This window comes from Lycium barbarum, chromosome 12 (assembly GCF_019175385.1).
Source record: "Lycium barbarum isolate Lr01 chromosome 12, ASM1917538v2, whole genome shotgun sequence".
Classification (NCBI taxonomy): domain Eukaryota; kingdom Viridiplantae; phylum Streptophyta; class Magnoliopsida; order Solanales; family Solanaceae; genus Lycium; species Lycium barbarum.
In genome coordinates this window covers 48,839,720-48,911,808 of record NC_083348.1, presented here as the reverse complement: position 1 = coordinate 48,911,808, position 72,089 = coordinate 48,839,720, and the positions used below count along the sequence as shown (strand labels likewise).

Genomic DNA, 72,089 nt, shown 5'->3' with positions numbered 1-72,089 from the left:
TTGGGAACTTTTGTGCTGAAAAAATGAGATTTTTGTCCCTTAAAAAGGAATCCTGAAGTCGGTTTCACTGTAGCTACAATACTGTTGCAGTACTGTAGCGGTACTGTTGCAGTACTGTAGAGGTACCGCGGGAATGCTGTTTCTGCATCGACAGTTCAGTTTGTAACGTCTATAATTCCCTATTTCCGATGTCCTATCAATGAACGGTTTATTGCATTACAAACTAGACTCAACGAACTTCATTTTACGATTTTGAAATACCTTAAAACTCCACATATACTATGAGGTATGCGCCTCCAAAGTTGACTAAAACCCGTCTCGCGTTCTCAAATTTTCGTCGAACTTATTTTCTTCAATTTGCTCGATCTCGAAATATTCTGAAATTATCCATGCATGGTATTTATCACTTATGACACTAATAATGGCCATGTTCTCGTGTTTCAAAGTACTTTTTCCCGATTACGACTTACGAGATCGTAATTCACCCGTTTTCTTCGTTGTTACGTACTTTCCATGGCTTGTGCCTTTCAAAGCATCCTGGGATGTCTCCGATACCCTATTACTACGATGAGGTACATGCCATACTCATGCACTGGAAATGCGAGGTATAACATCCTTCCCCCCTTTTGAACATTCGTCCTCGAATGTTGGACTGACTCTGAATTCCCAGTACTTTCTCAAGTGTTCTCTTAGTTAATTATGTTCTTCACATACCCCTTCTGTTTGTCGACTTGCTTTAATCCATTATAACGCACTCCAGGTCCTTACGTAGTCATTCTTATAGTATTTCCTCTTTCTGTTGTTTCCCGAGGCAATAATTCCACGTCATTGCCTTCACTCTCCTCTTAATTCGCAGTCCGTTGTTAGTTGTATTGCGAGCTCTTCCGTTGAAATCTTACTTTCTACCTTGTGCGGTTAGTCTTAACTTGACTCCTTCTTCTTTCAATTAACTCCACCTCTTTCTGTGTTCGTTTTCACTTTCATTACAACCTGACTTTTATCCTAAATTTTCCCTATAAAACTTTGTAAGTCCTTCTTATTCTAAATTTGCTTTCCCGTTTCACACTAATCACATCATATCCTCTAGTTACTTCCTTGCTAGGCTTCACTCACTTCTAAAACAATCCTTACGGTATTCATATTACATCCTGCGGACTAGGCGTACCTAACCCTTTACCCTTTTCTGATTGATCTTGCCCTATCGGTATCAACTTTCAAGGCACATTATGAACCTATATTTCATTCTCCTTTTTACTTATTCCCGAAAAAATTTGGGCAGAGTTTCTTCTGTACTTCTTACTATCCCAGAACCTGCACGCAGGAAATACCAACAATGCCTCACAGGGCCAACATATATACACATATATCATATCGTATCATAGCCACACAGGGCTCCCAATTTCCAGAAAAAGTATAAAGGTGTTGGGACTTACCTCATATATCGCACCTCGAGACGTACCTGATCCTTTAACTATCTGTTCTGTTGTACTTTTCTATCCACCTTCTCTTTCATCCTCCAATCTTACATTTCAATCATATTCCAATATTCTTACCTTATACGACACACCTCTTTCGTACCATAACTTACTTGCTTATTGTGTAGCTCCCAATATCATCGGTCACTTTCTTTTGTCGATATCATTCTTCAGCTGAAATCAAAGGTTAGTGCAAGGGACTTCATTCCTTACGACTGGGCTCTATCGCACGATTTTAGGTATGAAAGAAAGAATGACACCCTATTAATGTCTCGTAGCCTCCTGTTTATAGATGTGGTGCACAACACACCGATAAACAGGACTCTACTAGACACGACTTTGCAGACAACCCCTAGGACGACCTGCTCTGATACCACTTTGTCACACCCTCATCTTGATAGGGCATGATGGGCACCCGACTCCCTTCAGAGTCGAGCGAACCCTTAAACATTCGCTTTACGAAAACCTGTCATTCCAAAAACTTTTAAACACATGAAACTTTTCCAAATAGAGGTCATTATCTTTATACAAATTATAAAAAAAACTTTCAATCAATTACGTACTTTTTACCAACTGGAATCATCTAAAAATACATACTCTTTTAACATCTATAAATGATTCGCACTTCTCGACGCCTTATCCACAGGACACTGTCTGCAAAGTCTCTAACACATACAAAACACCGTAACAAAGGTACTCGACTCGGCAATACTCCGACCTGAGATGGAGCTCGCCAATCCCGCTGGAATACTTTCTAGCAAAATCTTCTACTCACCTGGGTGTAGCTGCGTGGCATGAAACGCAGCCCCCGAAGAAAGGCGGTCAGTACGGAATATGTAAAGCGGGAATAAATGATAACCATCGCATAATTTAGGAAAGAAGAAATCATAACCAACCCAATACCTGCAGCCTTCGCTGGAAGAAACGTAAATATGTACGCAAATCTCAAGCAGGCTTCAAGTAAATAATTTCAATCTAACTAACATTTTCAAAATAAGTAATGTAATCTAACACACCTCCTTTAAGTGAATAATGCAATGCAACACACGTGCCGCTTCCGGCAAATTAATGATGGCCCCTTCGGGCAGCCGCTTCCGGCTCTATATCAATAATGGCCCCTTCGGGCAGCCGCTTCCGGCTCTATATCAATAATGGCCCCTTCGGGCAGCCGCTTCCGGCTCAACATCAATAGTGGCCCCTTCGGGCAGCCGCTTCCGGCTCTATATCAATAATGGCCCCTTCGGGCATGAATGCAAATATGCAAATGTATGGAAATCTCTTTTAAAGAAAATCCATAACATAAACTAAGGCCACGTGTCACATAGCACACACTCAGACATAAACTGAGGCCATAGCGCACCCAGGCGTAAGCTGAGGCCATAGCTCACTCAGGCACGAGCTGAGGCCATATATCATATAGCACACTTAGCTACGTCATGAAGTCATCTAGTGACTTAGGCTTGAAAATCTCGCACCCCCTTCGGAGTGGTTTTTGGAAAGTCTAAATAATAAAATCTCGCACTCCCTTCGGAGTGGTTTTGAAAATCGACTTTATGTTTCCTTTAGTACAAAACTAGTTTTCTTGAAATCATTAGTAAACCACAAACACGTTTCAAGTAAATCCGAGTTAGTCTACGAAAGTTACGAGCTTTTGAAGTACGGAACCTTCTAAAAACATTTCATAAGCCATATTTTGAAATTCAAGTATTATTCATATTAGGAAACTTCTGAATAATGTTTTGGACCAAATCAAATAGGGACCTTAAGATCATATTTAAGTATCAAAATATTCATCAAAGACTTTAGTCATATCGATTTTCTTTCGAACAACATTCGGAAATATACCCACTAAAATCTTTGAACGTCATGTATATACATATCAAACCATATGGAGTACTTATGAAAATCAAAGACATCGGCCATCCTAGTGGCGCTAAGAATAGAATTTTCCTTAGAATCATACATATACGTTATTTGTTCATTTCATAAAGGTCATGCCAAAAGAAAGAAAGGTAGGCTCTACATACCTGTCAGTGACTTAGTCGTGGATCCTTTTCGCCTCGTCACCCTTTTAGCCTATTTATATAAAAGTAACGTTATCGTTAGTAACTATATTTTCTAGTCCACAATTCTATAACTCATTTCTTATTGAACCTATATTTTAGTTTATATATCCCCATTTAGGGTTTTTTTTTTATTATCTAAAAATCTAGCGAAAATCCGGCAGCACTTCCCCTATACATTCGCCTATCCCAAATTTTCAATCGCCCTCCTGTTGACACAGAAATACCAACAACAACATATGGATACAATCATATCTTCAATTCCTTCAATTCAACGAAAACAACATCATATTCACATCAACAAAATTCCAACTTTAACTTTCTAATCTTTTCGCCATATAATCCATGATAATAACAACCACACTACTAATTAAACTTCATTTACCATAGCTAGTTTAAATTGGCCCCATACGGCTCAAACTCCACTTCCATATCAACATACACAACTCTTGCAATTTCTTTCACACCCACCAATTCATACAAAGACTAATCATCTTCTAAAATATGTAGGAAAATATTAAACCTTACCTTAATAGTAGCGCCGTGAATAGTGACGCCGTGAACAGTACCCGCCGTGAATAGTAGCCCGTGAACAGTTTGCCGTCGTGAACCGTCGCCGTGAACAGTGCGCGAACCTCACTCTCAATTCTCTATCCACAAGATAAAAAAAATGATCTTTTGTTGCTGAATTTTTTTCTGGAAATATTGGGAACTTTTGTGCTGAAAAAATGAGATTTTTGTCCCTTAAAAAGGAATCCTGAAGTCGGTTTCGCTGTAGCTACAGTACTGTTGCAGTACTGTAGCGGTACCGCGGGAATGTTGTTTCTGCATCGACAGTTCAGTTTGTAACGTCTATAATTCCCTATTCCGATGTCCTATCAATGAACGGTTTGTTGCATTACAAACTAGACTTAACGAACTTCATTTTACGATTTTGAAATACCTTAAAACTCCACATATACTATGAGGTATGCGCCTCCAAAGTTGACTAAAACCCGTCTCGCGTTCTCAAATTTTCGTCGAACTTATTTTCTTTAATTTTCTCGATCTCGAAATATTCTAAAATTATCCATACATGGTATTTATCACTTATGACACTAATAATGGCCATGTTCTCGTGTTTCAAAGTACTTTTTCTCGATTACGACTTACGAGATCGTAATTCACCCGTTTTCTTCGTTGTTACGTACTTTCCATGGCTTGTGCCTTTCAAAGCATCCTGGGATGTCTCCGATACCCCATTACTACGATGAGGTACATGCCATACTCATGCACTGGAAATGCGAGGTATAACAGGTTTGGGCACGCAAGTGAAGTTTAGCACGACATTTAATCCGCAAATTGATGGGCAGGATGAGCGTACCATTCAAACCTTGGAAGATATGCTACGAGCATGTGTGCTGGATTTCGGTGGTAGCTGGGATGACCACTTACCCCTTATTGAGTTCGCATACAACAATAGCTACCATTCGAGTATACAAATGGCTACATATGAAGCTTTATATGGAAGGAAATGTAGATCTCCAATCGGATGGTTCGAAATAGGAGAAGCGCAATTAGTGGGCCCTGAGTTGGCCAACAAGCGATAGAAAAAGTCAAGGTGATCCAGATCGGTTGTTGACAGCCCAAAGTCGCCAAAAGTCCTACGCGAACAACCGCCAATGAGACTTGGAATTTCAAATTAATGATTGGGTATTTTTGAAAGTGTCACCCATGAAAGGGGTGATGAGATTTGGTAAGAAAGGGAAGCTAAGTCCCAGATACATTGGACCCTACAAAATCATTCACAAGGTGGGTCAGGTAGCCTATGAATTGGGTCTACCTTCGGAGCTTGAATCAGTCCACCCAATTTTCCACGTTTTGATGCTCCGCAAGTGCATTGGAGATCCCACCAATATTGTCCCGATAGCCGATGTGGAAATAACGGAAAAGCTAACCTATGAAGAAGTGCCTATTGCCATCCTAGATAGGCAAGTGCGAAAGCTTCGAAATAAAGAGGTAGCGTCAGTCAAAGTATTGTGGAGAAACAACAATCGGGAAGAAATGACTTGGGAAGCGGAAGAGAATATGAAGTCCAAGTACCCACGCTTATTCCAACCCGATCCAAGATGAAACGCCAATGATGAGGTATGTATGCTTATTTTTTTTCATGCTTTCGGTCGCGTGTGGCCACGGATATGTTGATATTGTGATGTAGCCCTGTGAGACGATGATATTATGGGTTGTTGTGACAGGATGGTAGTGTCAAATTACAAGGGAAACTCTGGCGAAATTTTCATAGAATCCCGAGTGTTTAACATTCGAGGACGAATGTTTCAAAAAGAGGGGAAGAGTGTTACACCTCGGAAATTTCCCGCAAACGTACAATGAAAAGTTGCAGGTTTGCACTTTGACCCAGTTAGTCGTAAAGTGGAATACGGCCCCGTAAAGTGATTTACGGACCGTAAACTGCTATCGTCCTCCAACCTTTCAAAAATTTCAACTTTCTGTCAAATGCTTCAAATGGTTAAAAACGATTTGGAATACGGACCGTAAATCGAAATACGGCCCGTAAACTGAGTCGTAAATTGCCATGATCTCCAGCATGCCTTTCTGGCTTTGATATACTTAAATACGGTCGCGAAGGATGGACCGTAAACTAGAATACGGCCTGTAAACTGGGTTTACGACCACTATACACCTCAATCACTGTTCATTCCGGAATAGATTTTTAAGTCATTAAAAAGAGACCTAAGCTCATTCAAATCATTTCATCTTCACGATATTTCTCTCTAGAAACTCCTAGAATACTCTCTACTCTTCAATTACAAGAACTCAAGGGAGATTGGTGATCAATTACATGAGACCCACGAAATCAAGTGTGAAAATCACACTAAAGTTCATCCTTCTCAAGAAAACCAAAAATGATTGAAGTAGGGTTTTGGTGCTAGAGGAGTAAATCCATTCAAAGATTGTTCAACCATAATATAAGGTAAGTTTCATGGCCATTTCATGTTGTGTAAGGTATTGGATGGTTAAGATACCCGAATTGTAGAAAAGCATAACAAATGGGTCATAAATGAGTGAATAGTCCCATGAGTGAATGGTAGTTGAATTGAATCATGAATGTTAGTGTGTTGTGAGTATGAATCGTTATAAATGACATGTAGACCATGAGATAAGTGTGATACATGAGAAAATACGATAGCGAACTCACAACCATAATTGTGGGAAAAATGAAGAGAAATGGTGGATCATGGTCATTGTATATGAATGATGATTGTTGATTGCTATATTGTAATTGTTGTTGTGGGTGTTGGAAGTTGATATGAAATATGGGAAAAGTAGTATAAACAAAGGAAGTGCTGCCCAATTGTCTCTAGAAATAGTAGTGTGTTCTTATAGTTGATTAACTAACGTTAGTACGAATCCTCTTTTGAAGGTAGAGGCGTGACATTGAAGGAGAATAAACGAACGCTAGATTGCTTAAACGAGAAAGGTATGTGAGGCTAGTCCCTTCTTTCTAATGGCATGAATCCTATAGAGTAACTTATTTCTTATTCATAAGCCTATGTCTATAATTATCTACACAAGGTAATGAGTTAAAGTATAAAAAGTTTAATGATGTTATTCATCGCTTACACTCACCTTACATGCTAATTCCTTCAAGGTGAGACAGAATGTCCATGGTTGCTCCATAATGCAATTGGGGGATCACGACCTTACGTCACCCCGATAGAGTATGGTTGATCTTGAGCCTTATGTATGTATTATGATAAGATAAGCGTATTGTGATGCGAATATGATGATATTACTATTACACCGCGCCTATTTGGCCGGCCAGTCACCGCCAAGGCGGGCAGCTATATGATACACCATGGCCAAATGGCATGGGCAGACACCACTAGTGGGCGGCATGAGATGTTACCCCGGACGCGGGAGGCTTGGACGCATGCTCATGTTATGATTATCCCACCGATCCGATATGGACGGGAAGTTTATACATGATGCATATATGATATGATATTATGATGAGCATGAGTAAGGCAGCATGATTTGTTTTCTTATACTTGGCAGTTAGATTCTGATGTTCCATATGAGTATCTTCTTTATATCATTGTCTTACTTCATTGTTTATGCCTCTCATACTCAGTACAATACTCGTACTGACGTCCGTTTTCTTTGGACTCTGTGTTCATGCCCACAGGTAGACAGGGAGGAGAGCTCGATCCAGATCCATAGTAGCTGTCAGCTGATTGAGAGCCCTCCATTGTCCCGGAGGTGCTTATGATTATTATTTTTTGTATATATATATAGCCATGTATATGTACTTTTTTGGGCACGACGGGGTCTTGTCCCGTCCCTATGTTCAGCACTCCAGTAGAGGCTCGTAGATACGCAGTGCGGGTTAGATGATCTCACGTGATCACTACTGTATACATATCTATGTTATTTTTATAGCCTAGGAGCGCATGTACATGAAAGTATTTTATGTTTTCATACGAAATATGATTTTCCTCCACTATGAGTATAAAGATGATAAAAAGAGCATTAAATGAGTAAAATGAGCAACAGAGCGAGCGGTGCTCGGTGGTTATCCCCGGGTACACGTCGCGGCCCCTAGCTGGGTCGTGACACATTGCTCCATCACACGATCTAGAGTAAAAAGGACAGATAACATCCTAAATGTCCTGTAGCTTCCTGTTTATAGATGTGGTGCACAACACACCGATAAACAAGACTCTACCAGACACGGTCTGTAGACACCCCTAGGACGGAACTGCTCTGATACCACTTCTGTCTCGACCCAAACCGATAGGCCATGACTAGTGCCCGAGTTGAACACTCGTATACGAACCTGTTAGATATAATCAGACTGATACTAAGGATAATGTGAAAATCTGCAAAAGCATGTTGTAGACTCATAATTCCATATATTAGAATGAACCTGTCTCCTGAGGAGTCACAGTTAACCAAACATAACCAAACTGTGCAAGCCGACAAGGCTTCCACTATACACGTGAATATCCAAAACGAACTACATCTGTATAGCTGACCAGACTATATATATACAACCCACATATGTCTACAGACCTCTAAGAGTATGACAAGGCCTATGTCAAAAGGATTTGTACCAAAATGACCCAAGCTCCGGAATAATTGAGCTCTCCAAGCAGCTGAGCCGAAGTCCTAAGTCGTAGGATCGCCAATCTGAGCACCTGTACCTGCGGGCATGAAACGCAACCCCCGAGGAAAGGGGGTCAGTACGAACAATGTACCAAGTATGTAAGGCAGAATTGAAACAATATATCTCGGCTCGGAGGATAGAAGAGTAATAGACTCAATTCGTACCACTCTAATAAACATGTATGTGCATATGAACTTTTAATGCAGCATGAGTATGTATATATATATTAGAATGAACCTGTCTCCTGAGGAGTCACAGTTAACCAAACATAACCAAACTGTGCAAGCCGACAAGGCTATATATATAATGCATGCCTTCACCCTGCTCGCAGCCCCTTCGGGCATCATAGCATAATGGCCCATTCGGGAAGCCCCTTCGGGCATCATAATCATCGTATACCAGCTGATCAGGTGGTTTGCGTATATAACGCCTTAGCCCTTTTCCCTTCCCCATGAAATGATGTCGTGCATGTATGTAAATATGCAAATGCATGAAATCTTTGAAAACCATCAAAAGACTCCCTTTGGAGCAATTTTAACGCAAAAGGGGAACTTCTTCCCCTTTTCATTTTTCTCCTTCGAGACTCCAAAATTTAAATGTTAAATGCATAGGAAATAGAAAACCCTTTAAATGTCCCCTTCGAGAATTAGACAACATTATGAAATTGCACAACTTATGGATGCCCCTTTGGGACTCAAGAGGTCAAAGATACGAATGCTCCTACACTGTCTAGGAATAGAGTCTTTGGAGTTCATTTATTTGCTGGGTTCGTTTAGATAATAAGGATCTTCATCACTACCATAATCATCACCACTATCATGTATCACTTTGAATGATCCATAACATAAACTGATGCCATATGTTATATAGCACACTCAGACATAAGCTGAGGCCATAGCACACTCAAACATAAGCTGAGGCCATAGCACACTCAGACATAAGCTGAGGCCATCACACACTCAGACATAAGCTGAGGCCATAGCACACTCAGACATAAGCTAAGGCTATAGCACACTCAGACATAAGCTGAGGCCATATATTATATAGCAGACTCATTCACGTCATGAAATCATCTAGAAACTTAGGCTTGAAAATCTCTAAGAATGGAGTCATCGTAAAAAATTTCAGAAACTATAGACTTCTGGCATTTCTAGGAGTAAAAATATTATGGATGTCATGTATGGAATTAAAACAAAGGAATCATGCCTCTGAAAGAAAGATTTAACCTAAACATGCCTGATTTATCTCTTACGAATTAACGTTTGTTTTCCCGAACTTGAAAATCTACATTCAAGAGAAATTATACTACCGTTAGACTTATCGTCATATACCTATCTCAAGTCCTTAAACCAAACTCCTTTAGATTCTGCCAAAATTCGGGCAGTATCTCCCCTGTTTATATGCCTAGCCCGAAATCTCAATTCAGCAATCAACAACAACAACAACAACAATACCAACATCAATAACGTCATTTCCATCACCAATATGTACCATAAAACAACCCACACGCTGTTTTCCAACTTCCCTAACTAACCAACTTACTATACAATTATTTAACGACTTTATCTCCGTAAATAAACCTTAAATAATACCAAAAGAGAAAGATTCATACCTCTTTTCTTGTTAAGACAGCAATACCCTCAATATCAATGCTAAAATCCACCGCAAAACAATACTAGAATCATAACCATGCGTTACCCGGACCTAAACCACTATTCCGATACTTGAAAATTGCTCACTTTTTGTTTTGCTCACTCTCTCTATTCAATTTCTGGAATTTTCCAGCAAAATTTGGTGAAAAAAAGGGGTTCTTACCTTTTTTATAAGGGTCAAATTCGGGTCGGGTTCACTGCAGCAATACTGGAGCACGTATTTTTGCTTTGTTAGCTGAACTTGTAACGTCTATAATTCTCTACTCCGAAGTCCAATCAACGAGCAGTTTGTTGCGTTAGAAAATAGACTCGACAAAATTCATTTTAGGCATTTTTTCACCTTATAACACTTCATATGCTAAAAGATATTCGTCTGCCAAGTTGGACCAAAATTGCTCCTCATATTTTCTCCAAAGTCTGACAAACTTAATTTCCTTCATTCACTTGCCCTCCAGTCCTTTCGATACTTCTCATGCATGATCTTAAACCCTTACAACCATAAAATAGGCACATATCACTTGAGTGTTCACAATTTAGCAGTTAACACCAACGGAACTCAACGTTCGAACTGCGAGGTGTAACAGTGAAGTTATTGATGTAAGTTGAATATGAGAATGAATTGTGAGACTTAATTGAATATGACTACTTGAGTACAATATTGTGGATGTTATTATGGTTGTTTGGGAGTTATTTTGCGATATGGTGGAAGTCTATGAAATAGGGGAAATGCTACCCAATTTTTGTTAGCTCATGAGTTGTTCTAGTTTGAATTCAAGAGTGTCTTTAAGACTTAACCATGGTATGAATCCTTTTAAATGTAGGTTTCTCATGCCTTGGCGGTGAACGTTAGATATTTATCAAGACAAAGAGGTATGTAAGGCTAACCCTTCTTTCTTAAGGCATGATCCCATTGTTGTGTACCTTCACGTGAATTCTAAAATGTCTTCCAAGATGACTTCATTGCTAGAATCACTAAAGCTCATGATTCTTGATATTCTCACGATACCATTGGTCTCATCCTATGATAGTTGATCCTCTAAGGAAGGATATAATAAAAGTAATGATGATGATGATGATGATGTTGAGGATACGTATGTACTCTTATGTTTGAATATATATATATATATATATATATATATATCAAAATATGACTATTAAGAACACCGAGCTTATATAGCCGGGTATGATATCTATCGCGCGCGCACCACTGCAGTTGGGTACGGATAATACTGAGCCTTGGTAGGGCTAGGTATGTATAACACCGAACCTTGTCATGGTCGGGTATGTAAGACACCGAACCTCTATGGTCGGATATGATACTACTATATGTATAAGTGTATATAATGGAAGGTTCCCATTAGAAAGCGGGTAAGTGAATATGATGAACATCGCTAGAGGTATAAATGGCTCTCTCATCCCATAAATCTTATTTCTTATGTTATCGTTCATGCTTCTATTATGTTATTGATTATGCCTTACATACTCAGTACATTATTTGTACTGACGTCCTTTTGTTTATAGACGCTGCGTCATGCCCGTAGGTAGACAGAGAGATAGACTTGATCCATAGACCGCTTGCTCAGAAACTGCATAGAGGAGCTCTATTTGATTCGGAGCTATAGCTGTTGGTACTGTTCTTTTGTGTATATACATATGGGCATGGCGGGGCCCTATCCCGTCTATATCACGATGTTTCATACTCTTATTAGAGGCTCGTAGATAGTTGTGTACAGTTAGATGTCTCTTAGCCTAGTCGGTTTATATTTTGTATATCAATTTGTCAGTCTAGTCAGCTTGTATATATGTATATGGGCATGTTTATGTGGAAATAAAATTGCCCTAGTTCAGCGGAAATGGTAATATTGAGGCATAAAGTTCGTTAATAGGCCATGTGGCTCACTTAGTTATGATTATAGAAGTATGATGATGGTGGTAGGGGTAGGGTCCAGCCTTCAGGGTTGGCGGTCGGGTCTTCATCATCTATACGCCCTCTGGGGCAAGGTTCAAAGGAACTGGTCAGGCATGGTAGAGGTATAGGAGGAGCTCCCAGTTCTGGTGGTCCTCAGCACTGTATTTATGCTTTGGCTGGACGACAGGATCTTGAGTCCTTCCCTGATGTTGTTACAGGTATATTATTGGTATTGTCTCTTGATGTATATGCATTGATAGATCCGGGCTCCACATTGTCATATGTTACTCCATATATTGCGGGTCAATTTGGGGTCAAACCGGAGTCAATTAAACCTTTCGATGTATCGACACCCATTGGTGAACCGGTAATAACTGGTCGAGTATATAGAAATTGTGTATTTGTGATTTGTGATCATCGTACTGTGGCTAATTTGCATGAGTTAAAAATGGTGGACTTTGGTGTTATTATTGGCATGGATTGGTTGGCTTCCTGCTATGCCAATGTTGATTGTAGAATGAAAATGGTTCGCTTCCAATTTTCGGGAGAACCAATTTTGGAATAGAAAAGAAATACAGTGTCTCCGAGAGGTAGGTTTATTTCCTACCTCAAGGAAAGGAAAATGATTTCTAAAGAATGTATTTATCATTTAGTCCGAGGTCAAGATATAGAAGCCGAATCACCGACTCTTCAGTTTGTCCCCGTAGTGATTGAGTTTTCGGATGTATTCCCGAATGAGCATCCAGGCCTTCGCCCAAAGCGGGAGACTGATTTTGCTATCGATGTGCTACTGGATACTAAACCCATATTTATGCCTCCTTATAGAATGGCACCCGCATAATTGAACGAGTTGAAGGAGCAATTGAAGGAGTTGCTTGAAAAAATCTTTATTAGGCCTAGTTCATCCCCGTGGGGAGCACCCGTGTTGTTCGTAAGAAAGAAGGATGGCTCCCTGCGAATGTGCATTGATTACAGACAACATAATAAGGTGACAACCAAGAACAAATATCCGCTTCCAAGGATTGATGACTTATTTGATCCATTACAACGTGCCAAATGGTTTTTAAAGATAGACTTTAGATCCGAGTATCACCAGGTTAGAGTTAGGGAGGAAGATATTCCTAAGACGACTTTTCGGACAAGATATGGTCATTTCGAGTTCCGGGTAATATCAGTTGGGCTAACTAATGCACCGGTGGTATTCATGGATTTGATAAACTATGTGTTCAGGCCTTTCTTGGATTTATTTGTGATTGTGTTCACTGACGATATCCTGGTATATTCTAGGTCCATGGCAGAACATGCAGATCATTTATGTACCGTTCTTAGAGTTCTTCAAACTCGAGAGTTATTTGCAAAATTTTCAAAGTGTGAATTTTGGTTGAATTCGTTGACCTTTTTGGGGCATATTATTCAGCTGATGGTATTCGAGTAGATACCCAAAAGATTGAGGCCGTGAAGACTTGGCCGAGGCCGTGAAGACTTGGCCGAGGCCTACAACACCTACGGAAGTTCGTAGTTTTCTGGGTTTAGCAGGTTATTACAGGAGGTTTGTAGAAGGCTTTTCTTCTATCTCTACACCACTCACGAAGTTAACCCAAAAATTTGCTAAATTTAAATAGACGGATGCTTGTGAACGTAGCTTTCAAGAGATAAAGAATAGATTAACTTCTGCCCCTGTCCTGACACTTCCAGAGGTATCAGAAGGCTATGTTGTTTATTGTGATGCTTCAGGCATTGGATTAGGGTATGTGTTGATGCAACATGATAAGGTGATTGCGTATGCTTCTAGGCAGTTGCGGAAACATGAGAAAAATTATCCAACCCATGATCTAGAGTTAGCTACTGTGATCTATGCATTGAAGATGTGAAGGCATTACTTGTATGGTGTCCATGTTAATATTTATATAGATCACAAGAGCTTTCAGTATATTTTCAAGCAGAAGGAATTGAATTTATGACAACGGCGATGGTTGGAATTGTTGAAAGATTATGATGATAACATCCTGTATCACCCCGGGAAGGCGAACGTTGTGGCTGATGCTCTTAGCCATAGATCTATGGGAAGTTTATGTGATGTTCAGCTAGAGAAAATAGAGTTAGCTCATGAACTTCAGCAGTTAGCTAGCCTAGGAGTCCGGATAGTGGACTCGGGCAATATAGGAGCTACTATTCAAAATTCAGTTGTCTCGTCGCTAGTATTTGAAGTGAAAGAACGTCAATACAAGGATCCTATGCTAGTTCATCAAAGGAATACACTTCCTCAGAAGAAAAAGGCATTCTTTGAGATTTCTGGAGATGGAGTTCTCCAATACCGGGGCAGGTTGTGTGTTCTCGATGTTGCAGGATTACGTCAGCAGATTTTGAGAGAAGCCCATTGTTCCCATTATTTTGTTCACCCGAAGCAACAAAAATGTATCATGATCTTAAATCTATATATTGGTGGAATGGAATGAAGAAAGATATCGCGAAATTCGTGGCCCAGTGTCCTAATTATCAACAAGTGAAAATTGAGCATCAAATGCTTGGTGGATTGTTGCAAGCTATGGAAATTCCGACTTGGAAATGGGAAGTGATTAATATGGATGTCATTGTAGGGTTACCCCATTCTCGACGTAAGTACGATTCTATATAGGTAATTATGGATAGACTTACGAAGTCAGCTCATTTCCTACCAGTCAGAACTACATATGTAGCAGAAGATTATGTAAAGCTTTATGTCAAAGAAATAGTACGAATCGAAGGTGTTCCCGTAGCTATTATTTCCGATAGAGGGACACAGTTTACGGCTAATTTCTGGAAATCTTTTCAAGAAGGTTTAGGGACTCAGGTGAGTTTTAGCACAGTATTTCATCCACAGACTGATGGACAAGTTGAGCGTACCATCCAGACTCTTGAGGATATGCTATGGGCATGTGTATTGGATTTTGGAGGTAGTTGGGATGATCACTTACCGCTTATTGAATTTTCTTATAACAACAGTTATCATTCTAGCATCCAAATGGTCCCATATGAGGCTTTATATGGGCGCAAGTGTAGATCGCCAATTGGGTGGTTTTAAGTAGGGGAGAATAAATTAATAGGGCCAGAATTGGTACGGCAAGCTATAGAGAAGGTCAAGCTTATACAGGATCGACTATTAACAGCTCAGAGTTGCCAGAAATCCTATGCAGATAATCGTCGACGAGATTTAGAGTTCCAAGTCGCCAATGAAGGGCGTCATGAGATTTGGGAAAAAGGGCAAGCTTAGTCCCTGGTACATTGGACCTTATGAGATTGTACGCATGGTAGGCCAAGTGGCTTACAAATTAGATCTACCTCCGAATTTGGAGTCAGTCCATCCGGTTTTTCATGTATCGATGCTTCGTAAGTGCATTGGAGACCCTTCCAAAATTGTACCAGTAGATGATGTCTAAGTCACTGAACAATTGTCTTATGAAGAAGTTCCCATTGCCATTCTAGATAGGCAAGTACGGAGACTCAGAACCAAAGATGTAGCTTTAGTTAAAGTCTTATGGAGAAATAATAATAGAGAGGAAATGACCTAGGAAGCAGAAGAAGACATGAAGTTCACGTACCCAAACTTATTTCCACCCCCAGAGGAGACTCAGGCAGAGGCGCCATCGTCCCCAGGTATATATTGCTTTCTTGATACTTTCTTGGTTGTGTGTGGCAATAGTTATTGTCGTTGTTGTTGTAGCCCTGTGAGGCGATATATTTGGGGTTACTATGACAGGATGGTAGTTCCATATTACAAGGGAAACTCTGGTAAAATTTTTGTAGGATCCCCAAAAGTCTAACATTCGAGGGCGAATTTTTCTTAGGGGGGAAGAATGTTACATCTCGGAGATTTCGGATAGTTGCCGTGCAAGTAGACTAATGCGAGCTTAAGGTGAATAAGAAGTCCTTACGAGGTTAAGGAAAGTAGTAGATAGCTTAAAGTGCGTACCATAGGATTTTGAAGTCATATGAATATGTGAAACTAAGTTCGTTGGAGGAAGTGAGATGTAAGTCATATTTGGAAAGGTTTTCGCAATAGTTGAGTTGATGCGTATTTAGTAATGTCTTGAGCAGCTGCCGTAGAGCCTCTAAGATGGTTAATGAAGTGTTATATAAGTGTTAATAGGGTTCCATAAGGATTTGAGATCGAACGAATCAACGAGAACAACTTCGGAAAAGTTGAGTTATACAACAACTTATACGGTTCGTATAACTTTATACGGTCCATATAGGGGTCCGTACAACCTTTCTAGAGAAGGCCAATCCCTGGTGGGATTATACGGTCACTTATACGGACCGTATAAACTTATACGGACCGTATAAGTGTCCGTATAACCGAGTCGGGTCACTTTTTCTAGATTTTTCCCTTTATATATATATATATGACCCAAGTTCACATTTTTCATTTCCCACGTTCTCCACAACTCTTAAAAGCTCTATAATCTTCTCCCAAGCATATTCCACTCAAACTCAAGAGAAATTAAAGATCAAGAGGCAAGAATCAAGATATCCATGTGCTGGAAGACTCGCTAGGGTTAGTAGACTTCAAGAATTTCTTGGGTATTAAAGCTAGGGTTTTCATACATGTTGATAACTTGCTCCAAAGCTCATTCTTATGAGATAAAAGGTTAGTTTTCATACTTACTACATGTTATTAAGAATGCTTAGTTGTTGAATAACTTGGGTGAAAGGAGAAAGTAGAAGATGAGGCCTAAATGTAGATTTCATGATGTTTTTGAGTAGTAAACTAACTTGAGTCATGATTCTTAGTATGATATGGATATAATCTTGCTATGAAGGGTATTAATGATGACAAGGAAGTGTTGTATAAAATTGTGCAAAGGGTGGATGTGAAGTTCTTGATGTAAGTTGAATATGAGAATGAATTGTGAGACTTAATTGAATATGACTACTTGAGTATGATATTGTGGATGTTATTATGGTTGTTTGGGAGTTGTTTTGCGATATGGTGAACGTCGATGAAATAGGGAAAATGCTGCCCAATTTTTGTTAGCTCGTGAGTTATTCTAGTTTGAATTCAAGAGTGTCTTTAAGACTTAACCATGGTATGAATCCTTTTAAATGTAGGTTTCTCATGCCTTGGTGGTGAACGGTAGATAGTTAAGAAGACAAAGAGGTATGTAAGGCTAACCCTTCTTTCTTAAGGCATGATCCCATTGTTCTGTACCTTCACGTGAATTCCAAAATGTTTTCCAAGATGACTTCATTCCTTAAATCACTAAAACTCATGATTCTTGATATTCTCACGATACCATTAGTCTCATTCTATGATATTTGATCCTCTAAGGAAGGATATAAGGAAAGTGATGATGATGATGATGATGATGATGTTGAGGATACGTATGTACTCCTATGTTTGTGTGTATATATATATATATATATATATATATATATCAAAGTATGACTATTAAGAACACCGAGCTTATATGGCCGGGTATGATATCTATCGCGCGCACACCACTGCAGTTGGGTACGGATAACACTGAGCCTTGGTAGGGCTAGGTATGTATAAACCGAACCTTGTCGTGGTCGGGTATGTAAGACACCGAACCTCTATGGTCGGGTATGATACTACTATATGTATAAGTGTATGTAATGGAAGGTTCCCATTAGAGCGGGTAAGTGAATATAATGAACGTCGCTAGTCGTATAAATGGCTCTCTCATCCCATGACTCTTCTTTCTTATGTTATCGCTCATGCTTCTATTATGTTATTGATTATGCATTCCATACTCAGTACATTATTCGTACTAATGTCCTTTTGTTTGTGGACACTGCGTCATGCCCGTAGGTTGACAGGGAGATAGACTTGATCCATAGACCGCTTGCTCAGAGACTGCATAGAGGAGCTCAATTTGATTCGGAGCTGCAGCTATTGTGTTACACCTCGGAAAAATTTTTCGTTCATGCATAGTGAATATACTGATGAAGGGTACAACGTATGCGATGTTTTGATAAGTAAGGAATAACATTTGATGATTCTAAATGAGATTTCAAAGACATTCGAAGTAAGAGAAGAAAGTTTGCCAAGAGGAGGCAAGACATACGAGATATATCGGAAAGGATTTACGAGTAACGAATTAATGATGATTTAATAATGCTTTGGAGAATATTTATAACGTCTATTAGATTGGTATTGAGGTGTTCAACAACTGTCAAGAAGGTTCCATAAGGATTGGAGATCAAACGAGTCGACGAGAACGAAATTGGAACAGCTGGGCATTATACGGCCCAACATTCTGGCCGTATAAATTATATTGGCTGTATGTTAAGCCGTATATTAGCCAAGATGGGAAACCCTTACTGGACCGAACATACGGCCAGACATACGGCCCGTATAAAAGATACGGACCGTATGTTGGTCCGTATATCCATGACGGGTCAGATTTTTGTGTATTAATAAGGGATCCAAGTTCATTTCATTTCATTTTCCCTTCACACCCCTTCTCTCTAAAACATCTCTCTACACTTCTTCCACACGAATTCAAGGGATAATTATGATCAAATACATCAAACCAAGGAAATCAAGTGTAAGAAACTCATTAAAGTTCATCCAAGACAAGGAATCCAAGTGAAGATGAAACTAGGGTTTTGCTCAAGTGAAGTGTTTGCGCTCAAGGTTCATTCCCACACCATCTAAGGTAATTTTTATGGTATTTACATGTTGTTTAAGGTATTAAAAAGTTGAGACACTTGGATTGTAGAAGAATATAGAAAATGGGTCATGAATGTGGAATAGTATCACTTTTGAGCAATAGCCTTGGGTTGAGTCATGATTCTTGATGTGTTATGATTATGGTTATGCTATAAATGATGTTAAGAACATGGGATAGACATTTTATATGAATGAATGTAATCGTGTGTTATGACTATGAATATGGATGATTGGAAGTGAATTGAAGTGGAATTGTGAAATGAGGGTAATGTAGATGAATGAAGATTGTTGGTTATGATATTGTGAACGCTTTTATAAATGTTTGGGAGTTGATATACAATATGGGGAAGGTTGTATAAACAAAGGAAATGCTGCCCAATTTTCTTTAGCTTTGGTAAGCACGTTCATATAATCGATTAACTAATGTGAATGTGAATTCTCTTAAAGGTAGAAACGTGAGCATTGAAGGCGAACAATCAAGCAATGGAAATTGTTAAACGAAAGAGGTATGTAAGGCTAGTCCCTTCTTTCTAAGGCATGACTCTTATGGTATGAATCCTCCCATCTCTCCATGATTTTCCTACATATTGGGAACTATGAGTCTACGATTATAAAGAGCTTCATACTAGATAAATAAAAGAGATATGTTACGAGCATGACGATACCGATGATGAATATAAGTCTAGAAGTCCTAAAGCTCAGGATACGACATTTTTACGAAGCTAATGATCCCTATATGATTCCTATAATATTATTTCTAAAGCATGTGAACTTTGAATTTTTTGTGTATGTTTGATACCTTTTTCAGTTGAAAAGAGTAAAATTTGTAATTCAATTATTATTGTTCATTGTGGCTTTAAACTTTGCTTATTTTACAATATTCTTTGTTGGAACTATTGTGCATTGAAACTGTGTTTGAAGCATTTTTTCTGCTTGAATTGTGATGGCCATGTTATGACTTTATGATCATTTTCTTTCTCCTTTGTTGAGTTCACTCATTTTGGTTGTTTTTTCCTTCTTTTCTTTTTGCAGGTTATGAATTTATGGTGTTTCCTTTCTCCTTTTTTTATTTCATTGATTTTGGTTTTGTAGTTGGAACTATTGTGATCTAAAAATGTGTTTGTATCATTTTTTTTTTTGGCTTGAATTTTGTTGGGCGTGTTATAACTTTATGATAGTTTTCTTTCTCCTTTTTTGATTTCACTGATTTTGGTTGTGTTTTTTTTTTTTTTTTTGGGAGGTTATTTATGATGTTTCCTTTCTCCTTTTCTTGATTTAATTTATTTTGGTTGTGTTTTTTGCAGGTTGACTAGTGTATGTAGTTACTGCATCTGGATTATATGTTATGAGGATATTATTAAGTCTTTTTAATTTGCGTTCTGTAGAGCAATTATGATTTTGAAAACGATTAAAGTCTATCATAAGGAATGACAATTGATACATCGTTACCTTTTAAATAAAGTTTTGCTTGATGAAACAAAAAGTCTTCGCCTACAAATTCTATTTCATGCGGAAAAAAAATCAATTTTCTTCATACCTAAACAATATATAAGTACAAAAAAAAAATCGAAGGATTTTTTACTATGAATTCTGGACAATTTTGTTGCGCCTTGTGGAAAGTTTCTTTTTTTCCTTTTTGTTTATTAAAAGTGTGGGGAGTAGTATAAGAAGGATCTAAAGTATGCAATTATCATGCATCTTCTGATAAAATTTGTTAATTGTATACTTATGTAACAATATTTATATTATATAACTCAAACCTATTTTGTGGTTCTAAAATTAAAAAAGAAGGATCTAAAATTTTGTGGTTCTAAAATTAAAAAGAAGGATCTAAAGTATGTAATTTATCAATCATCTTCTGATAAAATTTGATAATTGTATAATTATGTAACAATATTTGCCGTACCAATATTATGTAACTTAAACCTATTTTGTGGTTCTTATAAAATTGAAATAAAAGAGGGGTTATTGGCTAAATTATTAGAAGCAAATATGTCTTTATATGAAGGGAGTGTTGAAATGGTAAAAGAGGCTATTTGAATAAAGAAATGTATTTTTTAGATCTAACGACAAATTAGCAGGAAGGAAAGAAAAAAAAATGATTATTTCAAAAGGGAAAACAAATTTAAAGATCAAATAAAAGGAAGAAATAAATAAGAAGAGAAGAGGGAAAAGGAAATCAAGAATCATGTATGGTGAGAGGAAAGAAAAAGAAAATAAAGAATAAAACTAACCCTATAATAGAGGATTGAAATACAAAAATTACTGTTTATAAATATATGTGTATAGAAAATTTACCCTCTAACAAAAGAAAGAAAATAAAATAAATACTAAACGCACACCTAAATATTATTTACTAGAATTATAAAAGAAAACGGAAGTTCTCTTTCAGAAATAATAAACAAATATATTTACTATAATATCAAAACTATATGATTCTAAAGTATCTAAAATTAAGCAAACAATGGCATTCTAAAATTAGTAGATTTAAATAATTTTCTTTGTAAATTATATTCTCCTAAAATATGGAGAAAACTAAGAAAAACAATAATAGAAATATAAAATTGAAACTAACTATTTCTTACCTATAGAAATAAATATATATTAATTATAAATGACTATTAAATGATAGAAAGAAAATTTATGAGTGTTCACTAAATAGGTGGAGGCTATGAGTAATTTTTTTTAAAATGTTTTCTTTTATTTTTCCCCTTCTATTTAGGGAAATTTGGGTTAGAGCTTCTGAAAAGTGTCACCAAATCTCTTCTAAACACATTTGATAGAATTTTAGAAATATGGACGCGATATCATTACTGTCAATCAATATAGTTTTTCAGAATTTTAAAAACTTGCTTATACAAAAGAGGATGCAAGCAACAAATTTTATGTTTTTCTTGCCTAAATTATTGTTAGCATCATATAAATAGAGATGATTTTTATAGATGAGATTAATAGCTCTCATGCTTCTTCTTCTTCTTCCAGATTAAATTTAACTGAAAAACTACTGCATAAATCCACTGACATTTTTTTAGAAAATAACCGCGCGATGCGCGTTCAAATTCACTAGTGTCTTAATAACTTTGGTCTTTTCATCTTTCCTTTTCTTAAATTTGATCATCATTTAATTGAGTATATGAACACTTTTCAAAATCTTAATAGAAAATTAATAAACCAAAAATAACAGGAGGAAAAAGTCAAGAAAAGAAACGTTTTCGGCTTGTAAAATGAAAGGAGAATATGAATGCCCTCATCCTAATTAAAATTCATTGAATCGGTATGAGCATTCAAGTACTATTGACCTACTTTCAATTCACCTGGCTCAATTCAGGTAATTCAATTAAAGGTTTTTTTTTTTTTTTTTTTTTTAACTCAAGGGGCAAAATACTACTCCTATTTAATTAATTGGACATTTAATTAAATTTTAATTAGTTCAGGGGTAAAATGATATCCTAACTTTGAAGATAGGAGCTTCCCACTTTTAGTATAACATGATAATTATATTTGTACAATACTAATAGTCTTTTGCCAAATTTACAAATGAAAAAATCATAATTTTGAATCAAACAAAGGGTCCACCAGCAACGCACGCGTTGAGAGGCTAGTTAATATATAGTTAATATAAATAGATGCATGAAATGTGATATTATACACTTAAAAAGAAATAGTAAAATTTTCTTATCCTGTCTCTTATTTTCATTTTAATGGTGTTACTTTGAGCTTGATTTCTTTACATATCAGTACGAAATCTCTACTTTTACTATTATTCTTCAAAGTTGAACTTCACTTCTTACAAAATAGGTGTCTATGATATAGTTCTAAAATTGCCACGGCCTAATTGCCTTTTTGTTTTTGATTCATCACAAGTATACACATGCCTACATATTCAACAACAACAACAACGTACTCAGTGTAATCCTATAAGTGGGGTCCAGGGAAGGTAGAGCGTACGCAAACCTTACCCCTACCTTGAAAGGTAGAGAGGCTATTTACATGCCTATATATTCCTCCTAATTATTAGTACACTTGCACACATTAAAGACGTTTATCTAATGTTTATTTACCTTTAAAAGTGTTTACAGTTGTTAAGTTTTCCGAAAAATATAAAAGTGGTAGTAGACATAATAATCAACAGAAAGGATGCTTTACTAATTAAGCTTGTTATTGACTATACATAGACGCACAGTTGGATTTTAGTATATCTTGTGTGATGATTATGGATTAGTTTACTATGTTACATGATAATTGCAAATGTTTTCATTGATAACAGTTCTTCTATACCTTTCTCTTTTTAAATGTTCTCTTTCATGGTGTTTTCCATTAGTTCTATTCTTGTGTACCCATTAGTTGATGAGGTTTTAAGGTGTGAATGGGAAATGACCTTTTGGAGTGCTTCCAAAAGAAACCTCTTGGATTGCAACTCTCCATCTAACTTTCATCGTCTATAAATTCAGAGGTCTTGCCTCAGTTTAAAACACCGAAAAATCTGCATTCTTTCTCCTCTCTAAACTGTTCTATGCATTTGTTATCAAAACAAAAAAATAGTTGTGTCGTGTGATTTTCTCCATTTGTTGAATTCACTAAAGTTTTGTAATTTGAATTGCCACTATTACATAATAGTTATTCTGTTCTATCTTGGGAGGAATTAATTCAAAACCTTGGGCAACAGTTAGGGGATTAAACTCCTTTACGACACACAAGAAAATTATGGGCTTAGAATTAAAAATTTATTTAAGTCTGTAATTTATGTACTCATCTTACTTCCTGTTCTTGGGAGACTAAAATTTTCGTGATTTTCTACTTCCGTTTTGAAGACTAAAATCCTTGTGATTTTGACACTCCGCTTTCTTACTCGGTTTGCAGATTAAAATTTTCACCGAGTAAATATGTTAGTTTTGTATTCGGTTTGAAGATATTAAACCTTTGTCATTTGAACACACATATATACTTACATTAGTTTCATTCCTGTGTATTTCCATTTTCTATTTTATTGATAAGTTCTGTTTTGACCACTTGATTTGAATATACCCCTAGTTTAAGTTTTATTTCACATTTGTTCCCCTTTGTGCAATGCTTGAATAATATATGCAATGCTGCTTGATCTGAATCAAAGTTGCCGGTGCTGTTTGAACTGAAGCTAGGTACACTGATAAGCATTTTTCTTTCTTTGCCAAGTATAAGTTTCTTGGTTAATGAATTGCTTCCAACATATAAGAGAAGATACCCCTCTTATACTCTCTTTTTTTCCCTTACTAAATTTATCTAAGATTATTCATTGCTCATGCATACTTAATTGTTAGTATAATTTATATGATGCTCCTAATTTCATATTACATCAACTCTACAGAGTTCAAAGTATTTGTCAATCTTTTCTTAACATCTAGCATGCACATTGTACAGACCTCTTAACTAGTTGTAGGAACAAAAGAAACATATATTTTGTGGAAACATTTTCAGCTGTTTAAGAAAGAACTAAATTTGTACAATTGTTAAACAAATTTGGATAAAACCGTCTCCTATCATGGATAATGTTTCTGAATAAATGCAATTTTCAGCATAAACAATCACTTCATTATTTATCAGCATGGCAGTTCAACCAAAATAAATTGATAACTTCAAGGACTTCTATTTGAAGTTTTCTTATCTTCCTTGCTTAGCTTCAATAGTAACAAGTCCAAAAGGACAATGCATTTTTTCGTTTTTTGCTTTTAGGCATCCGGTATCAGAATCTCACTAGCCCGACTAAGCACAATCCGTTTCAAGCAGTGCCATTAGATGATATGTGATTGTTAAGTGGTAAGAGCATCAGGAAGATTTGTAGGTACCCCTAAAATCTTACCACCAACATCAGGGAAGCATTCAAAGCCAGGAAGATTTGTGACATCTCCATTTTTGCTAACCTGAATAGGGTATTGCATCAAGTGCCCCTTCATCTTTTTGTACTCATCTCCTGCAAATGCATTCCAGTTGTATCTAGCCATCTCATTAACACGTCGAACACATTCCACAGTCTGGGGCTCCATGAAGGTATTTTCGACCAATCCAAGATGCTCCGCCCAGAGAGACATCCGATAACCATAGACCTGCATGCAAAAAAGATCCATTTCCATTGATTTTGTGGTTATAGTCGTAAATTTCACTTATATGCACTGCTAGTATGATGAAAATTATCAACTATAGAATTCTTTTAGGTGTTTCCAAAGAAAATCAGAAGTTGGACAAGCTTCTTCAGCTAAAAAGGGCAAACTGATAAATTCAATCCCAAACCTGGCCATGTGGATGGCTATCCTTTCTTGCCCATGTATAATTAGGTTGATAAGCTCCCATAGCAATTTCTGTATCCCTTGAACCACTCAAAGATCTTTGATTGATATTTGCAGAACCCATCAAGACATATTCATCATCTACTATCATTCCTTTTGAGTGTACATAGATCATAAATCTCCCAAACTTTTGAGCCAATCCCTGTGAGAGTTTAACAGACAAAATGTCAGTGTATTTCAGATGTACTAAATGTTAGAATTTCTTTGTTGACAATAGATAATGGAAATGCAGGAGAAGTAGTAGTCCCTGTAAATTAAGTTATAACTGTACCAGTAAACGGTCCTGGATACTTGTTTTCTCACTTCTAGGCTTTACTTCACGTTTCCCTAGGCAGTAGAAGTTCAAGTAATCCTGAGGATGAAAATATTGAGAAAGGCCTGCCTTTTCAAGAGCCTCTGCCACAATTTTGTACATCATAGCCATTGTTTGGCTCTGTAATAATTGCAATTCCAGAATAAGAATTTTGTTAGAAAAAGCAAAGAATATTTATCAGAATTGATGAATTAGTGAGGCATTATGAACAACCAGTTCGGCTTGATCATTAGACAACCAATGTAGAGCTTGAGCTAAAAAAAAATTCATGTAGTACTGTTAGAATTTCAAATCTTGTTGACTGGATAAGTATGATTTTAAAACATGTGAACATATCTTTACATCTTTTTGCAATCTAAGAAAATGGAGTCTTTGTGGGTATTAATGAGTCACCTCACAGCTTGATAATGAGCTTGAGGTCTATTCTATCATAAAACATATGACGAGTTGAGTGTTCAGTATCCTGGTTCATTTACTGATTTACTATACAAAATAGAGGAAGAACAAGCTTTATAACGCAAGCATTTACCGAAGACCTAACTCATATAACAAATAAATACAGTTCACTCGAACCTGCCAGAAGAGAATTTCTTGCACTGCTTTACTGGTTGGGACACCTTCAGGCCACATCGGAACCACAATGTATGCTGCAAAAGGTTCATTTGCTGCTATTTTTCTGGCTATTTTCAGAGCAATTTCCATAGGGACTAGGTTATTAGCTCCTGTTAGAAAGATATAGTACTGAAAATGTTATATACTGACATTCAAGTAAGTTACGAAATTCATTTTTCTTGTTAAATGCTCATTTTAATTGCTAGCTAGAGCTTCTCTCCTTCAATCATATGCAAATATCCTATGTTTCTTGTTATAAGTCGAAATTGATAATTCAAATGCAGTAGAAATGGTAAATCATAGATTCATTTTGGTAATCCCACTGCCTCATTATCCTACATATCATCAGATGTCTAGTGGACCTGTTAAGTATGTAGACATCTGTATCAGATTTCTTATCTTGCTTCACTAGATTTTGCTCTCCTTAGATGGTATACCCTAGAATTAATTTACTTTTGAATTTTAATCAGAACATTAGTAAGTATGCATTACATTGGCACCTACAATACATAAGAATTTCTTTACCACATGGTCCTACACAACGTTTGATGCTAATGTCTGATACTAGTAGAGGAGCTTTATATAAAAGTACGAGTTTTACTAGACATTTTTAACGAAATGTGACTTATGAATTCCAATGTTTGTGCTAATATGTAACATCAACAAAATCAAGTTCGGTAGTCATTTGTCAGACTATTTTGACTTCCCTAACAAACCAAATCGAGAAACAAAATATGTCTGCAAAAGACCAAGTTTAATAATTTGACCAAGTTGTGAACAAACTCTTACCTTCTTCTATTAAATCAATCGACTACTTCTTACACTATTTCGGAAACTCAAGGACCTCAATCCCAAACTAGCTGGAATCGGCTATATGAAACCTCTATAGACATTCTGCTCTCAAATGCCTTGGTTCTACCAAAAAACAATTATTTCAAGGAAAATTGGGTATTTTCTAAAACTAGAGGTTCTTTAAAATATTTTTCCTTTACAAATATCTAACGAACTCCCATCTTGCTTGTGGACAAAATTTTCCAAGTTGGAAAAAGAATATGACAGACTTGTCACCGGCTCGATCATATAATCTTGCAATTTAATGCAATTTAAACATTCAGCTGTTTATATGCACGATCAAGTTTGTTGTTATCACTAGCAAAAGTAGAAAAGTGAAAGGAGTTTAAGTTAGACTATCATCTAGAAGTTTTAAAGAACAATAGTTGGAATTGAGTTGAGAACACCTGCCTACCTGCATTGCGGTATGATGGCCAGCTATATGAAGAACCAAGAAAATACTGATTCTCTACATAAACGAAGTGCTGGGCAGATCGAATTGCTTTCACATAAGCCAAATGTATGCTTCTTTCTATCTTCAAATTTTTTCCACTGACAAGATTCTGCAAATGGACATAACTTATTGACATATTCCATTTTCACTTTCTGACTTGATTTGGCACACAGCATGCATCTACCAGCAAGAACTTTCTGAAACTAGTAATATATAGAACTCAGGTGTTCAAAAAGCTCAGTTATTATACCTGAGCCTCTGCTTCCTTAATGTCCTTTGGAAATCCTTTTACTGATCCTGAATCAATTGATCGAAATACCTGGAAAGAGTGCACAATAAATAGTTAAGATGAACTTCTAATGATTGAGAGGGAAGAAACATCACAAATAAGAAATATGTCCAATACCTGCACATTCCAACTCTCAGGATCTTGTTCACTTGTCACATGGACCACACGGTCAGCATCTGGCCCAGCAGAAGGCATGTGAATTGCTGCTATTCGATCTAACCTAAGCAATGTATCAGCCCCTTGTTTGACTTTTCTTAGTTTGAGCCATTTCATGGCCTTGTCATATCTTTGCTGAAAGTTTGTTAAAACATCATAAGCAGCAGGACCATCAATTTTACAGTGTAGATCATGCCATGGTTCTCTTGGACCACCTGAAGTAGTCTGTATGTAGGTAAGAGATACAGTGATACATCTAACAAATTATTAACTATCAGAAGGATATATGAAAGAAACGACGAAGTCTACATTCAGTGCAGAACGTAAAATCTACTGTGTTCCGGGATGATGGTAGTAAAATAATATGTTGTTCATATAAGACTATAATGGTAACTCTACTGTTTAAAATCCAGATTTCAGCTGCTATTTCATGAAAAGGAAAGATACTGTTACTTGTTTTCACCTGCTTCCAAAATAGTAACATGCAAAATTGAAACCTGAGGTGCAGATCCATCAAACAGTATATGGAGTGTATCTTTCATATAAATAAGGACTGGCAATTGATGGACCAAATATGGAGAAAATGGTTATGTTCTTTGGACAGTATTTTATATAGAAGATTTTCAGGATTATAATGTACTATGACATCTGGAAAAAACCTTTTCCAGAGAAGTTCAAAAATTAAAAAAATTAACAGCTTACTGTGAATGTAGGATTATGAACATCATTTCCAAAGACAGTATCAAGATCGCTGAACAGTCTATGTTCTGGAGTATCATAGCGGCCATCACATAAATCCAGGCCACCAATAAAAGCAGTGATTTTTCGTTGATTCCTAGGTGCTTCTGTGTCAACAAGCACACATTTCTGATGATGTGTAAAAAGGTTTCCAACAATCTGCAGAAGCAAGTGAGTCTTTGATCATAGTTATTGTTCATAGTCAAAGTAAAAACAATTCTACTGACAACAGAGGCAGAAGCAGTAACAGATCTATAGAAAGAGAGAAGAAAACCAGGTACAAAACCCAACAAAAAGGCAAAACAAATGACAAAAGAAAAGGAACAAGACAAAGTGCCCCTCCTCCCTCTATTATCCATGTTTAGTGCTATTTTCTGGAACGTTGGTAAGGTCCAAAAAGGTTATTCAAAAACTCAAAAAACTTGTTAACATCAACAATCCTATCTGTGTTGCTATTTCAGAACCATTCAGTCCTACTATTAAGATTGAAGGTTAAAAGAGGTACTTAGGATTCCATCACTGTGTTGCCAATTCCAATGGACAAATATGGTGTTTTTGGAAGAACTTTGATCACACTGAAATCCTAGATAACAATGATCAACAAATCACTTTGAAACTCAAAGACTACTCTAATGACACTGGTACTTTTGTATATGCTATTTATGCTGAACGTACCTCTGTGGAAAGGAAGGAACTTTGGGACAGTTTAGAATATATGAACAATATTATTTCAGGCCCTTGGTGTATAGGAGGTGATTTCAATGTTATAATGGATCAGGATGAAAAATTGGGGGGAAATCCTCATAGGATTCATAACAGCATGGATTTCCTTGAATGTATGGAATCATGTGGCTTGGATGATGTTGGTTTCACTGGTCCTAAGTACACCTGGTGCAACAATTGGATACCTGCTTTGAGAGTATGGCAAAGGCTTGACAGAATTCTCATTAATGATGAATGGGCTCAAATTTGGCAAAACAATCTTGTGCAGCATCTTGCTAGGACAGGCTCTGACCACAGACCTCTCCTGAGGAAATGTCAATATTAAATATTTTAAATTTCTGAATGTTTGGACTGAACAAGATGATTTCTTAGATATTGTTCAAGAATCTTGGAATGAGGAGACTAGTGGGAATCATATGTGGATACTGCAAACCAAGTTAAAGAGGCTTAGTAAGAAACTGAGTGACTGGTCAAGAAACAGTATTGGGAATATTAATGATCATGTCACCACATGGGAAGCTAAGATGGATATTTTGGAGAATTTGGATATTCTGCATAACACTGATCAAGAAAGAGAGAATATTAATACAGGATATGCCAACTACATCAAATGGCTCAATATGCAAGATTCCCTCCTAAGGCAGAAGGCTAAGCTCAACAAGTTCAAAGATGGTGACAAGAACAATAAATACTTTCACAGTGTTCTTAGTAACCGGAGAAGGAGATTACAAATCATGAGAATCAAGAACAGTAGAGGAAGATGGGTCCAAGGAAAAGATAAGATTTCTAGGACTGCTATCAGACATTACAAGAAACAGTTCAACCTCAACTTACCTGAGGTGGGCAACAGTATTTTGAACTGTATTCCAAATCTAGTTACTGATAAGGATAACCAAATGCTTACCAAGGTTCCAGATGAGGAAGAAATCAAGAGTACCATTTTCAACATGAGTCATGAAAGTTCTGCTGGCCCTGATGGCTTTGGAGGTAAACTTTATCAAGTCTGTTGGAACATAATTAAGTTTGACATCATTAATTTCATTCATGATTTCTTTAAAGGAAAACCCCTCACTAAATTTTATACTCACACATGTCTTACTTTGATTCCAAAAATCGAGTGTTCTGCTAGTTTTACTGATCTCAGGCCTATTAGCTTGAGTAATTTTTGAAACAAAATTATCTCTAAGATTTTGTCCAGTAGGCTTAATCCGTTACTTCCTAAACTAATTTCTGAAAATCAGAGTGGATTCATATCAGGCAGCCTAATAACAGATAATGTGATGCTTACCCAAGAAATAATTCATAGTATTTTCAAAAAAAAAAAAAATGAGGGTGGTAATGTGGTCCTTAAGCTAGACATGACTAAAGCATATGATAGAATTTTATGGCAATTCCTAGATAAGGTGATGAACAGGTTTGGCTTCAGTCAAAAATGGAATCAATTGATAGGGAGGAGTATATCTAATGTCTAGTATTCTATCATCCTGAATGGTGCTAGGCAGGGTTTCTTACTTCTTCTCAGGGTCTTAAACAAGGTGATCCCATATCACCTTCTGCTTATAATTGCTACTGAGGTGTTATCTAGATCACTCAATAATCTCCTTCATAATCCAAAGTTTACTTCCTTTACTATGCACAAGAATGGCCCCACTATCACTCATCTTGTCTATGTAGATGATATAGTGATCTTTACCAGTGCAAGTCCAAATCCATCAAACTCATCATCAAGCAGATTAACAAATATGAGAAAATTTCTGGTCGACTTGTTAACAAGGAGAAAAATTTCTTCCTCACTGCTCCCAAAACATGTGCTTACAGAATTAACATAATAAGAGACTGTACTGGTTTCATTTACACTAGCAAGAAAAGAATTTGTTACTTTGACTACATGGTCACTAGAGTTATTAAGAGGATGAATGGTTGGCAAGGGCATATGTTATCCTTTGGTGGTAAGCAGGTGCTTATTAAAAGTGTTATTCAAGCTCTTCGCACTTATATCCTCACTGCTATTAACCCCCCTAATGAAAGCTTAGAACTGATTGAGAAACACATTGCTAATTTCTTTTGGGGGAAAAGTGGAGACAAAAATAATTATCACTGGAGCTCATGGAGCAATATGAGTTACCCTAAGGATGAATCTGGCATTGATATAAGAAACATGCAGGATATAACCAACACTCTTGCTATTAAGAGGTGGTGGAAATTCAGGTCTGAAAAGTCTCTTTGGGCTGATTTTTTGATTGCCAAATACTGTTCTAAAATGCATCCTGCAGGCAAGAAATGGTGTTCTGGTAACTCTCAAGCCTGGAAACAATTGCTAAAAGCTAGAGACAAAAGTGAGAAATTCATTAATTGGAGAATTTGTAGTGGTTCTTGCAATTTTTGGTGGGATAATTGGATAGAGAAGGGTCCCATTGCCCAACTTTGTCCTAACTTGCTACCTGGCAACAACATGAACATCAAAGTTAAAGATTTCCTTATCAATAGAAGGTGGAACATGATTAAGCTTTATAACACTATCCCTTGCAACATTGCCCTTCATATCAGTTCCATTGGAATGAAGAAGAGGATTAGGCTATTTGGAGTAATTCTAGTGATGGAAAATACTCTTAACTATAGTGCTTGGCAACAGGATAGAAGACACAGAATACCATTTGGAACAACTCTATTCCCTTTAAATTCTTTGTCCTTAGCTGCAGACTTTATTTTAGCAAACTTCCTTTCAATGAAAACATGACATGGATGGCTAATAGAAGAGACTCCAACTGTGTATGTTGTGCCATTTCAGCACCTGATAATATGCAGTGCCGTTTTGTGGATGGTCAAGCTGCTCAACTGATATGGAGAAAGATTGGGGCACCCCTAGGCATTAGAATTCAACAGATCTCCACTAGAGCTTTGTTAAACACTTGGTGGAACAAAAAACAACTGAATAAAAAGTTCACAAGTTTACTCTCCAAATCTATCCAGTGATCATTCTATGGCAATTGTGGAAGGAGTGGACTGCTTGCAGGTTTGAAAACCAAAAGAAATTTTCACATTACAATCTAGAGCTACATTGCTTGTGGCACATCAAAACTGCCTTGAATAATGCTTTTCCTAATGTGAATACAGAGGGAAGTTGGATCCACATTTGTGATATGATAGAAAACCTCAATCCTGTTAATGAGATGCATCACTATTTATTGGGAAAAACCTGAGAGAGGAGAAGTCAAGCTTAACACGGATGGGAGCTACATTACATTTAATGGAAGGGCAGGTGCTGGTGGTATTCTGAGGGATGAAAATGGAGATTTTATACTAGCATTTTCCTTTCCTATAAACTGTAACAACAACAATGAGGCTGAAGCACTGGCTGTTAAGGAAGGAATTGATATTTGCAAACAGAGTAATTAACAAGCTGAAAATTGAAATGGATTCTCAAATCATTTCCAACATGCTGATCAATAGAGGAACTGACAACCTTAACCTTAAGCACATTATCAACAACACTGTTAACAACATCGATAGTGCAGATATTCAGATTAATCACTGTTATAGGGAGGCAAATAAAGTGGCAGATTTCCTTGCTAAAATTGCTTCAACAAGTAGAAATTGGACCTTATATCACTCTCTTCAAGACTTACCAAGAGAAGCAAAGGGGCTACTTCAACTTGACAAATGGCATCTTCCTACTGTTAAAAGGAGATTTGAAAAATGTAACTTCTTTGTTAGTTAATTTGATTACTATTTTTAGATTTGGGATGGACACTGTATAGGCTGCTAGTCCTCCCTTTAGATTGTTTTAACAATCTTTTTTTGCTCATTAGAGGCAAGGTCCATGTCCTCCTCTAATTCTATAAGTTTTTTTCTTATACATGACACGGTAGGGGTTAAGCCAAAATCCCCACACCTTAGGCTCACAACCTAATGGTGATGGCTTAATATATATATATAGATATATATATATATATATATATATATATATATATATATATATATATATAAAAAGTGACTCTTTGATCAACAGATGAAATCAAATATAATGGGCTAGCAGTTCCCTTGATTGAATTCTGATAGAAAAATTACTTGCTTGTTCTAGATTTACGACTTTTTCATGTATTAAAATAATCATCCGATTAGAATTCATCTGACAAATATTTTTCCCTCCCTTTCCCCTAAGAAAAAGAAAAGTATAAACCTGTCGCTTGAGAACACTAAGCTTACTGCTGGCGGAACGGGGACAAAGCACACAGTGTACACTTGAGTGTTTAAAAAACTTTCTAGTCTCTTCATCATGAGTTTGCATTACACCTTCCTGCATTCAAGCTCATAAGTCAATAAGACCAATATTGCGATACTTACCAAATAGCTTTATGTTCCATATATCTAGAGAAAAGACTGCAATTATGATTGTCATGAGAAATCACATTAATGGATGGCTTCTCTATGATAAATAAGTTTTAACAGTTTTCTCTAGTCCGTGATATTACCGTTTTGAGGAATAAGTCATCATTTGAAGTTTTATCATCCCAAATGAGCAAAATCACACGTACTCCTTCTTGTGACTTGTACTTGAGCAAATCTCCCAGTGTTCGTTCCCCTGCCGAAGGCAATGGTCTTGTAGGTTCTCTTACTAGCCGTATAGGATGATAGACGGACCAACCAACAACATATATTAGATACTTAGCTTCTAACATGGCGTGACATATGTCTTCCCAGCATTTGTTATTATTAAAAACCTTCCCATCATCTAGCAAAATTTCAGGAAGTGTTGCATCAGGCACATGTGCATCCTGATAAAGAGTAACATTTCCTCCTCTTCGTAGTGGAAAATAAGTATGCGGTACTCCTACACTATTGGCATCACCTCCAACACCGTTTCTATATAAAGGGTTCTCTGCCACTGGCTTGTATTGGATTGACAGATGCAATTGAGCACCAGTTTTCAAGGGATCCCCAGAATGTCCAAGAATAGGGAACCAACTACTTATTTCTTTACCTGCAAGAATTTTATCAGCAGGTACTTCCACCTTTCCAATCAGTTCAGCACCTACCCCATCATTATCCTTGACAAAAAACTCAACTTTGTCAACTGTGTGAGCAACTGGTATATGGACATGCTCATTCCATGACGGATTTTCATCATTGCGAATCACCATTGTTCGAGCTACTTTTGCCCCGCCTATACACACAGACACATAGGGGTCACTAGTATCTATTATCTTACGAGCTGACTTCGCTGAATCCTTGCTCTTAACCTTTCGCGTAGATCCAAAAGGGCTAAACTTGGAACAACATGTCATGTCCATATTTGGAAGTGACTTGGCTTCTATAATCTGCAAGTCCAGTTCTCCGTGCAGGAGTACTGGACCTCCAGGTATGTCCATACCAGGTTTTCCAGCCATAGGGACACAATTCCCTGATTTTAACTAACTGAATGCCTTATTTTCCTTCCTAATGCATGTCTTACACCAAACTCAATTCGACATTGTTTTGCCAAAAATGGAAACTGATAAGGAACGGACGTGTTTCCTCACCTGATAGATCATTCAATTTTCACAAACAGAAAAAGCCTGTGTCATCAAGCTTGCAAGTCTTCATCTGGCAGGCATAAATATTATCAATTATGCCAATGAAATCCTTCACCAAAGCATGTCCAACATGATGGAACTGGAAAAAGGAACAAGAACAAAGGAAATATAAGTGAACACAGATAACAAATTGCAACCATTTATTCAATAATGTCGTGCATGTCTTTGTTGGATCTAGATTGGTTCTACTTGTTAACATATCAATCAATTAACAGCAGAAATTTCTTAATTAGACAAAATCTCTTTTGCTCAACACAATTTTTGTTTCTTATTGAGTCCTCATAGGTGCGGCCCACTTGGTGTTCAATCACCTTGACAGGCTACTCCATAGTCTTTGGCGTGAAATATCCCCTTTTATTTTTGTAAAATCCACTATATATCTATACCTAATATTACTATTAATTAACTCAACGACGTTATAAGAACTCATTAACATCAAATTTTTGATCCGCCTCTGCGTCGGAGTTGTTCTCAATGGCACCACTTCAAAATTTAACCTTTGCAAAAACCCAAAATAATGCATGCACACACTCATTACCAAATTAAATTTAAAGCCTAGTTAATTCTCCATGTTGAGACATGCATGAAAAGATGACAAATCCTTCAGATCTCTAAAACTTGTCTAGGTTAGTAATAAACACGAGAGAATTGCAATGAATGCCAAAAGAATGGCATTGACAATTTTTTTTTATGTAATATGTTTATTGCATGTGTATATAGGACGCACATATTTATACGTAATTTACATTTGATTGAGGTGGGGGAGGAGAGCTGTGTTTATACGTTAATTTACCTAAAGAATGATGATAAGAAGGGTAACAGAGAAATGGAAATATCCAAAGAGACATTTCGAGTTTTTGTTTGTTTCAGTAAAGAGACTTTGGCCATTAGACTCCGAATTTGGTGGGAATTGGAAAATAGTTTGGGTTTGTTTATTCAAGGCTAATTATACGCTATGCCGTTCTTTCTTCTTTTTCCCCCCTTACTTATCTGCCTTTATTCGTTCAAAAAAAATATTGGAAGGAATTACTTTAGTTTCCACACAATTGGTGCTTCCTGATGAATCATATATTCTATGATTATGATAATGAAATCTCGCACATATAGTTTTTAATAGAATTATTTGCACTAATGGCCTAGTTTGAAGCCACTTTTTAAATTTATCCTTATAAAATAATAAAACTAGAACAAGAATATTTGTAGAGAGAGAAGAGAGGGAATTCTTTATTTCTCTTGTTAGGAATGTGTTTACAATGAAAAAGAACCTCTATATTATAAGGGAAAACTGATTTGATCCCAAAGTCACTAACTCTAATTTTTCTCCTAAAGATAGACATCCACAATAATAAACAATATTTATAATACTCCCCTTTGGATGTCTATTTGATAGATAATGTGCCTCATTAAAACCTTACTAGAAAAAACCCAGTGGAAAAGATTCTAGTGAAGGGAAAATAGTACACATTTATAATAATACGCATTTTGGCTGCTTCATTAAAAACCTTACCAGGAAAACCCAATTGGGACAAAAACCTTAGTTAAGGGAAAAAGAGTACAACGCGTATTAACTCTCCCCCGATGAGAACATCAATCCAAAACTTCAATCTTTGACACCCCAATCTTGTGCACCATTGTAACGACCCGCTAGGTCGTTGGGGGGAGGGGGGGTTACTTAGAAAACTAGACCGCCATTGGGAATTTTGAGGCAGTGAGTGAGCCAGTAGCGTGTTTTTATGTATCTGTTCATGTTTTGTTTGCGTCTGTAGGGCCTTGGATTGGTGTTGGGATTTTTGGGTGAAAACTAGTGCAAAAACCTGAGCTACTGGTCAAAATGGACCGCTGTAGCGGGTGATGGGCCACTGTAGCGGGTCCGTCGTAGCTAGGCGAGGGTCATCGTCGTGGGGAAGCGGAACTTTAATGATGTCTGCCATAGCGGGAGCTAGCGAGACCGCTGCAGCGAGGCTTGGACAGTTGCAGCGGTTGATGCGAGGCAGAATCAGCATTTATTATTCTTTATTCCGAATCCATTCCCCACATAACACCCAAAACAGTTTCCAAGAACTGCTATGGCGAAATTCTAAGGCTAGGGCTAGAGTACACTTAAAAGGTAAGTCTCAACCCTTGACTTTGTTAATTCCATCATCATGTTAGGTTCCAGGATTAGTTAAAGGTCCATTAATGGTGAATGAAAGGGCTAAAACTCTAGAACTTAAGAAACCCTTGATTAATGAATGGGTTGTTGATTTTATTGTTGTTTAATCATCTAGGAGTATAGATTATCACTTCCTAGGATGAGAACTTGTCTATTAATGGTGGAACTTGTTGAATGAGACCTAGGGTTTCATAAAGATAATAACTTTGGCATAAAAACTACTTGTAAAAGGGTTGGAATGATTAGAAAACCCATGAACGGATAGAATATGATTATTGGAGTTGATATTATGATGAATTCACGCTTAGTAATAGTTCACCCTTTGAAAAGGGTAGAAGTAATTAGGTTCTTTTCCCCAATTTGTTGTATATTGTGAGTAGATGACTTGAATACTCATGTAGCACTATATTTCTAGACTTTGAATGTTCGGAAGCTTTGCGAAAGGGGAAAGCTATCGTGGAGTGACTGCATTGTCCCAGTTCTACTTTGAGGTAGGTTACGGTCTACTTGAGTTAGACTTTGATTAGTTGATTGTATGTGTTAGGAAATTGACAGGAGAAGCATGATTAGGGCTTCGGACATAAAGTGTGGTTGGTAATTCTTACAATTTGGTATTGATTGATTAATTATGTGATGAACTAATATAAAATGATAAAGGAGTTCATAAATACTCTTTTTGTTGACTTGGAGAAATCCCTTATTTATATTATTGATGAATTGATTATTGAGTCTTGATATGACTTGTGACATGGAGACTTGTTTTCCCTGATCTTGATTTATTGATTATTCACATTCCTTATTGATTGTGGAATAGAAATACATTGTGATGAGAAAGGTATTATAAATATACAAAGGCACACTTGACAGGGGGTGAGGATGTGGCCTCATTATGGGCTCGTTATCCGAGGTCAGTTCTGGAGCGAGTGGTACATGGACACCATGGGTCCCCTGCAGTTCATGGCTAATGGGTCAAATACTACCATTTAGCATGCGTGTACGGATATGTGACAGAGTTGAGATAATTTGTGATTTACGATTGTGTTTGGTAATTACATGGGTTGAGTTACTCTTATTAATTGCTTCTTGTGTGGATTTACCTTATCCCTGTGTTGGTTGATATTTCTGTGTTGGATGATTTCTGTTGATAGTTTCTGAGGTTTGTGTTGTTGTGCCTATCTGTCTATTTTATTGATTTTATGATTGTATGCATGATGCTAATCTTAGTCGGCCTATGATATCTACCAGTACATAGTGTTTGTACTGATACTACCTTGTTGCATTCTTTTGAGTGCAGATTGTGATCTAGAGATATCTACGAGACCTCATATTTAGGGTGAGGCCAGTTTCCGCCAGATTCGACGGTGAGCTCTTATCCATGCCAGGCCGCCTGAAGATCTTTCATATTTTAGATGTCTATTTCATTTCAGACATTTATGTTATTTTTAAACAGTTATTCATTCTTTAGATAGTTGTATTTTAGAGTCCTTGTACAATGACTTTCGGATTTTGAGGTTGTAATAGTTAGACTTCTGCAGATTTTATTTATTTATGGCATGACTAGACATTTGGAGATTTTTATATTTGTTGTATCCTTGAATTTTTTTTAAAATTGGCTAAGTAATGTGGTAATCGTTTGGATGGTGGGTTAAGTAGATGGTTTGCCCACTAGGAGATTTGTGTGGGTACCACTCACGGCTGTTTGGGTCGTGACAAAGTTGGTATCAGAGCCTTAGGTTCGTCGGTTTCGTTGTACAAGGATATGTCAAGTAGAGTCTTGCGGATCTGTACGGAGACGTCTGTACTTATCTTCGAGAGGCTATGGGACACTAGGAAAATTCAATTTCTTTCTTTCTTTCGTGCTACTTGATTCCAATTGGTATATGGATGATTCAAATTGGTATCTGACTCTTCCTTCTATTCTCTCGCAGATGGTGAGGACTCGTGCACCAGCAGCAGCTAATAAGGCACCCGCGCTGGCCACTGGGGTCGCAGCTCATGGTGGAGGACAGGCCACTGGGGCCACAGTTCGTGGAGGAGGCCAGGCTAGAGGTCATGGTCGAGGTCGTGGTCGTAGTAGAGGCAGGGGAGCAGCAGCACCAGCCAGGGGTGAGGCTTCTGCGGATGGTCAGCAACGCGTTGAGTCCCCTGAGCCTCAGGTAGTTCCAGATGAGGCGGAAAGTTTGCAACAGCACCGGCACAACCAGATATTATAGCTCCTCCAGTGTTGTCAGATGTGATGGTCCGAGTGTTGAACCTGCTGAATGGTTTGACAGAGGCAGGTATGTTACCAGCTGTTCCAGGTTGACAGGGTGCCAGAGTGGGTGATCTAGCTCCTGGCGGAGTTCGTGCTCCGGGTTACAGCATGTTGCAGATGTGGCTCCTCATTTGGATAAGGCTTCAGGATTGGAGGTATTTCCTTGAACAGTGGGGGGTCCGGTGTTGACCGGGGATGAGCATGATCTGTTTTGGAGGTTCACTAAGATAAAGCCTCCAGTGTTCTTCGGCACTGAGGTGGAGGATGCTTACGAGTTCATTATAGACTATCATGAGAGGCTCCATAAGATGGGGGCAGTAGAGAAATATGGTGTTGAGTTCGTGACCTTCTAGCTCTTGGGTGATGCCAAGTTATGGTGGAGGACTTTTGTAGAGTGTAGGCCAGCGGGATCACCTCCGTTGACATAGACTCAGTTTTACCAGGTGTTTCTAGACAAGTATGTTTCTCGTACTTTGAAGGACCGCAGACGCGATGAGTTCAGCAATATTGAGCAGGGTAATTTGTCTGTGGCTGCTTATAAGGCTCGTTTCCATTTGTTGTCTCGCTATGCCCTTCATGTTGTACTTACCGAGGAGGAGAAGATTAGGAGATTTGTGAAGGGGTTGAACACTGCCCTTTAGTTGTCAGCTCTTCAGCTTGCAGCAACAGGTGCTTCCTTTCAGGAAGTGGTGGATCATGTTAGGACTGTCGACGGAGTTCGGCAAGATGGTTACCATAAGCACGCGGAGAAGAAGGCCCGAAAGGGTGGTGGTTACAGTAGCTCTTTCGCTAAGATCCAGAGTTCCCAGTTTTATTCTGGACGCCCTGTTTAGGCAGCCATGCAGGTTTCAGCTGGAGGCCCATTAGGGGCTAGTCAGTACTAATCCAGCCAGCCAGGGGGATCGCAGACCAGAGCTTTAGATTATGGTGGTTACTCAGCTTTGTCCATTTCCGTTCAGTGTCCGATGTTAGACCGCAGGTGTTTTGAGTGTGGTGATACAGGGCATTTCAAGAGAAATTATCCTAGACTCAGGTAAGGTGGCCAACGTACTCAATTTTATGCTGCCCGAGCACTAGCAACAGGTAAAGGGGGAGGATCCTATAGGGGTAATCGCGCTCAGTCTGGGCGTGGAGGTCACACGGCAGGTAGAGGTGGCAACCAGTCTAACAGAGGCGGGTTTCAGTCTAGTAGAGGTGGTCATCAGCTCGGTAGAGGCGGAGCTCAGACAGGGCAGATTAATCTCAATGGCTCGCAGGCTACTGGGGGACGGGTTCATTGTTATGCCTTTGCTGGCAGAACAGAGGCTGAGGGCTCAGATGTCGTTATTGCAGGCAATATCTCAGTCTGTCACCAGATCGCTTCTGTATTATTTGACCCGGGTTCTACATTTTCTTACATGTCTACCTATTTCTCCATGGGTCTTGATATGGTCTGTGATTTACTTGATGCCCTATACATGTATCTAATCCAGTTGCAGATTCTATGGTTGTAGATAGAGTTTTTCGATCTTGTACTGTCACACTTATGGGATATGGCATCTGAGTTGACCTAGTAATTTTAGTTATGATAGATTTTGATGTCATCTTGGGTATGAGCTGGCTAGGTCCTTATCATGCAATTCTGGACAGTTATGCCAAGATAGTCACCTTAGCTATGCCCGAGATGCCTAGACTTGAGTGGAAAGGTAACCTTAGTCCCTCCCCAAAGAAAATAATTTCCTTTATTCGTGCAAAGAAGCTAGTGGACAGGAGGTGTTTAGCTTATTTGGCACATATTCGTGATACCAGTGTTGACGGACCATCCCTTGAGTCAGATCCTGTGGTACATGAGTTTGCGAAGGTAATTCTCGCAGACTTGCCAGGCATGCCACCGGACGGTGACATTGATTTTTGCATTGATTTAGAGCCAGGGACCGGCCCTATTTCTATTCCGCCATATCGGATGGCACCAGCAGAGTTGAGGGAATTAAAAGAACAACTTTAGGATCTTCTTAGTAAGGGTTTCATTTGTCTGAGTGTCTCTCCATGGGGCTGTCACGACCCAACCCATGGGTCATGCGGGCACCCACCATATTACTACCCTAGTAGGCGAACCCTTACCAACTAAACCCAATATTTAAACAGTTGCGACCACAATCTTTCGAAAATCACAAAATTAAAGTAAAAGCTTTGTACAGACTCTGTTTTAAAATACAATAAAAATTGAAAAGCAACTCCCAGGATCTAGTCTAGACAGGTACAAGAGCTCCTACAGTACAGGAAGACCAAATAAATTACACAGCCTCTGCCTGGAGTGAGATGAGCGAGGCTATAGGAGAATGCCTGACAAATCCACCCGACGAAACTTCAACTAAACCCTGCAACATATCTACACCTAAGAAGGGCATAGCAAGAGTAGTATCAGTACACCACACGTACTGGTAAGCATCATTGGTCGACTAAGATTAGTTTACGCAATACAATATAAAGTCAATAAGATAGGCAGATAGGTCAATGAACCTCAAGATTCTCAAATAAGATTATTACACCCTCACCACTTACCTTTCCTCTCTCAACTGCTCGCTTCTTTTATTTCCAAGAATTACAGATGTTCTACTTAATCACAACCGTTCTCTTCCTCTCATTCAACCTATTAACTCTCACCTCCATGCTTATCATACCCTCTAATTCCTACACTTAATTGTCTATGAAGTTCACCTACTCAATTTTACTTACTACAATGCGATGCACCTAGGGAAAGGTTTACTATCTGAAAGTCCGCTACTACATTTATCTTTTATTACCCATTCCTCCACACACAATCTCAACGAAGTCAGAAAGATAGATAGGCAATACAAATGACGGTAGTACACACATGCATAACATAGAAATATGAGATGTAATGAAATACTGAATGCGATGCAAGGGCCCAAACATACTATACATACATGCTAACTGATGTCATTGCTCAGTAGTCATGACTTACAGGGGACCCATGGTGTCCATGTACCACTCATTCCAGATCCACTCCTCAGACCCGAGCTATAAATCCTCCGCTCCAGAAAGAACTTCAGACGCGGATCCATATCATATAGAATACTGGTATCCAACTCAACGGCCAAAAGACCAGATAACACCATGGCTCATACTCAGCCTTTTCTGCTACATGTATTTCGTTGGAACCCATGCAATGAAATGCGATGATGTAATAAATCAAACAAGTGATGAATCATGCCCTTGATGGGTGTTGTGCTAGTCCTACTTATCGGTCCCCTCAATACAATTTTCTTATTTATAAGAAAGACATTCATGTGAATAATTCGATACAACCGAAAATAAAGACGAAAATCACCCACTCTTAGGGATGCCTAAATTAAACACGAAGTATCCCTTAGTCATAATAGTACTCCCATTAATAACTATTCATAGTTACCCTAGCTACCATTTACACAAGATTATAGTTACATTATAGAATATGTCCAACCCAACTCCATGTCCGAAGACCTAATCATACAGTCTCCCGTCAACTCTAAAATATATACGATTCGTTAATAAAAGTCTAACTCAAGTAACTCATAACCTACCTGATTGACAAACAGCTAATTGAATCTCCATGAATTTCTCTCCTTCCTAGCCTTCATCCGAATCCAAAAGAGGTAATAGTCGCAGGGAATGGTGGGAAGGAAATACAAAGGTCTCTTTTTCTTGGTGTTAAGGGTTTATCTTTCATATAGAACCCTAAGAGTAGTCTTTTGGGAGTCTTTTATCAAAAAGGAGGGTAAAATAAACTAAGTGGACGAAAACACGGTCACTGACCTGCGTCGACCGCTGCGGTGGTCGATTTTCCGCTATAGCGGTACCACTATGGTGATCCATTGACCGCTATAGCGGTCCGCTTTTTCCCCTTGGCCTGAAATTTCTAATTTTTTCTGGAATTGATTTTTCCCATTCGTAACCCCTAAATCACGCATTGAGCTTATTATTTATGACCTTAGATCTAGATTGGGCATAGGTTCACGAAGTATTAAATAACAATCGGATGGGTCATTACAGGGGCGTCCTATTCTGTTTATGAAAAATAAAGACAGGACGACACAGATATGCATTGATTAGCTCCAATTAAATAAAGTCACCATCAGAAATAAATACCCCATCCACTGTATTGATGACTTGTTTGATCAGCTTCAGGGGGCTTCCCTGTTTTCGAAAATTGATTTGACATCGGGCTATCATCAGTTAAAAATTTGGGCAGAAGATATTTCTAAGACTGCTTTCTGAACTATGTATGGGCATTATGAGTTTCTGGTTATGTCTTTCAGGCTTACAAACATCCCAGCTGCTTTGACGGATTTGATGAATGACATTTTTAAGCCATACTTAGACTCTTTTGTGATAGTGTTCATTTATGGCATCTTGGTTTATTCAAAGAGTAGGGAAGATCATGAAAAACACTTGAGCGTTATTCTTGGGTTGCTGAGAGATAGGGAGTTGTATGCCAAGTTCTTTAAGTGTGAGTTTTGGCTTACGTCTGTGTTTTTCTTGGGACATGTGGTTTCGAAGGAAGGGATTATGGTGGATCCGAAAATTGACCCAGTGAGGGATTGGCCCAGGCTCACTTCCGTGACAGAGATTCGCAGTTTCGTGGGGTTCGCTAGTTACTACCGTCGGATCGTGAAGGGGTTTTCCTCTATTGCTTCGCATTTGACCCGTTTGACTCAGAAAAAGGTACCTTTTCAGTGGTCCGACGAGGGTGAGGAGAGATTCCAAAAGCTTGAGACTTTATTGACTACAACTCCTATTCTATCTTTGCCTATGGAGGGAAAGAACCTTATTGTGACGCTTCTCAATTTGGTTTGGGTGTTGATTTGATGCAAGAAAAGAAGGTGGTTTTGCCTATGCTTCCAGGTAGCTGAAGGTTCATGAGGAGAACTATCCTACTTATGATTTGGAGTAGGTAGCTGTAGTGTTTGCACTGAAGATTTGGAGGCACTACCTCTATGGTGCCCGTTGTGAGGTATTTACTGATCATCGCAACCTCAAGCACATGTTTACTTAGAGGGATCTTAATTAGAGGTAGCAGAGATGGATGAAGTTGCTTAAGGACTATGATATTACTATTTTGTACCATCCTGGCAAGGCAAATGTGGTAGCAGATGCTTTGAGCGGGAAATCAACTAGTATGGGGAGTTTGGCTCGTTTGATCGAGTCAGAGCGTCCATTGGCTAGGGAGGTTCAAAATCTGGCTAATAGTTTCATGAGGATTGATGTGTCTGGTTCGGGCAGAGTATTGGATTGTATTGAGGCTAGATCATCGTTACTGGAGCAGATTAAGGCCAGACAGTTCGAAGATGCGAGTTTGAGTAAGATTCGTGATAAAGTCTTTCGTGGAGAGACCAAGGTGGCCGTTATTGATGATGATGGTATCTTGAGAATCAAGGGGCGTGTTTGTGTTCCCCGTGTTGATGATTTGATTAAGACCATTTTAGCAGAGGCTCATAGTTCTAGATATTCTATTCACCCTGGTGCTACCAAGATGTACCGTGACTTGAGCCAGCACTATTAGTGGGCTAAGATGTAGCGGGATATTTTTGAGTTTGTTGCACAGTGTTTGAGTTGCCAGCTGGTGAAGTATGAGCACTAGAGACTTGGGGGTACACTTCAGAGGATAGCCATTCCAAAGTGGAAATAGGAGAGGATAGCGATGGACTTTGTGGTTTGTCTTCCAAAGAACTTCGGTAAGTTTGATTCGATTTGGGTCATTGTTGATAGATTGACCAAATCTGCCCATTTTATACCGGTTTAGATTACCCATACCGCTCAGAATTTGGCCCAGATTTATATCCGGGAGATTGTTCGCCTGCATAGGGTTCCTATTTCCATCATATCCGACAGGGGCAAGACGTTTACATCTCGGTTTTAGAAGAATTTGCATTAAGAATTGGGTACTAGATTGGACCTTAGTACAACTTTCCACCCTCGGACAGATGGTCAGTCTGAGCGGACTATCCAAGTCCTAGAGGATATGCTCCGAGCTTCTGTGATTGACTTCGGTAGCTATTGGGATCAGTTCTTACCATTGGCTGACTTTGCATATAATAATATTTATCACTCGAGCATTGATATGGCCCCATTTAAGGCTCTTTATGGGAGGAGATGTAGGTCTTCTATTGGATGGTTGATGCTTTTGAGGTAAGTCCATGGGGTACAAATCTTTTAAGGGAGTCACTAGATAAAGTCAAGGTGATTCGGGAAATGTTCTTGGCAGCTCAGAGTAGGCAGAAAGAGTACGCGGATCAAAAGGTCCGAGATCTTGAGTTTATTGTTGGAGAACAGGTCGTATTGAAGGTCTCACCTATGAAGAGTGTGATGAGATTTAGGAAGAAGGGTAAACTTAGTCCCAGATTCATTGGTCTGTTTGAGATTCTCAATCGTGTGAGGGATGTAGCCTATGAGTTAGCTTTTCCCCCAAGTCTGTTAGGTGTGCATCTAGTGTTTCATGTCTCTATGTTGAAGAAATATCATGGCGATAGTTTATTTATCATTCGCTAGGATTCTGTCCTGTTGGATGAAGATAGAGAGGTTCATACGTTGAGGTCAAAAGAAATAGCGTTAGTAAAGGTTCAATGGTAGAACCGTCCCGTTGAGGAAGCTACTTGGGAGACAGAATCCAATATGCGAAAGAATTATCCCCAGATTTTCACTGAGTCAGGTACCTTTCCCTTGTTCCCTCTCTTTGTTCACTTGGGGACGAACGGTTGTTTAATTAGTATCTAATATAAGGACCTGCTAGGTCGTTATGGGGAAGGGGTTGACTTAGAAATCTAGACCTCCGTTAGGAATTCTGAGACCGCAGGTGAGCACGTAGCGTGGTTTTATGTATCTGTATCTTTTGTTTGCGTCTTCAGGGCCTTGTATTGGTGTTGGGATTTTAAGGTGAAAACTGGTGCAAAAACCCGAGCTACTGGTCAAAATGGACCACTGCAGTGGGTGATGGGCCACTGTAGTGGGTCCATCGCAGCGAGGCGAGGGTCGCCATCGCGCGAAAGAGGGATTTTAATGTGGTCCGCCATATCGGGAGCTAGCGAAAGGGAAAAGCTATCGCGGAGTGACTGCATTGTCCCAGTTCTGCTTTAAGGTAGGCTACGATCTACTTGAGTTAGACTTTGATTAGTTGATTGTACGTGTTACGAAATTGACACGAGAAGCATGATTAGGGCTTCAGACATAAAGTGTGGTTGGTAATTCTTACAGTTTGATATTGATTGATTAATTATGTGATGAACTGATATGAAATGATATAGAAGGAGTTCATAAATACTCTTTGTCACGACCCGCCTAGGGGGCCGCGACGAGCACCCGGTGCTAGTCCACCCGGGCACCCTTTAACTTATACTTATGCTTGTATCTATGTGAGCCACATCATTAGTCATACATCTCTAAGCATCAATCATACTAGTCCCATTGGACGACAACATCTTTAATCATCATAGGCAGCTATGCCACAACAATGTACACTACCAGAAATTGATCCTATGGCAACAGAATGTTTAGCAACAGTTGTTGAACCGTTGCTGTAGAGCGTCTATTGCAACGGTTCAACCCGTTGCCAAAAGGTTTTAGGATACCGTATACGGTTTAATAATTAAACCGTTGCCACTGTAAAAAACCGTCGCCATAGATTTATCTATTGCAACACAGTTATTAACCGTTGCTGCTAATGTTAGCTGTGTCAACTATTAAATGAAATATTTTATCTATTGGAACGGTTTTAATTCCCTCCACCCTTAATGTCCCCGCTCTATTTTTTCCTTAACCCGCCAAAATCATTTCTTTTATTTTATTTTTACATTTATTTCTTAAATCATATATCTTCTCTCTTCATTTACCTCTTAAATCATATATCAAATACACTGTAAATCGATGAACGTATGTCAAAAAAAAAAACCCTGATTTTGCTTCTCATCTTGTCCATCAGAACTCCTCTTCTTGGATGAACTAAACCCTTGGCTTCTCATCTTCTCTGTTAATTTCTAGGGTTGAAGCTGCTAAATGGTTTGAAGAAGTGGTTGTTTGAGAAATCTAAGAAGACATATTTGAGACATCATTAGCTGAAGAAATTGTATGTTCTTTGCTGATTATTTTTGGATTTCTTCTTTAATATCTTATTTTTTTCTTTAATCCGTGAGGTGTGGGTAGTGTATTTGATATAAGCTAAGTTCAGGAAACTCTTATATAGGCTAAAAAATTGTTGCATGCAACTATTTTAGAACCCCTTTTGTGATATCAGCAAACAATTAAATTGGGTCCTTTATCGAAGTGGGTTTGAAATAATTTTAAGCTTTTTGGTTGGGTCTTTACTTTGCTTGGTTCTACAATATCACTTTTCTTCCCTATTGTGGTTGTCAAACGAAAAATCTGAGATTTTCCTTTTTCCTTTTACTTTCTCTGCAATTTCACTCTTGTTGGGTGCATTTTATAGTGGTGATTTTATATAGTATCGTGAAATTGTTTTCTGTGGACCTAATGTTGGATCTAAACTTGTTTCTTGTTGTAATTTTGTGTATAACTTTAATCGACCATATCTTGAGTGACTAAAGATTACCATGGAAGTGGCTATAAAGTATAGAAAGTTTTATCTTTTTCTCAACATGGTGTTTTTGAATGCCTGAAAAGATATAGTTAAAAAGCCAGATTATTGCTGCTCTGCTTCGTAAATGTAGTTACAGAGGAAAATTTTGTTGGTTTCAGTTTGTAGAATAATGTATTTTTGGAAGAATATTCATGTGATTAAATTCAAAGGAGAAGGCATTAAGTCAAATAGTAAATGAAGAAATCTCTTTAGGTTCATATAGGATATTTTATTGCTATTCTAGATCCTAAAATTTGAAATAAGCCATCTGCCAGATGTAAATAAGCCTATATATTGTCATATAATTGCTTGACCTATTGGTTTTTTGTTGATGATGTGAAAAGAATTCAATGGTCTTGGCTAACAGGAAAAAGAAAGTTTTTTCTTTAAAGGTTTTGATTGTTCTCCCAGAATCCCAAGTGTTCTTCTACGACACTTTGTCACTTCGTAGACGACTGGTTCGACATCGCAGAGCCTAGTTTTTTCTTTAAGGGTTTTGATTGTTCTCCCAGAATCCCAAGTGTTCTTCTACAACACTTTGGTCACTTCGTAGAAGACTGGTTCGACATCGCTGAGCCCGTGAATAGCTAGTGTGAGGTAGGGGCTTTTGATTTCTTCATGTCCCTTCATGTTCTTCTTTTTTTATTAAAATTGCGATTTTGGTTTGCTCAAATTATTGAGTTTTTGTCCCAATAGTTTTACAATATCTGGTTGCTTATTTTCCTGTTATATCATTTAAAGAAGATAAGAAATGGATGGAACTACTTCAATTTAGTAAATATCTAGTGAAATGTGGGAGCTTTACTGTTTTCGAATAGCTAAATCATGGTTATTACTGATTTCCTGAAGTTAATGCTATGTCTAAGGTTGGAGTGTTCCAATTTAGGAGATATTATGATTTTCTTGTTTGGCCATGGAAGTTTGGCTTTGAATTATTGTCCGTTCATAATTGTGCTATTTCCATTTCACAACAGTTACTTGTCTTTATGTTTCTTTCTCTCGATTATGTGAATGTATTGTGTTGATACTCCATGCAAAAGTCATGTATCCATATTCCACATGAAAAACAGCAACCATTTGAATCCTGCACAATTAAAAAACCAGTAAAACCAGTCACACTGTTAATCTGCAGACTACAGTTGTTTATTTTTGTGCCAACTCTGTACTCTATATCATTTCCTGAATCTGTGTATCTTGTTGCAAAGTTTTTTCCTTCAATTAGTACTTCACCTGCAAAGAATAAAACCAACTTAATAATAATAGCTACCCTCCTACTCTCCTCCCAAAGAATTTGAGTATGGAGATAGCAATGGATCACTGCATTTCACTGTATCTTTTCATCATAAGCTGCTGCAAATAGCAGCAACTCATTTAGCCAGATTAAGTAGCCTAGTGCAGCATCTAAGTGTTTCAATCCTCTAAATTTCCAATCTGCATGATTTCCATTTAAGACCAATTTAAGGTTTAATTTTTTGCTTATGTGTTTCAGTTTTTTTATTGTAATTTTGTAAACTGCTAAACTCAATAATTTGTGTGGTCGATAGGAACTTGTAAATATCATTACTTTTAAATAAGAAGTTGCTTATTTGAGCTGGGCTTTGTGAAGTTAACTAGTGGACTGGTAGGCTAAAATGCTGCTATATTACAGTTGCAACAAGAATAATAAGTTCATTTAGCTATTTTTTTTTAAGGCCTGAGTGTTGCTATAACAAAATGGTTAGCTATAATGGTTAGATCTGTACCAACCCAATTTCCTTGACTTGATTCAAGTGCATCTATGTTCAAAGCTTTGCTCTACCTAAGTCCTGACTTCACTGAACAAGTCTAGAATTTTATCTTTATTTTTTTTTTTACTTGTTGCTAAAGGGATCTGGTGGTCTTGACTTCAGTTTCTAAGCTTAGCATGAATCTTAGTTTTGGTGATTTGCTTGTGATATGTAGGATTAAATGGATAATGGAGATAAAAGTTGGATGAATCACCTAAGATGGACAGAAGAGTATGCTGCTGGAGTGAATTATTTTCTTGACAAAGCATTTGAACGAGCTTCTCAAGGAAATGAGATATTATGTCCTTGCAAAAAGTGCATGAATCGCTATTGGCATTACAGAAATGTGGTGGAGGGTCACTTGGTTGTTCATGGGTTTGTTGATAATTACACCAAATGGGTTTTTCATGGAGAAGGGGTTTCATCGAGAAATACACCGCATCCAATAAATGACGATGAAGGTTCTAATTTGCGTGATGATATTGATGGACTACTTCATGATACATTTAGAAATGTAGAGGGTGAGTCAGGGCATGAAGAAAGAGTGCGACAGGGTTTATCTGAAGACGCAAAGAATTTTTTTAAATTATTGGAGGAAGGGAAACAAGAGTTATATCCGGGTTGTGAAAATTTCAATAAATTGAATTTCACCATTTGGTTGTACTTATTTAAATCATTACATGGTTTGAGTAATGTAGCATTCTTAGACTTGTTAGATTTGATAAGAGAGGCATTTCCCTTTGCTCAGATACCAGAGTCCTTCAATAAGGCTAGACAAGTGATTAAAGATTTGGGTCTTCATTATGAAAAAATACATGCATGCCCTAATGACTGCATGTTATTTTGGAAGGACAATGAGAAAGTAGATAACTGCTCTGTCTGTGGAACTTCTAGATGGAAGAGTGTTGGTGATGCCTCGACTAATTCACGCTCTAAAATTCCTGCGAAGGTTTTAAGGTACTTCCCCTTAAAGCCTAGGCTTCAAAGGATATTCTTGTGTTCTGAAACAGCTGTTGCAATGAGATGGCACGCTAATGAACGACCCAATGATGGAAATTTAAGGCATCCTGCTGACGGGGAACCATGAAAGGATTTTGATCGTTTGTACCTGTTATATCCCGTAAGTTTGCGTAGTCGTAAAGATTTGAAATAAACTTGACTTGTGAGAAATGAGGCCATATCTTGGTTCTAGCCAATATGTGTGTGCAACTCATGGAAAATATTGGTGCGGGAGTATGGAGGATGGCCAAGGGCCAATTTGGGATTTTGGAAATTTGTTTCGGGAATTACTAAACGAGATTTTTAACGAATTGGGCTCAACAAAAATAAAAGGAAATTGAGGCCCAACTCACTAAGGTGGCCGGCCATGGCCCAATTTAATGGCCCAAATCTTGAATTAAGAAGTCATGTGATTTACATGTGACAAAATATTAAAGGGGGCAATATTATATATATGCAAGCTTATCTTTAGAAGGTTCAAGAAAATCAATTAAAGCACAAAAAGTGAAGAACCCCCATTGAAGGAGCTCTCGGCCGAGCATCAAGGGGAGGAGAAAAATAATTTTCCAAGCTTTGTTTCCAACTTAAAAATCCTGTTCTTCTTGTATTCATGATGTATACAAGACGCTCTCCGACGTGATACAATTAGTTCGGCGTAAGAGCAACGTTTGCGGCAAGTCGGAACTTTAAGAAAAAGGTGAGATTTTCATGTTTTTATGTTATGAAATGGATATGTATGTGTTAGTGATTAGAGTTGCATGAAGATTTCGGAATTTGTGTTGTGTTTGGATGTAGCCGTGTAGGTGTGTGAAGTAGTGTTTGGCCGTGACCCATGGATAGTGAAGGGGAGGCGAAATGAAGTTCATTTAGTTGAGTAGTTGCGTCGTTGTGGTATGTATGACGTAAATGAAAGTTTAACGAGTTGAATTGGCATTGAAATTGGTTGTATGTCATTATGGGAAATTATGCGATTTTATATAGTTTTTATATAATTGTGAAAGTAAGATCATAGGATGTAAATTGATGTTGTTGTTAGTGAATTTGGAAGGAAACGATGTGAGTTAGTATGTTCGTCGTGGTCGTAGACGCTTCAGATGGAATATGGAAAGCGACAAATCATTCGAACTCATTTATATTGTTTGGAACATTGTTGGAATGTGTTTGAATAATCTTGAATGGGTAAATGAATATGATAATGTTGATGTTAGTTTGACATTGTAAAGTTTGTATGAAAGTTGTCATCTTATGTAGAAAGAAGGTCATTGATGTTAGAACCTATTTCGTTGTGAACTTGACGTCGTTTGGTATTGTTGGCTTGTTGTTGTCGATGTTGTGAGCCGAGCTAAGCCTCGGGGGTGTTATATATATAGGGGAAGTGCTGCCGAAATTTCGGTAGACAAATATGAAGTTAAATAAAAGTCTTGCAATTCCTAATTGGTAACTTTGACCATTTGTAGATTTTGAGCGAAACGGGATTTGATTTTGCGCGAGCATAAGCCGCGAGAAAGGTATGTAAGGCTACCCTATTTCTTCTTTTGGCATGTCCTAGGAAGTCTAGGTCGATACTTGAGCCTCGGGGGCAATTCTGTTCATAGAAATCCGAAATTGAATTTGAGCACTATTCATTCAATCTAATTGAACTATAAATCTCACGTTTTGGTCGGAAGGAAATCAAACGTCCGAAACTTTTGTAAATGTGATCAAGTCAACTCGAAACTTCCTTGGATGACTCTATAGCCCTTAATGTCCATGATTCATGTCCGTCGCCTCGACTTGATCCGAGGTGGACCCACTACTCCCGAATCTTCCCCTATTGTTCTATTTGGCTTAATTCCGTACTATAATTAAAGGAAACTCTCGGCTATCGTTCCGATTCCTAAATGATAGAAGTATACCTGACATGACCCATTTCACGACATGATCGAGTAACGAAATAAGTATAAAGAATTTGTGTCGGAAAGAATGTTATGAGTCATATTGTCCCCAACTTTCGTGAAGCATGTTTTAAAGAAAATTTTGTAAGAATGATAACACGAATGATGGTTTCACCGAAGCTTGATATATCAAGATACGTACACATGATTTCGAAAGTTTATTTGATTTCATACATATGAAGTTGGCACGATACCTAAAGACCTATTTTATATATTCCTTAGTTGTTAATAAAGAAAACAAGTTATATAATTAATACCTTGATATGTAGTGGTGTGTGTGCGTATGAATCTAAGTTGTACTTAATTTGCTATATACGTCATCTGAAAGATATCTGATATGACTAATACTTCGGTTTTGCGAAGATTGACTTCCGAAACATTTATGGAGCGTTCCGTACTTCGAACGCTCGTATCTTTCGTATACTAGTTCCGATCGACCCAAAACTTGTTTCTGGACCTCCAGACATCGATATTGTGTTTGCATATAAGTATGTTTGTATCTCGGGTCTTGATTGGGTGCACGTGGTTTCGCACTACTCTGTTCGTGCAAGCGTTGATTTGGATTTCACTGAGCCCGGGCCAGGACATGTTCTCGTGCGTATTTCTCTGCATTATTCACCGCGTCCCTCTCACTTGCGGGCCGGGGCATGTTACGTATGATATGATGACATTATGATATGATGACGGGGTGGTGGCCAGGATGGCACATTCACCGCGTCCCGCAAAAGAGGCCCGGGGCACGTTACATGCATGCATGATACATGACATTGACATACATGAAATATGATTCACCGCGCCCCTCGCTGAGGGCCGGGGTACGTTACTTGCATATATGTTACATGACATTGGTATATTTGATATATGTTTCACCGCGTCCCTCATCAAGGGCCGGGGCACGATACATGAATATTTGATATATGATGTTAATATATATGATTCCATATACCGCGTCCCTCACAAAGGGACGGGGCATGTTATTTGACATATACATATAAAATATACGATCCTGTCATGCACACCCTGAGTTTGGTAGGTAAGCCTTTGGTACACAGGATGATTCACGAATTTATTGTATTTCTTCTGGCCTCCAACATCGACATATGAATATATAGATGACTTGTGTGTGGAAGGTAAGCGCTCTGGTATTTTGGATAGCGTACTTGTTTTGGTACCGTTGTTCGGGTCATGTTTCTATTTTCTGTATTCCATGCTTTACATACTCAGTACATATTCCGTACTGACCCTCTTTCTTCGGGGGTTGCGCTTCATGCCACGCAGGTACAGACGCTTATTGTGGTGGTCCGCCAGCCTAGGTACACAGTCGGCTTTTGGGAGTGCTCCTTTGTTCCGGAGCCCACCTTTTTGGTACAGATCCTTCAGTGGTACATATTATTGTGTTTATGATTATTCTGGGGTACGGCGGGGCCCTATCTCGCCATATAATTCTGTTGTCTGTATTAGGGGCCTGTAGACATGTATGTGGGTTACGGGTCATGTTTGCTCAGAAATGTGTACTTGGTTTCTGTTTGATTCTCCCCTGCACTATGCTAACATAATCGGGTCACGTGTATGTTATAAGTATCGGGTTAAAGGATATGTTTATAATTTGTACGCACGAGGTTCGAGGAAAAATAAATGTAAGTGTAAGCGTGATTCGGTTGGTAAGTTTGTACGGGTGCCCATATCGGGCACTAGTCACGGCCCACGGTGTTGGGTCGTGACAGAAGTGGTATCAGAGCGGTTTGTCCTCGGAATGTCTACAGGCCGTGTCTCGTAGAGTCTTGTTTATCGGTGTGTTGTGCACCACATCTATAAACAGGAGGCTACAAAACATTTAGAGTGTTACCTTTCTTTGGATCTTAGATCGTGCCATAGAGCTGTGCTATTAGGATGATTCTGTTCTGATCGGTTGTTGTGTTTTTCAGTGATGCCTCCGAAGAAGGCTACGGCTACCCAGAAGGGTAAAGCGATGGTCGGGGAAACCAGTCGGGCGCAGCATGCTACCCGGGCTCGAGTTTATGATTTGCCCGAGATTATGCCCCATTCAGAGGGGTCCGCTACACCACCGGTAGAGCCCGGAGCAGGTTCATCAGTAGCTCCAGGGGCTCGAGTACCCGCATCAAAGCCTCCAGCTCCTCAGCCAGGGGCGGAGGACAGGACACTGAGAGAGGCTGTGCAGTTATTGACTACTCTGGTAGAGGGGCAGGCCCGTAGACGCGGGCGGAGAGATGACGATGATGATGACAGGCATGATAGCCTGAAGGTGCGAGAGTTTCTACTATGCGGCCCCCCAGAGTTTTTCGGGTCTAAGCCCGAGGAGGACCCCCATGACTTTATTCGGGGGATGCGGCGCTCATTAGACTTAGTCAGGGCTTCAGAGACTGAGTCTGTTGAGTTGGCTTCGCATAGACTACGGGATGTTGCCGCTCACTGGTATGAGTCCTGGGAGCTATCCAGGGGTGAGCGTGCTTCCCCAGCTACCTGGGACGAGTTCGTGGCTGCTTTCACCCGCCACTTTTTGCCACCGGAGTTACGGCGGGTGCGGGTTGATCAATTTTTGCATCTGCAGCAGAGGGGTCGGAGTGTTCGTGAGTATAATTTGGAGTTTGATTCTCTGGCCCGGTATGCACCTACTATAGTAGGAGATATGACTGACCGGATGCACCGGTACGTGATGGGGTTAGACCACTATTTGATTGATGGCTGCATGGCGGTGGCATTACAGACAGACATGGATATCGCCCGGCTACAGGCCTATGCTCAGGGTATGGAGGACCGACACAGGGCTGATTATCCTAGTAGGGATCGAGACAGGAGGCCGCCCAAGAGGGCCAGGTCCATGGGATACTCTGGGGAGTCTCGAAGCGGACAGCCTCAACAGTATGTTAGGCAGTATTCCCAGCCAGCGCAAAGTGTGCCCCCACGGCCTACCGGTGAGAGATTTGATAGTGTCAGATAATCAGGAACTGGCCAGAGCTCTAGGGCTCCCGATTCGCAAGTAAGTGGCGGGCTCAGCCAGACTAGGTCACTTATGCCTCAGTGTCCCCAGTGTGGTAGGCGCCATTTGGGAGAGTGTCGTCGCGCCACCGGTGCTTGTTTTACTTGCGGCCGTCAAGGCCTTGTTATGAGAGAGTGCCCGTATAGGGGAAGTTCAGGTGGTTCAGCCCAGCCCACTGGGTCAGTTGCTGGCTCGTCTCTCCCTTCTGTAGCTATGCGCCCCACGGGGCAGGGTATGCCGACACCAGCAGGCCGCGGTAGAGGTCGTGGTGGAGCTCCCAGTTCCAGCGGTCCTTTGAACCGTTTGTATGCGTTGGCCAGCCGACAGGATCAGGAGGCGCCACCAGATGCAGTTACAGGTATATTATTAACTTTCTTCCGAAATGAATATGTATTGATATATATATTTTCCCCGATTGCTAGTAAAACTGGGATGAGACCCGAATCGATAAAACCGTCTCTGGTAGTCATATCTACAGATAAAAGTGAATGTTCAAAAATCAAATAAAAAAAAGGGGGGGGGGCTAACCCGGTAGTTTCATAATAATAAACGATCCTCTCCAGGTCGGAGTGGGACCCGCTACGAGAACCTTCCGGAAAGTGTAAGATACCGACCTGCCTTAAAGTACGTGACAAAGGTCGTGTGAGGTAGTCAACGCGATTATACTAGCGCTAATGCATCAAAATGCACGAAAGTTCCGGGGTTAAGCGTGCTAGGGGCGGAGCAATTTTGGGATGGGTGACCCCCTGGGAAGTACACCAAATTTTTCGTAAATGTAAATATAAAAGGCAGATGTGAAACCAGGGGTAACCTAAAGGAAATAAGAATGAACCAAATGGTTAGAAACCCTAGATAGATCGGGTAGACCAAAGCAGACTCGGTCGGTGAAGAAGAAGGAAACACAGTACAGTTCTGGAATTAGGGTAAGTTTGAGTAAACGTTTGGAAGCGTTTTGTGAGTAAATGGTAATAAATCTATAAGTATGCGTATAACGTTCCGTCTATGGCCGTACCGGTCGGCGGTAGGGCCCAACAGCCAGTGTAAAGACATATGAAATATATTAGCCGAACGAAAGTTAAGAGACAAGTAAAGGATAGGGTATAGATATTATGAAATGAACTGATACTAATCTCACTACAGTAAGGGTAGAAGATCCCAATGCGATGATACGTGGAAAGGAAGGAAAAGTAAATAAACGGAAGACAAGAAGGTAGCAATTGTAACGTTTGAGAATTTTTGAAAGAAAGAAAGGAACCTCCCCGAAGTATCATGAGACCCCTCAGGTCAGTTGAACATTCGAGGACGAATGTTTTAAAGGGGGGGAGGATGTTATATCCCGTAAGTTTGCGTAGTCGTAAAGATTTGAAATAAACTTGACTTGTGAGAAATGAGGCCATATCTTGGTTCTAGCCAATATGTGTGTGCAACTCATGGAAAATATTGGTGCGGGAGTATGGAGGATGGCCATGGGCCAATTTGGGATTTTGGAAATTTGTTTCGGGAATTACTAAACGAGATTTTTAACGAATTGGGCTCAACAAAAATAAAAGGAAATTGAGGCCCAACTCACTAAGGTGGCCGGCCATGGCCCAATGTAATGGCCCAAATCTTGAATTAAGAAGTCATGTGATTTACATGTGACAAAATATTAAAGGGGGCAATATTATATATATGCAAGCTTATCTTTAGAAGGTTCAAGAAAATCAATTAAAGCACAAAAATTGAAGAACCCCCATTGAAGGAGCTCTCGGCCGAGCATCAAGGGGAGGAGAAAAATAATTTTCCAAGCTTTGTTTCCAACTTGAAAATCCTGTTATTCTTGTATTCATGATGTATACAAGACGCTCTCCGACGTGATACAATTAGTTCGGCGTAAGAGCGACGTTTGCGGCAAGTCGGAACTTTAAGAAAAAGGTGAGATTTTCATGTTTTTATGTTATGAAATGGATATGTATGTGTTAGTGATTAGAGTTGCATGAAGATTTCGGAATTTGTGTTGTGTCGGGATGTAGCCGTGTAGGTGTGTGAAGTAGTGTTTGGCCGTGAGCCATGGATAGTGAAGGGGAGGCGAAATGAAGTTCATTTAGTTGAGTAGTTGCGTCGTTGTGGTATGTATGACGTAAATGAAAGTTTAACGAGTTGAATTGGCATTGAAATTGGTTGTATGTCATTATGGGAAATTATGCGATTTTATATAGTTTTTATATAATTGTGAAAGTAAGATCATAGGATGTAAATTGATGTTGTTGTTAGTGAATTTGGAAGGAAACGATGTGAGTTAGTATGTTCGTCGTGGTCGTAGACGCTTCGGATGGAATATGGAAAGCGAAAAATCATTCGAACTCATTTATATTGTTTGGAACACTGTTGGAATGTGTTTGAATAATCTTGAATGGGTAAATGAATATGATAATGTTGATGTTAGTTTGACATTGTAAAGTTTGTATGAAAGTTGTCATCTTATGTAGAAAGAAGGTCATTGATGTTAGAACCTATTTCGTTGTGAACTTGACGTCGTTTGGTATTGTTGGCTTGTTGTTGTCGATGTTGTGAGCCGAGCTAAGCCTCGGGGGTGTTATATATATAGGGGAAGTGCTGCCGAAATTTCGGTAGACAAATATGAAGTTAAATAAAAGTCTTGCAATTCCTAATTGGTAACTTTGACCATTTGTAGATTTTGAGCGAAACGGGATTTGATTTTGCGCGAGCATAAGCCGCGAGAAGGGTATGTAAGGCTACCCTATTTCTTCTTTTGGCATGTCCTAGGAAGTCTAGGTCGATACTTGAGCCTCGGGGGCAATTCTGTTCATAGAAATTCGAAATTGAATTTGAGCACTATTCATTCAATCTAATTGAACTATAAATCTCACGTTTTGGTCGGAAGGAAATCAAACGTCCGAAACTTTTGTAAATCTGATCAAGTCGACTCGAAACTTCCTTGGATGACTCTATAGCCCTTAATGTCCATGATTCATGTCCGTCGCCTCGACTTGATCCGAGGTGGACCCACTACTCCCGAATCTTCCCCTATTGTTCTATTTGGCTTAATTCCGTACTATAATTAAAGGAAACTCTCGGCTATCGTTCCGATTACTAAATGATAGAAGTATACCTGACATGACCCATTTCACGACATGATCGAGTAACGAAATAAGTATAAAGAATTTGTGTCGGAAAGAATGTTATGAGTCATATTGTCCCCAACTTTCGTGAAGCATGTTTTAAAGAAAATTTTGTAAGAATGATAACACGAATGATGGTTTCACCGAAGCTTGATATATCACGATACGTACACATGATTTCGAAAGTTTATTTGATTTCATACATATGAAGTTGGCACGATACCTAAAGACCTATTTGATATATTCCTTAGTTGTTAATAAAGAAAACAAGTGATATAATTAATACCTTGATATGTAGTGGTGTGTGTGCGTATGAATCTATGTTGTACTTAATTTGCTAAATACGTCATCCGAAAGATAGCTGATATGACTAATACTTCGGTTTTGCGAAGATTGACTTCCGAAACATTTATAGAGCGTTCCGTACTTCGAACGCTCGTATCTTTCGTATATTAGTTTCGATCGACCCGAAACTTGTTTCTGGACCTCCAGACATCGATATTGTGTTTGCATATAAGTATGTTTGTATCTCGGGTCTTGATTGAGTGCACGTGGTTTCGTACTACTCTGTTTGTGCAAGCGTTGATTTGGATTTCACTGAGCCCGGGCCAGGACATGTTCTCGTGCGTATTTCTCTGCATTATTCACCGCGTCCCTCTCACTTGCGGGCCGGGGCATGTTACGTATGATATGATGACGGGGTGGTGGCCAGGATGGCACATTCACCGCATCCCGTAAAAGAGGGCCGGGGCACGTTACATGCATGCATGATACATGACATTGACATACATGAAATATGATTCACCGCGCCCCTCGCTGAGGGTCGGGGTACGTTACTTGCATATATGTTACATGACATTGGTATGTTTGATATATGTTTCACCGCGTCCCTCATCAAGGGCCGGGGCACGTTACATGAATATTTGATATATGATGTTAATATATATGATTCCATATACCGCGTCCCTCACAAAGGGCCGGGGCATGTTATTGACATATACATATAAAATATACGATCCTGTCATGCACACCCTGAGTTTGGTAGGTAAGCCTTTGGTACACAGGATGATTCACGAATTTATTGTATTTCTTCTGGCCTCCGACATCGACATATGAATATATAGATGACTTGTGTGTGGAAGGTAAGCGCTCTGGTATTTTGGATGGCGTACTTGTTTTGGTATCGTTATTCGGGTCATGTTTCTATTTTCTGTATTCCATGCTTTACATACTCAGTACATATTCCGTACTGACCCCCTTTCTTCGGGGGTTGCGCTTCATGCCACGCAGGTACAGACGCTTATTGTGGTGGTCCGCCAGCCTAGGTACACAATCGGCTTTTGGGAGTGCTCCTTTGTTCCAGAGCCCACCTTTTTGGTACAGATCCTTCAGTGGTACATATTATTGTGTTTATGATTATTCTGGGGTACAGCGGGGCCCTGTCTCGCCATATAATTCTGTTGTCTGTATTAGGGGCCTGTAGACATGTATGTGGGTTACGGGTCATGTTTGCTCAGAAATGTGTACTTGGTTTCTGTTTGATTCTCCCCTGCACTATGCTAACATAATCGAGTCACGTGTATGTTATAAGTATCGGGTTAAAGGATATGTTTATAATTTGTACGCACGAGGTTCGAGGAAAAAAAATGTAAGTGTAAGCGTGATTCGGTTGGTAAGTTTGTACGGGTGCCCATATCGGGCACTAGTCACGGCCCACGGGGTTGGGTCGTGACAGTACCCAGACTTCTCTCGAGATCCTCGTAATGTTAGATTGGGTCTCTCAAATGATGGTTTCAACCCATTTAGAACCATGAGTATTTCTCATAGCTCGTGGCCTGTTATGTTGACGAACTATAATTTATCACCATGGATTTGCATGAAGCCGGAGTATATCATGTTGTCAATGATCATTCCAGGTCCATCATCTCCAGGAAATGATATAGATGTGTATCTACAACCACTAATTGCAGAATTGAAGGAACTATGGGAACCTGGGATAGAAACATATGATGCTGAAACCGACCAAACATTCCGAATGCGTGCAGCCTTATTGTGGACAGTTAGTGATTTTCCAGCATTAGCAATGCTTTCAGGATGGAGTACCAAGGGAAAATTGGCATGCCCTACTTGTATTTATTACACATGCTCTCAATATCTCAAACATATTCGTAAGATGTGTTACTTGGGTCATCGTAGATTTTTGCCTTCTGATCATCAATTGCGAAAAGATAAGAAGTCATTTGATGGTAAGGAGGAGCATAGACCTGCACCTACTCCTTTGTCGGGTATAAAAGTGCTTGAAGAGCTGCATGAATTCAACAATGTGTTTGGAAAGGGCAAAAAAAAAAGGCCTTGAGATAATAAGGGTCCGTGGAAAAAAAGATCTATTTTCTTTGAATTGCCATATTGGGCACATAACAAATTGAGGCACAATCTTGATGTGATGCACATAGAAAAGAATATATGTGACAGTTTTCTTGGGACTTTACTGGAGATAGATGGAAAGTCAAAGGATCATGTAAATTCTCGCTATGACTTACAAGAAATGGGGATACGAAAGGAGCTACAACCAATAGAGGATAATGATGGAAATGTAAGTTTGGCTCAAGCTTGTTTCTCCATGAAGCCCGAATAGAAAAGGTTGTTTTGCACCATCTTGAAAAATACCAAATTACCAAAAGGATGTGCTTTTAATATATCACATCGTGTGCAAGTGAAGGAGATGAAAATATCAGGGTACAAGAGTCATGATGCTCATTTTATAATGCATTACCTGCTCCAGGTTGCCGTTAGAAAAGTGCTGCCCAAGAATGTTTCATTAACCTTGATTAGATTGGGCAATTTATTTAGAGCCATATGTAGTAAGGTTATAAGAAGAAGAGATCTTGAGAAACTGGATTCTGAAATTGTTGAAATAATATGTGACCTCGAAAGGATTTTTCATCCAACATTTTTTGATATAATGCCACATTTACCTATTCATTTAGTGAATGAAATTAAGCTTGGGGGTACGACTCATCTTCGCTGGATGTATCCCAATGAGAGGCACCTTTGTAAGTTGAAGACGTTCGTTCGTAATCGATCTTGTGCAGAAGCATCAATAGCAGAGGGTTTTTTTGGCTGAAGAGTGCTTGACCTTTTGTTCAATATACCTACGCGATGGAGTGAAGACAAGATTCAGTGGGTACCAGACTGAGGATGATGAATGTGTTCAGAATTTGTCACCTATATTCCCTAAGATAGGTCATCCAATTGGAATTGAGCAGAAAAAGGATTCGACTTTTATGATGGATCCACAGTTACGTTATGAGGCCCATCGGTATGCTTTATTCAACACTGGAGATGAACAAGTTGAAAAGTTTATCGAGTAAGATCAAATACATAACAATTACTTATATTTTAAACTTCGTTCATTTCGTTATGATAACGTCTGTTAAGCTCAATTTATAAAGTCCTAAATATTAAATTTCAAATATTCATGATTGCAGGGAACATAAGAATTTGATGAGTAATCATACTAGATCAAACGCATGGGCAAGAGCAAGGAATCATAGTCGGGAATTTAGCAATTGGTTTGAACAGAAAGTTAAAAATGTTGAAGTACCCAATTATCTAATATGGCTGTCTAGAATGCCTTATGTGGTGGGCAAGAGATACACTGTGTCACGACCCGACTAGGGGCCGTGACGAGTACCCGATACTTGTACGGAGCACCCCTTATCTATCATTTTACCTTTACCTCTTAGCAAACCGCATGAACAGTACCATATTTGTTTTATTTTTTTTTTAACATTAACATTAGCAGCGTCATTATGAACATAGACTAGTAAACTTCGCTATCACTTTACATAGCAGCATTAAGATGCCAAAATACCACATATCTAATTGTACATAACTGACTGTGCATATCTGTCTACGAGCCTCTAGACATAGTACACTTATACATAGATAGGGCCGGGTACTGCTGTGCCCGAATATACATACGCAAAATAGTACCGCGGAAGTGGGGCTCCGGAACAACTGGAGCGCTGTCAAGTGCGGCTGATAGAGCTTCTAGGGTTCAAATCCACCTGTCTGCTGACCTGCGCGGCATGAAACGCAGCGTCCACAAGAAGGGACGTCAGTACGAATAATGTACTGAGTATGTAAGGCCTGAATGAAAACATAGTAACTGAATATAGAGTGTGAATAATAACAGAATAGACATACAGAGCTTGTCCTGGAGCAGAAGTAAGCTGTACATGTGTATGCCTTGTAGGCAGATACCATGCAAGCTTAGCCCCTTTTTCAGAACACGGTGTTCCTTATTTTCGTATACAGAAAACAGTACATTTCAGTAAACGGTATCTTTTCCTCACATTTACAGACGCCGAATACATCGGCTCTCCCACCCCCTCCCCAACGGTGTCCCAACATATCATATCATATATATCATACATCACATATACAGACGCCGCGTATGGCTCTCCCATATCCCGCGTCCGGGCATCCCGCGTCCGGGATGGAATCCAGCTGAATCAGGTGGTGATAAAACAGTTGCCCTTCCCCTTTCCCCATATACATATACATACCCATACACATATACATGTATCTTATAAATAGCATGCATGGAAGCCCAAAGAAAGTCACATATTCATCGGAGTGACGTAAGGTCGGTAACCTCCGATTACATTATGGAACAACCGTAGTCGCTTTGTCTCACCTTGAAGGGATGAGTATTATAAGGCGAGGCTACCAATGAAAAGTGTCATTATGAGAAAAACATCAAATAGGGTCATAAGGTATAGTTTCATTTACTTAGAACCTTTAGAGTAGTCATTACCTGTAATAGAATTAGGGTATCAAGATATAGTTTAACATTTTTATATTTTCCTTTTCATAGCAGAACATATCTACCGTAGGCATTTTTCTCATTTTGGACTACATCGTTATCCATATAAGATCATATTCATCATTTTAGTCATGAAATCATCTTTGTCATGCTTGTCATAGGCGTATTCTTTTTTTCTTGACATCATCGTTACCACGGTCATCATGGACATAATTCCATTAGAATGGTACAGTACTTGCCGTTTAATAATCGGAACAAGGGTCAAAAGTTCTCTTTTAGATTCAACTTCGAAACAAGTCAAACGAGTCAACAAAGGAAAACCGGGAAAAACTGGGCCCACCTCGGGTCAACTGAGGCGGCATGCCAAATTTGTGTACATTCCATTCTATGACGTCACTTATGAGGGTTTTAAGGTAGTCGGGTCCTATGTAGCAAGTTCTAGAGGCTTAGGAAGTTTTTCCAACTTTTTACACCATTTTTAGTTCAATTCTACTGAACGGGAAAGGGGAAACTTTAGGCGCGGATTCCGGGGGATAGGGTTGTCCCCGAGGCTCATATCCAACTTATTACGTCTAAGACATGCCATAGAAGGAAGGATGAAGCCTTACATACCTCTTGCCGCTCCGTATGCTATCCCGAATTCAAGTCGCAAATCCGCCAAAATCTACAAATTGGTCACATTTACCAACTTTGGTTAGAGCTTTTGGAATTGGAATCTTAAAGTAACATTTGTCTACCGAAATTTCGACAGCACTTCCCCTGTAAATACTCCATCCCACCAAGTTCAACTTGGCCAATTTCAATCAACAACAACCCTGGGAATTCAACCCGGCCAAAGTATCAACAACAATGCCAACAACAATACTAACAATTCAATCAATATACAATTTCCTTCAAGACCTTCCAACTTTCATAAAACAATACTAACCTTATAATATATATATCAACAACACCATACTAATATCATTGTCTTCTATACATGTAAGAACATAATATTCAATTTACATAAACTTCCACCAAAACCATAATTCACCCACAATGAATTTTTCACCTTCCAATTTCATTAATAACAATCATAATTTGCATCTTGCCACTTTCATTTCCATATTCACATAAACTACAATAAAGTCACATATTTTCCTATAACAACCTCACAACAAATTTTCCATAACAACAAGAACCATTTATCTTCCACATTACACTACAACTATACGGCCAACATCAAGCATACACACTACAACCTCTCCAAATTTATTCAACTTCCATTATTCCACATAGCATTCACAACACTAATAACCAAATACTAGATGAAACAATTGAAACATGATTCCTACACATACATACACATATTACACCTCACGGCCACATCCCATAATATTGTTCTTCATGAATTTCATCCACTTTTGTACACTACAACATGCATAAATATTCATAACATGTAAAAGAGCACAAGTCCTCACCTTTCGTTTCCTCCACTTCTTCGCTTGACTACAACTTGGCAACTTGTATGATTTTGAATTTTTCTTGCTTCAACAACAACTCCACTTTGTTAAGGACCCTCTACTTGGTAGAAAATGATTTTTGAAGGAATTTTAGTCAATTTTTTCTTGTGGAATTCCTCTTGGCCGAAATGGCCTCAAGGTTTTCTCCTTCTTTTTTTGTTCTTGCTTTTTCTTGAAAGTTCTAGAGAAATAATGAATAAGATGACTAATTAAGTCATCTTATGGACTTATAAATTTTGCTCATATGGGCTTTGGCCCATTTACTATAGATGGCCTAAATGGCCCCTTTTTCCTCCAAGCCCATATTATTATTATTATTTTGTGCTTTTCATGAAAATTTAATTTTTCCACATTCCAAATTTTCCCTTCGTCTCCCTCCACATTTCCACGAGTCATATTGCGAATTTCCTTTTATGCCCTTGACCTTTCTCATTATTTCCACTTTAATATTTTCATAACAACTTATATGCCCAGCAAAGTAAAAATATGGCCTTGATTACTGTCTTCCCGCGATTGTCTTGAATTATCCGATTGTACAAGAATGCGGGATATAACACACTGCATATTTCATTAATGGATACCGATTTCATACAAAAAGTCGGGACGCCCCACGAAAGACTCAAAATAGTGGAGTGACTCTAGCAGCAACAACAGATAGTTTTGCTAGTTCTAGGGACCAAAATCCCATAGATGGCGAGGTTATTTATTATGGAGTTATTCAAGATATCATTGAGATTGATTATTATGGCCATTTTAGTGTTGTACTGTTTAGATGTGATTGGTTTCATAATGAAGTAGATGAATATGGGTTAACTCGGGTATACTTCAATAAGTTATGCAGTAAAGATGATCCTTTTGTGTTGGCATCACAAGTTCATCAAGTTTTTTATGTGGCGGATCCAGTTGAGAAAGATGTTTATTATGCAAGGAATAAAGTCCCTGTTGATTTGTATGATCTAGAGAAAGAGGATTGTCCTAATATAGGAGACACATTTTGGAGGGAGCCTAATGATGACATTGGTCCATCAACTAGATTAGATGACGGTGACATTAGATGGTCAAGAGAAGATGTGCCCGCTGATGTCGTTGATATTCCATCTAATGCACAACATTCAGAAGATACAATTATGGAAACATCGGAAGAGGAGGATGAGTTCGATGATACTGATTGGGATTGGATGGAGGAAAATGATTAGACAATAAAGTTCTGAACTCCTTTTATATATGTTCATCATTGTTTTCATTTTTTATTTTGAGCGTCTAATAAGTGTCTTTTTTCATACATATTTTATGATCTTTTCTTGAATTTCTACAAGAATATCCCTTTTTAATGCAATAAAATCATGTTTCTTTTTGACTCTTAATTTTCCTATTTAGTGTGAACTTTTATCTATTTCTACTTAGATTAATGCTCTGCCTACATATAGTAGAACTCGAGTTCATAGTCCTAGTTTGTGTCACAATAGTACTAGATAATATAATCCCATTGCCATTCTGATTGATTTTATTTTCAGCACTGACATTCTACTAACCAATTTTGTATTTCATATTCTAAAACTTGCAGAGACTTGAGTAATCATGAATCAAGACGGGAGTTCAAGAAAAAGCAAGAGAGTTAAGAACTCAAACTTCATTCCACCTGGATCAGTTGTATCTTTGCTAAGCCAAAGGGTTTTGAATCATAGGCACAAGCCAAACTCAAAATACATTTCAGATGTTCATGTTACAAAGTCAAATGAAAAGCATTACAAGCACAAGCAGAACTCAAACTACATTCCAGCTGGATCTGAAGTGGAACAAGTGCGGCAAGTGTGTCCCGATTCTATCTGTCCTGCAGCACAAACAGTACATGAGCAAGTCTTGTTGGATTCCACCACTGCTGAATCAGGAGAAGCACAAGAACAAGTGCAACAAACCTCACAACTTTCCAGCATTCCTGCATTACAAGCAGTTAATGAACAAATCCAACAAGATCCATATGATTCTACTAATCTTGAAGCAAATGACCAATCTGGGGAAAGAGGCAAGATTTTACAGATTTAAACTACATGCACTTGAAATTAGAATTAGTCTTTAGCTTATAAAATCTGATAGTTGTTCGCTAACTTTGATTTTAGCAGTGTGATTGTTCCAAATTTTGTTTACTGGTGATTTTGCTGCTTACTTTTCAATTTTAAGCAGTTCCATCTCTACATTTCAGTAATACTTTCAAACTACGCCGCTGACATCGATTTTGATGGTAGAAAATGCTCGCTAACTTTGATTTTAGCAGTGTGATTACTGTTCAACTTTTTGACTGGAATTTTCCTTTGTTACTGTGGATTTTGTTGCTTATTTTTCAGTTTGAAGTAGTTTAATCTGTACATTTCGGGAATACTCTTGAACTACTTCGTTTTTTCTTAGTTTTCAGAGTTGAAGTGCTTTTAAGTTTGGATTTAATTGATTTTTCTAATTTTTGTGGAATTTCCTTTGTTACTGTCTTATTTTTCAGTTATAAGCAGTTCGATCTCTACATTTCGAGAATACTCTCAAACTACGCCGTTTTTCTCAGTTTTTTATAGTAGAAAATGTTGCTAACTTTAATTTTAGTAATTTTTTCAGTTTCAAACACTTCGATCTGTGTATTTTGAGAATTTCTTATGTGATAACTATGAGTGGGATTAAGTAAAGTTTCCTTTTGTTTTTCACAAGTTTGGTACTCATATATATATATATATATATATTTTTTTTTTTTCCAATTTTGAATCATCTTTAAGTTAAGTATTTCCACTGTTTTTTCCCTTTGTATGTTGAGATTGAGATGTGAAGTTGAACTGGCCGTTGAGTACTGAATGTTCTCGGCGTTTTGTGGCGATCTAAATTGTTTTTGTCTGTTATGTTAATTGGTTTATTGTTTATTGACTTTATTCTGTAACTTAGCATAGCTTACTGACATAGTGAAGACTAAGCACAATTTACTTTGGATGTTTATTTAGAGCTTGTATGATACTATTTCTTTTCATGATCGCCCTCAATGTTCGTTTTCATTTCTTTCCACTGTTACATGATCCTGGAAGCTGCAAAATTTTCTTTTTTAGTTTTCTCCTTTACCCAATCCTGTTAATAAAAGGTAATTACACTTAGAAAAGGGACCAGAAATGCATTAGGATGGTCAGGCAGCAGGTTTTGTAAATGTTTAATCATTTCTTCGAAGCCTCTTTTTTCCTTTATTTGTCAGTCTAAGAATATCAGGCAGAATAGATAATGCTATCATCTTTTTTCTTGACTTGGCTGGCCTTAGTGTGTTTGACAGATTCGTTTTTTTTTTCTTGTCTTTGTTATTAAAGTGCTACTGAAACTTCTCCAAGTTATATAAACTGCAGACACTGCTTTTGGCTGCTGCCCTTCATATTTCAATATAGCTAGGAACATACTTTTCTGCATTTCAGTTGTCTGGCATCTTTCCTTTGGAGCATTTTGGTCTTTTATTTAAAACCATATTATCTGTTAAATCTATTATCCACTGACAGGGGACTCATCTTAGAATTAATTTTTATCTTACTAAAAACAGTTCATGAGCAAGCAGGCTCATGTTCTAAAATTACCAAATTTTAAATAGGTCTGGACCAATTTTCTGCATGACTATAAACTGTTTTTTGTTCATATTATTACAGGCCCTTCCACTCAGAAAAGAAAAAGAGGTGGAACACAAATGCAAAGTGTACATGGACGGAGTGAGCGCAAACTGATCGTGCTAAATGAGTTGCACCAACCCATTGGTCCTACTGAAGCAATTGTTAAAGAGTTGGGTAGCTTCCTCGGCACATTGGCAAGGAATGGGACCTTTTGTCCTCTTAATGTGTTTAAATGGAAGAAATTGAAGACACATGATGATATGTGGAACTATACCTTGGTTTGAATTTCTCAATGTTCCATTTTTTACTTGAAAGTATTTCAGATTTTTTGCACTAACCCAATTGCATCAAATTGTAGGAGAAATATGACATTCCTAAAGTAGCGAAAGAATGGACTTTGCGAACAATTCAACTTGCTTGGAGAAAGTATAAGAATGGGTTGAAGAAGAAACACTACTATCGCTACGCCAATGACGAACTTCGAATGGCAAAAAGGCCTAAAGAAGTTTCAGAATCTCAATTTAAGGCTCTCCTCGAATATTGGAACTCCGATACGGCTCAAGTAAGATATAAATCATAGACAACTTTGTTTTCTTTAAATTAGTGCCTTATTCAAAAGCAAAAGATATCTGATTTTTTTTTTGTATCAAATTCCCAAAGTTAGCACTAACTCATATCCTAGCTCAGTACCAACACTAATCAATACTGTATTAGTCCATTTCCAAAAAGAATAGGATATGATGCACCATGTCTAATATGAACAAACTTGTACCAAATCCTTGCTCAAATGATCAGTGGTACAAATATATTTCAAACTTCCTGATTTTCTGATGTTTTTAACCTTCCATGCTAGAACCAAGCCTGTAAAAAAGAAACCAGTGTTAGTGAAAAAAATTATCAACATAGCCTCTTCCTATAGGATTTGAGTATGATGATGAAGTCTTCTTTTCAACCCATCACCAAAAACCAACTTCAAAACCAGCACCAACTTGTTTTCCTTCTCCACATATCACATTTTCTCAACAAAACACTGGTGCAAATTCCAGTACTTATGCATATCACAGTAGCTGAAAATCCCTTATCATCTGCTATATACATTCAATGGTACAAATAACATGTCTTCCCAATAACTAGCAACCAGCAGCATCCTTCAGATATCTGATTTATGCCCTTCTTCTATATATTTTTTGGCTTCTATTATTTCACTAACTCATATTTTTGTAGGACATGTCCAGAAAAAATATAGAGAATCGAAAAAAGTTGAGGTATCCACACACTGTTGGCAAAACAAGTTTTGCTATAATCCGTGAGGTTTGGTGTTTTCTTGTATTGTTCATTTACTATGAACTTGTTGACTTTACTTGGGAAGATTTTTATGATATCTTTTATCTAACTAGAAAAAAAAGAAGGAAAATCCTGAAGCTTTGTCAAGTAAGGAGTTTTTTGTGGCTACTAGAAGAAGGAAACCAGGCCGAGTATACAAGGACTCATATGAAGATACGACTAGCAAAATAGTACGAAATTTTCTATTTAAAGGTTTATCGATATCATTTGCTTGTTCTTAAATATTGGATTAGTTTCATTTACTTGAGCTCCCTTCTCTTCAATCTGATTTGTAGGCTGAAATGGAGAGAATAGAAACTCAAGAAAGTGAAGATGGCAGTCAATCAGTTGATGCATATGTATCAGTAATGGGACCTGATCATCCAGGTCGAGTAAGATTGTATGGACGTGGGGTTACCAAGACTCTCTTGAAACAGAAAGCAGCGGATTCTGGACCTTCTTCAAATGTTACTGATGATATGGAGAAAAAAATGGAGGAGATAGAAGAGAGGATGCAACAAAGAATGCAGGAAAAATTCAACGCTCAAAAGGATACCATGGAAAAAGATATTACAATGAAATTCATTGCAAAAATTCAGCAGCTAAATCCAGAATTCCAACTTGATCCTAATATGTTAAGGTTCAGTGTTCGTTCGCCAGGAGAAGCTTCTTCTGCACCTGGTAACAATCAAGGTCAAATTTATTCTGATCTGTTTCATCTTCTCATCCTTCTTATTCTCTATGTTAAATATCTCTCTTTCTTGCCTAAACTTAGTCAAATCTTATGCCTGCTTGTTTTTTTAATTTTCTTATGCTAGCTGATTTTTTCTTGCTGACATTACTGAAAAGTAGACTTCTTCCTGAAAAGAAAAAGGAATCAAAGTTTGCTTGCATGCTTATTTCTATTTCTGTATATATCTTTTACTGGTCACATTTTTCTTGTTCAATTCATGAGTTTGTATGTGTTTGGATTGTTGAAAGGAAAACTGAAAAAGGGTAACAAATGCCTTGTGATTTCATTCCAGTCTTGTAGCGAAATAATTTATCATGTGATGTTGTTTCTGTCTAGGCTTAGCATTCTTAGTTATGCTCTAATTATCCGAATGAATTGCACAAAGAATGTCTATAGCTGCAGGAGTTAGATACTTAAAGTTTTTGATATATTTTTCTCTAGCTATGTGGTAAGAGGGTGGAGGAGGGAGCAACATATTGTTTCTTCTTTTCGAATTTTGAATGTAGACTCTACTGGTCTCTTTTGGTTGTAACTATTACATCAGCAATTTCTCTACTTAGTCTTGCTCCAAGAGTGCGGAAACTAGATGTATATTGGCGAACCTTTAAAGCTGAGTGTAACCTAGATTAAAATTGCAAACACTTTGAATTGAAAATTGGTACTAACTTCTCGTTCAAAGATAATGTTGGACTACCGAGTTCTGATTAAAAGAGGCGTCATTATCCATTTTATTCTATTCTCTTGTGGTGAGTTGGGATTAAATCATATATCATATTTAGGGTCCTGGAGTTTTATACCTTCCTATAAACCAATACAAACTTAGTTGCAAGTAATATTCGTACAAGTCTTCCCAGCTTTCTATTTCCTTTATCATGGTCTCTGATAATTGATAATTGTCTCATTAGTTCTGCTTAGTTGTGGTCTTTTGCCACTGATGTTTGATGTTTCTCCAACACATCTACATTTACTATTGGTTGGTTGACCTCTTTCTTGTAGCATGATATGATATGAGGGAATTCCATATCCAGTCAAGGGTAGTTCTCCTCAACGAGTTACACAGCTTCTTCTGTTCCATTGATTGGTCTTATTTGTCTATTTGAAGCTAACTTGCATTATCTTTTCCTTATTTGAAGGAAATAGACATCTTGGTGTCATCATATAGTTAACACTACAAAATGTTTTAAATGCTGACATTGCTTGCTCCATTTTATCAAAGTCACTAAGGTCTTGGGTTCAAAATCCCACCTTCCCATACAAAACATTTAAAACCTGGGGCTTAAGGGAAAACAAAAAGGAAAAAAA

General features: G+C 38.3%; 4 protein-coding genes across 5 annotated transcripts in view; 3 read left to right on the top strand and 1 right to left on the bottom strand.

Moving 5' to 3' along the window:
- Positions 1-24,325: 24,325 nt before the first annotated feature.
- On the bottom strand, positions 24,326-35,833 carry LOC132624889 (phospholipase D delta-like). Of its 2 annotated transcripts, none has more exons than XM_060339629.1 (11): positions 35,745-35,833; positions 33,851-35,030; positions 33,559-33,675; positions 28,620-28,814; positions 27,879-28,052; positions 27,723-27,791; positions 27,434-27,581; positions 26,149-26,297; positions 25,534-25,695; positions 25,207-25,404; positions 24,326-25,022 (listed from the first exon to the last, which is right to left on the bottom strand). In XM_060339629.1, exons 2-11 carry the CDS (start codon positions 34,763-34,765, stop codon positions 24,729-24,731), a joined length of 2,421 nt encoding a protein of 806 aa, XP_060195612.1. In that variant the 5' UTR covers positions 34,766-35,030; positions 35,745-35,833; the 3' UTR covers positions 24,326-24,728. The 2 variants fall into 2 exon arrangements, with proteins under 2 accessions (XP_060195612.1, XP_060195611.1); XM_060339628.1 differs by having other exon boundaries at positions 24,327-25,022; positions 27,879-28,142.
- Positions 35,834-49,912: 14,079 nt separating this feature from the next.
- On the top strand, positions 49,913-50,818 carry LOC132624252 (uncharacterized). Its single transcript, XM_060339056.1, has one exon. It carries the CDS (start codon positions 49,913-49,915, stop codon positions 50,816-50,818), a length of 906 nt encoding a protein of 301 aa, XP_060195039.1.
- Positions 50,819-65,715: 14,897 nt separating this feature from the next.
- LOC132622638 (uncharacterized) lies at positions 65,716-67,750 on the top strand. Its single transcript, XM_060337282.1, has 2 exons — positions 65,716-66,321; positions 66,682-67,750. Exon 2 carries the CDS (start codon positions 66,696-66,698, stop codon positions 67,158-67,160), a length of 465 nt encoding a protein of 154 aa, XP_060193265.1. The 5' UTR covers positions 65,716-66,321; positions 66,682-66,695; the 3' UTR covers positions 67,161-67,750.
- A 1,017-nt stretch (positions 67,751-68,767) lies between these two features.
- The window catches only part of LOC132624251 (uncharacterized), a 3,610-nt gene continuing 288 nt past the window's right edge, over positions 68,768-72,089 (top strand). Inside the window, exons 1-5 of the mRNA XM_060339055.1 lie at positions 68,768-69,009; positions 69,090-69,293; positions 69,956-70,042; positions 70,129-70,245; positions 70,351-70,747. Of these exons, the coding sequence (XP_060195038.1) occupies positions 68,809-69,009; positions 69,090-69,293; positions 69,956-70,042; positions 70,129-70,245; positions 70,351-70,747 (1,006 nt within the window). The 5' untranslated portion in view covers positions 68,768-68,808. The remainder of the gene's footprint in view (positions 69,010-69,089; positions 69,294-69,955; positions 70,043-70,128; positions 70,246-70,350; positions 70,748-72,089) is intronic.

Bases quoted from the DNA above. Each gene is read 5' to 3' on its own strand.
- LOC132624252 (XM_060339056.1), top strand. From the start codon at position 49,913: ATGGATAATGGAGATAAAAGTTGGATGAATCACCTAAGATGGACAGAA.
- LOC132622638 (XM_060337282.1), top strand. From the start codon at position 66,696: ATGAATCAAGACGGGAGTTCAAGAAAAAGCAAGAGAGTTAAGAACTCA.
- LOC132624889 (XM_060339628.1), bottom strand. From the start codon at position 34,765: ATGGCTGGAAAACCTGGTATGGACATACCTGGAGGTCCAGTACTCCTG. The intron at 28,815-33,558 runs GTTTATACTTTT...TTGCTTCTGCAG, and splicing joins TTAGTGTTCTCAAGCGACAG to ATTGTTGGAAACCTTTTTAC. The intron at 27,792-27,878 runs GTATTGGACATA...CACTCTTTCCAG, and splicing joins CTGAGAGTTGGAATGTGCAG to GTATTTCGATCAATTGATTC.